Source organism: Aphis gossypii, chromosome 2, assembly GCF_020184175.1.
Source record: "Aphis gossypii isolate Hap1 chromosome 2, ASM2018417v2, whole genome shotgun sequence".
In the NCBI taxonomy this organism is placed as follows: Eukaryota; Metazoa; Arthropoda; class Insecta; order Hemiptera; family Aphididae; genus Aphis; species Aphis gossypii.
Genome location: NC_065531.1, coordinates 55,272,739 through 55,331,187, shown reverse-complemented (window position 1 = coordinate 55,331,187; position 58,449 = coordinate 55,272,739). Strand labels below are relative to the sequence as shown.

Sequence of the window (58,449 nt, the reverse complement as noted above, 5' to 3'; positions counted from 1 at the left end):
AAAATTAAGTCTATTACCTATGGAATATCTTGACGAAAGTTTACAATAGGGAGATCTAGCAGGTTTATAAAACTATTTTTAAGAATTTCATAAATAGGTTAAGGTTTAGTGTTGAATTATTTTTAACCCGAGACTAAATTAAAATCTCCAATAATAAAGATTTTCAAATTTGAGTACAATAATCCAACGATTTCAACTAATTCACAAAACTTAGAATACACATTAATATGAGAATTAGGGGGGAACACAAACCAATAATACATTATAACTTTTAAATTTTACTAAAATAAAGACTTGTTCAATGTCACATTCATTTTGAGTAGGAATACGCATACAACAATACTTCTGATGAATAGCTAATAAAACTCCTCCTCCTCTAACTTGATGACTATTTACTCTATCTGATCTAAAAACATCTATATTAAAATTAAATAATCCTAATTCTGCGTCAAAAATATATACATTCAACCAGGTCTCCGTTAAAAATAAAAAATCACATTTTAAATCAATAACAGTATTACGAAAATAATTTAATTTAGTTCTAAGACTTCTAACATTTTTGTAAATACTAAATAAAGTGGAAATTAAAAAAATGGTTTTTATTTTGAGAAGAAATATCAACAAACTCAGATTTATTTATAATTTTGGATACATATTTGACATATTTAATTATAACACAATATTTGCATTGATTATTGTGCAGGTTTAAAAATGTTCCTTCATAAAATCATTTTTTCAGTTTCTGTGATTTTGTAACAACCCAAAGATCAATTACTTTAATGTGTTATATTTCTAATTATTTTTATACTTACGATTTAAATAAAAATCTGTTAAATAATTCATTTGTAGCAGTTAAATAAATGTTTTATTTTTAATCGGGGCCATTTAATCAATTTTATTTCTGTTGAACATTGATTTTAATATTACCCAAGAAGCTGCGAGTAACGGGTTTCCGTCAAAGGTATCCTAGCAAAGCTCGCCCTTACGGACGTTTCTGACATTTTATCACTTCCTTACCTTATATATCGATTGTCGGGGGTGACCAAATTGAGGCTCTCATCATAGTTAGATGTGTTTCGCGTCTGTTATTTAAAAAATCTAAATTTACTATTTTTATAAATTTTAATTTTTTGGTAAGCGTTTATAAAAATTTATCAAATTATATAGTGTATTTATGAATATTTCGGCTCTTGGCATAATTGCAAATATTCATACTAGGTACTGAACAAAATAATTTATTTATACCTACCATATTTCATATTATTTATTATATAAATATGGTATGAGGAAACAGATTAGATAATAACAGTTTAAAATTATTATCACAGTTATAGACAGAATCATATCTATTAATCATCACTCATTAGTGAAGTCACCAGATCAAAATTCTGTAAATTGAGACAAGTACTCAAAAGGAATTGGTGGAAGAGGGGTGTCTCCTCAAGAAGTAATACTTGTGTGAGGGGTTAACAGTTAACCTCCATTTATAATTGGTTTTGGTTACACCTTTGTTTCCCCAAGCTAAAATTAGACATAACAAAAATAAAACATAATTTTATAGTTATAAATTAGATGTATAATTACTATTATTTTAAAGAACTTCAACATTATTGATAAAAATAGTCTTTATCCTCTTGAAAAAAAAAATTATAATGTCAAAATATGATAAAAACAAAATTTAAATCTATTATAGTACAAATGAACATCAAATATTTATATAATATAGAATAACAAAATGTAATATAAAAAATAATATTCCATATTTCCATGTATAAACTTATAATCATAATCAAAATAGGAAAAGTAGCAAAGACATTTTTTATAATAGCTAAACTATTAGTCCTTGTACAGTGAAATTTAGGTAATTAAGTTCAAAGTATTGTTTTGTTAGCATTGATGTTGATATTACGAACCTCTAGCTATTTCTAAGTATTTAAATAAAAGCATTGCAGTTAAAACTATAGCCATTGATTTATAAGTAGAAGCAACATAATCATGTAATCAGCAGATTTGTGTTTTTAGATTTTAAATGTTTTTCAATATTATTTACACCTCCTGTGTTTTTCTAAAGTAGTGATATTTGTAGTTATTTAAAAATTTACATCTGAAAAACAATCGGTGTTTTTTTATACATAGATATTTTTTGGTTATATAATTAAAAAATATATACAGCCATTTTGGTTTTGCATATTTTAAAATAATAATATTGAACATTTAAGAAAATACAATTAATTATTGTAACATAATAAAAGGATGAAAATTATTTGAAATCACGTCAAAAATAGGACATAAAACAGGTATATTTTACTATCCCGACTTGATTATAATAATTAGTGGGATACCTATTTGAAAATTGACACTCCAGCCAAAAACAGGATAACAAGTCACATTACTCATCACTCATCATTTCATAAATCATTAATATGTATAGATGTGTAAAGATCAATCTTAAAAACATGAATAAGGCATTTACATATGAAGGAATTATCTATAGAGGTATATTGATTATTAGTTATTGTTTCTTATAAAATTCAACAATTTAATCAAGTATTCAAGTGGGCATTATTTTTGATAAAAAGGCATCACTAACACTAATAAAAAATGTTTTTGTAATTTTATGCGTCTTTAACTGGAGCTGTAATGAATTCAAACATTCAATTGTAGCTGAACCATGGTATGCTAATAATCTGATTCAGTGATTTCAACGTTCAAGAAGACCAAACATATATAAATTAAAATTATACCAATGAATCTGATAAACATGCATTCAAATGTAATAGCTGATTTTTACACTGTGATCAGTTTACAGAATTTAGTATAAAAAAATTATATATATATATTATAATATATATAAACAAATTATTTTTACAAATATTTGTGTAATCTATTTTTTTCTTCAGTGTTTGAATAACTATAATACATAGTCCAGCAATGGGTAAGCGATCTTCAGGACGATTGTCCACACTGGGAAGATGATCAGTCACCAGTGGCTTAAGAATGGTTCACCAAACATCTAACGGTCTAGAAACTAACATTGAGGATTTTTTAAACAAAACTAAATTCAATAAATATAATAACTAATAACTATAATCATTTAAAATTGTTCTTATACAGTATTAAATGTAACCTTATCATCTGGTTTGCTCTCTAGTGAAAATGGAGGGATTCGGCAATCAAATAAATGTCCATCTTCACGTTCCATTCGAAATGTTCCCCTATAAATAACAAAATCAATTATACTTTTTGGTTTAATACAGAATATATTGGCGTATTGTATTCAGCTGTAATTAGTGGTTAGTAAAATTTAAATTCTTAATACATATTTAATTGTCAATTGAAAAACGCTGTATACCTGTGAGTAATATTTTGGTATTCAAAATTAATAACAAGTTAAAAGTTTAAAATGTTATGAAACCGAATATATTTATAGTTGAGAATATAAAACTACCACATAAGCAAAAAAATTAACTTTAGTTGGAATTTATTTGTGTACCACTCATAATTACATCATTGTTTCTATTGTAGATTTTTTTTTCTAAATCTAGTTTTGATAATTTAGGCCATTTACTTTATGATTCTTTATATGTTTTTTACTGTTTTGTACTGGTATTGTTGGTTTTTAGAACATGTATTCCCGTGTAGGTATAAGACTTGGTTTTGTTAAACCAGGATAGTCATTTGTCCGAGAGCAAGCAACACTGGGCAGTGTTTAACCACAGTAAAATTTAGTGACTGCAACCAAACACTACACCACACTAGGCCCTTACTGTAGTTTTAATTATAAAATGTTTGAAACTGAATACAGCTTCTAAGCCTTTTAATTCAGATGAAAATAATGGTGTAAGGACCTTAACAAAATACTTATATAGTATTATTATCACTTAATTAATAAATATATAGATATAAAATAATATAATATTATGTTTAAGTAAACAACTAACCACATGTGTCCACTAGGAGCTTGTAAGCTCACGTGACTACTGTATTGAAATGCTGGTGATTTTTTTGAAAGTACAGGTTCTTGGCCTACCACTCCTCTTCCACGTACAGTCTCTAATGTTCCAGATAAGCTAAATATTCTCCAATGTCTTTCTCTCAATTGAACACTTTGTTCACCTAAATTTTCTAATCGTATACAATATCTCCACTAAACATAAATTAATTAATTGATCACTACTAAATAACACATATGATTAAAAGCTATCATATTTTTCTCACCCAATACACAGAATTGGTTTGAGACTCCCTATAACCCATGTAGAATGGTATTACTGTGACTCTAACATTTTCTGTGGTTTCTTTATGAACATCTGACAACTCTAGCCAAGGATGATTTTTTTTTTGCCACGATCGTAATGTTTCTTGTGCCCCAAATGGTGGATCTACAATAAAATAAGATTATATCATGAACATTATGTAAATTAAAAAAAAAACAATTAATGAAATACTTTAAAATCGTTAACAGAAGGGAAAGATTAACTTTATTATTACAAATAATAAATTAAATTCTTAAAATAAATTTACCTATAACAGTTTTAAATTATAATAGTATAATAATTATTTACCTTTATTGGGATAATACATGAGAAATTTATCAAAAAGCTCATGTTGTAACGGTTGTTTTTCAGTTGCTGTATACGGTAGTATATCTTCTTGAGCTACATAATCCAGACCAGGTATCGCATACAAACTGCGACTGGTATCTTGATTTCCAAGAAAAGTAACAGCTTCTGTTTGTGCTCTCTAAATTTTTTATAAAAACAATAGGCTGTTAATGCTAATTTAAATAAGAATTTTAAATTAAATTACAATAAATGGACAATCTCTTTCATCTATCAATGTTTGGTAATACGTATGTGTTTTTCCTTTGACATCTTTTCCTGCGGCACTGAAATAAAAAAAAAATAGTTTGAGTTGGTTTAGTTCTTAATAAGCAATACTATAATAGCCAAATAGTTAGTAGTACAATTGTAACAAATACACAAATCTAGTTAAATATTTCAATAAGTATTACTTTTCTGCTTTGACAACAACATCACGGTCGTATACTCTGGCTAACCATGGAAACAATATCACCCCTCTGTATCCAAATATCCGATGAAAAAATAACTGACCAGTTTCATATTTTTCAATATGCTTTACTGGATTTATCAGACCCACTTCGACTAATCTAATAATAATAAATGCAACCACAATATCAATAAGGAACACATTTGTTATTAATTATTACAATTTTTAACACTCGCAACATATAAATATATAATTCAGAGGCTAAAATGTATCAAATTTTAAATTGCAATGATAAACCTAAATAAAATGAAATAATTTACAGTACACAAAACACTGTTAAGATATAATTACGCTTTTAAGTTTGTATTGAAGTCTTCAAATGATTCGGTACTGTATTAGTAATGTTGTATGTATAGTATTAGGCTCTGATGTATAATATATTATATACCTATATATGCAGCTATGTATATTAAATACATTATTTATAGAAAAAATATTTTACCTGACATAAGAGCGTTTACATATACACAATATATTGCTTCTTCCAAAATGTTTGAACATTTTTTGATTAATAGGTATTAGCTCAAAACAATCGATTGTATTATTTTACAAAATTGAAAATATGATAGGGGATACACATTATTATTAATTTACAGAGATCTTGTATGTTCATTTCCTCTTATTTGTCATATTATAATTTAAAGATATCAGATACCTACAATCAGTTTTAATATTATCACAGTTAGATAAACAAAAAAAATCAAAGGTGTTTAATTGGTAGTTGATCACATGTAATTTACGGTTTGATACCATTGGGGCATAGACATGATCTATAGACCTATTGATATGGTGGTCACCGGTCGGTGTTTTTTCTATATATGATCTATATATATAATATATATATTCCAATTCCATCTTGTCTATAGACTTCGTTCTTCGTTCATAATTACTTCATATTATTTATATTATATAAATATAATTATAATGAACTTTATACGATTTAAGATTATAACCATAAATTATAGGTCTGGGATTGATAGTTGATACCCAATTAAATATAACACGTAAGCGCGATTATACAATTTTTTATAGTTTTAAAGTTTAGTATTAAATGAAAGTACGTGTTTTATTTTAAGGTGTAGCCATATAGATGTATATCTTAATTCGTGTGTGTAACTATAACTATGGTCTATGATACAATCAATCTACAATTATAATATATAGTTTAACCACAAATTTCATATACAACAACCAAACAGGTATAAAAAAAAATTGGAAATTTTAAAGAATTATTAATAGCTTAAAATAAATGTAAATATTTGGAAAATGTTAATGTATTTAGAACATAAGTTACTGGTTTGTTATAGCCCCACCCGAGCGAATGAGAACTTTATAAATTATAACTTTGTCACTCAGGTTTGATGGCCTTGCCATCCGTAATAATAAATGCATTGTATTAGGTATAAATATAAAATATTAATTAAAAATATAAAATGTTTAGTCTTTTTTAAAATAGTAATTACTTTACCTATAAGTGATAATAATAAAATAATGAGCTTATATTATAACGGTATAAACTCATTAATAAGTATATTGGTTATAACGATATAGATACCTATCAAGAAATGTTATTTCTGATCGATTTGGCACACCAACTTGTTCCATAATACATATATCACTGAACGTCCATTTTTAAGGTAGGTAGTATTACGACCTGCATTATTTTTTTGGCGAACAAAAAGACTTTCATCTATTACAACTATTTCGTTTGGATGACAAGGAAATATCAAATAACATACATGAGTAGCGAAGCTCCTAAGTTTTTACTCATCCGGATGGGACTATCGACTATGATACACAAATCAGTAGGTACTGACTACTGAACATAAGTAATAGCGGAATATTTTTTGACTCACAATAAAATAACTAAAATTATTACTATCGTTATTTTATGAATATAATAATATCCAATGCCATCAACATTTAAAATGTATTGTCACTCATGAAAAAACACTTATGTAGTTAATTTTTTTTTTAATTTAAGATAAAAAAAAACTTTTTAGAAATACAGTAGATATTACATTTTTAAGTCTTAAGTAGGTATTAAGATTTTAAGAATTTTACAACTATTGAGTAATTTACATATTTTTGACGAATAAAAGTGAAATATCGCCTTCATCATATACAGTGAAACTTCTAAAGTTCTAAATACGCATACCGGACACTCTCGGTCACCGACATTTTGTTCACTATTTGGAGGTGTCCGTTATTTAGAGTGATGGAGGCCATGCAATGAATGAAAAAATGTATAATAAAAAAAAAATTGTAGGTACATAATATTATATATTTGTATTAATTGTAAATACATACCTATGTATAAATATTTTAAACTATTTAGTATTTTATTATATGGTATGTGTGCATTCTTATTTATTATTTAAATTATGAAAAAGTAAATAAAGGTAAAAAAATTCACATTTAAGAAAAATAATCAGCTACTTTAGTTTATTCAAGAATTTGACGAGTAGTCTTAATATGTAATGTCAAGTAGGTAATATTTTAATTCCACTGAGCTAGAGAACAATGAAGTAATATTTATCTCAATAGAAGCAATTTATTTGCCCTTTACTGTAAACAAAACACATCCTTATTCATGGAATGTTTTGATAATCGTATATGATGTGCAATATACATTGCAATGAGATATTTGCTTATTAGACAATGGGATGAAAATAATCAAAATTTAGCCATAAGTGTCCGGCAGTTAGAGGTTTTCCTATAGATAAGTAGTAAAAGTGTCCCCGTAACCCGTTCCCAAAAAATCGTCCGTTATTTTAGAGACATCCGTTTAGGAGGTTTTCACTCAGTGCCGGCGGAAGGCATGTGCAACCTGTGCGACTGCACAGGGTGGCAAATTTTTTTGGAATTTTAAGGGCGGCATTGTTTATATAAAAATATATAAATTATATAAAAGCGGCATATTATGGGTGATTGGCAGTTTGGCACAGGCCGTGGCAGCGAAAAACCTAGCGCCGGCACTGTTTTCACTGAATATATGATACTGCTTCTAGTGCTTCTACGTAATGTCTTTATTTTACGCAAATCATAAGTTCTCAAACTAATTATAGTATAATTGGCAAAAACAGTATGTATAAATAAACTTATAGTTAAACTAGATGGGTAAAAAATATAAAACCTGTAGCGAATGCGGACCTACTTGCTATGACTTCTGTGTCTCCCAGTCGTGGATTTGAATTTATTGCTAACTTGTTATTGAGTGTAGTTCGTTTATAATTTAACTATATAAGTATATTTAAAAGTGTAAGGCGTAAACATGCTGTAGATTAAACGACTCTGGATGCTCTGATAGTTGATACGTTTGATAGTGTTGTGCTGAATAGTTAATTATTGTAATAGCGGACATGCGGCGTCACCGTTCGTTTTCTTCTAGACTTGAGGTCCTCAGGTCTAGGTATGAATTGGCCACAGTCTTTTAGATTCCTATATTCGCGATTCACAATAATACATACATACATTACACTTAGTTGACTCTTAATTCCAGGTCTGTATTTAGGGGGGGGGGCAATGCGGACATTTGCTCCGGGTGGCCAAATATTGATCTATTTAGGGAGGCGGTCGTGTACCGATGTAGCCTGGTGTAATATTGTATAAATAAAAGTGGATCTATTTTTGGTGGGACGAAGGGGGGGGGGGGGGAGAGGCGTATAAATATGATTGACCCAGGGCGCAAAAATTGTAAATATTTAAATTCAGATTTTTTTTTTTCATACATACTGTGTCGTGAACGGTGAAGTAGTAGTTTTTCTTTTTGGAGCGTTTTTCTGTTTGGTACTTGTTTTACTGCTATTATATGCATATTACTGCTATTGAAAATAAATAAATCATCATCTTTTGAAATCATTAGTGTTAAATATTCTACTTTCTAATGATTTTTTTTTTTTTTTTTAGATATAATGGCACTATTATATTACTATAATAGTAGTAGTAGTATCCTATTATGGTACTTATAATTAAATACACATAAGAAATTCAATTTTACTAGTGAATATTTTATGTTTATTTTTAGATATATAATAATTTTACACAAATACAAAAACCGTAATTTGACATGCTACTCTAGATATATAATATATAGGTACATGGTTTTATGGTAAAGGTTTATAATATTTATTATAATATAATAATAATAATAATAATTAATAATAATAATAATAATGTTATATATTTATACTTCATTATACAGAAAGAATCAATAAAATACAATTTATTTACAAGATAGCCAATATTCAATCATATACAACATCTAAATAGTTACACGGAAAAATATTACAATTGCTATTTATTATCTTATTATCGTAAGAATTTTTCAAAAGAAATTTTGTAATTAATTTTTTTTTTCATAGGCAATAATAATCTTGTATCAAACATGAAATTGTTCATCCACAAAATGAATAATATTATTAATTGTTAAAAATAAGTGTAATTTTATATGAATAAGTTGATTTATAAATAATATATATTCATATAATACTTGAAAATACAATCACTACAAACTATTGCACATATAGGATAATATAAATATAATACAAATTTCTTTTTGTTTTTTTTTTGTTTTTTGTTTTTTAATTACTGATATTTTTATAATATAATTGTTTTAGGTCAAAAATTCAAGAAAAAAAATTACAGAGACAAAAATTTTTATACGCATTCAGTTAAAAAAATTGTAGAATGCATTATTGCACTGTGGATCATTACCAAACTGGTTATCTACCGGATTTTTCCGATCTTCAACCATTGGTGATTGTCTACATGCATCTGCATATGTCGACATACCCTGATATTGAGGAGACAATGCCTGACGATCACCATTCATTGGTAACATTATATTGCCATTAGGTTGTGGCTGTGCTTGTCGTTTATACAGTGGTGTACGATCAATTTGTTCAATGTTTGTATGTTGTTGACCAAGTGTAAACTGATTACCCAATGGCTTATACATATCATCTGTTCCACTACCATCTAAATGTGGAACTCCCTGTAAAATATTTTTTAAATTTAGTTTGAATGTATATTTTTTTTTTATAATAAATATAAATTTACCTGAGATGGATTACCAAAACCATTATGATTGATTTGCTGTTTTTGATTTTGCTGTTGTTGAATCAAAATATTTAACAAATCATCAGGAACTCTATTTCCTATTTCTGGAGGAGGTACATTCATTTGCAACGGAATATTTGGTGGTGGTTGTTGAATAGGAGGTGGCTGTTGGATAGATGACTTTTTGTACTGTGTTTGAGACCGTAATAGTTCGATAAACCTAAAATAATCAATAAATTAATACTGAAGTAATTGTCTAGAATTAGATTGTACACATACTTTTGTCCCATTAAAGCACCACCATTATCTGTGAGAAACTTCAGCCACTCCACTTGTTTTGCTTGAGAATTCATCATTTCTTCTATACTAATGTTATGTGGCAACATACCCTAGAATGAAATAAATACCAGATAATATATTTTGTTTGAATTAAATTACGATAGAATTTATTTCGAGAGTAAAAATATACCTCAAGCATTGATCGATCATTGTTGCGTTGTGTTTGTTGTGCTGTAATTGTTTCAGCATGTTTATTGTTCACATCAACCATTGACCTAATATTGAATGGTTGCACCAGTGAAGGATGTTGCATTGCAAATGGTTGTAATGATGACATGTTCATTTTGTTGAATTGATCTTGAAGTCCCATTAAATTGGCGTTTGGTACAATCATATTTGGAGAAGGCAAGTTTACAGGGGTCACTCCAGCAGTATTCTGAACAAATTGAAGGTCAGTATGCCCATTTTGAACCAAGTGAACTAGGCCTGGGTTACGTGGAGGCACCAAACCGGGTGGTGGCCGAATTTCTTCATCGTTTGATTTTTGTATTGGTGGCTGAAGTATAGGCCTTGGAAAAATATTTGGAGCAGTTGTTGTTAGTGGACCAAGTGGCCACATTTGAGAAGGATTTATGATTGGTTGTCGTAGAGAAATAAAAGCTGGCGGAGGTGGTTGAGTGATAGAAGGTATATACAATGGGAATGGAAATATGGGTGAAGAAAATAAAGGTGGCGGTTGAGAAAACCTTATAGGTGGTGGTGGTATAGCTGCATTAAAAGTTGCTAAAGATTGAGGAATCTTTATATAAGATTCTTGCTGGTAACGCCTGGGTACAAATTCTGGGGCCAAAGGATTTAAAATATATGATTTCTTTAATTCGAGGTTATCTAACAAATTTCGTAAATGGATCCATGTGATACCATTAAGACTATGATTTTCATCACATATTTGAATAAACCGTTCCCAAACTTTTCTACATCGTCCAATTGAACAAAGTGCTACAGGGTCTCCAACCACTGCAACAAGACTCTGTGCACGGGTAATGGCAGTGTTTAGCAATTTTGAGTTAGATAAAAATCCATAGTCCATATCATCCATGCCAAGTTTATTTATACCACTGTTAGATTTCTCACCACCTCCTACATTATTGGACAAACATGTTCGTCTGGTACGTACAGTACTAAGAAATATCGCTCTGAACTGTTTGCCTAAATATAAAAATATCATTAGTTTGTATTTTAATTAATGAAATTGTAATACATAAAGTAATTATTATTTACCTTGTACATTGAGTACTCTTTCAACAGATATGCCACCCATACGTCGTTTACGTAATTCTGATCTAATTCTGAACACTTGATCCGAATAAGGAGTCATAATACCAATAGAATGTTCATCAAAAGCTCCCCATGCAGCTGGCCAATTTTTTCGTAATTCAGATACCCGTTCAACAACTTCATAAACTTCAGCATTATTGTAGAATGCAGTTGAATTACTATCTTGTATGTCTTCACCACGAGTTGTAAAAAATGTCAAAGGGTATAAACTATCATGTTGTGGTTGATTACCTTTGCTTACGAGTTTTTGTTCATAAAACAATTCAGATGTGAACTAATAAATAAATAAAAATTAATAAACATTCTTCAATCAAAATCATAATGGAAACATACATGTATTATGGCTTCGTGTGCTCTGTAATTTTCACACAATAATATTTTACAAGCAAATTGTCCAGGATAGTGATCATAAAGTCGTTCTAGAAGTGACACATGTAAATTTCTTTCTTTTGCAAATTTTGAAAAAATTTCTGGACTTAACTAAAAAGGTTTAATCATGAATGAATATATAAATTTTGTTTATATTAAATTTGTATCCAAAATTACCTGCATGTGGTCCCCAGCTAAAACAATTCGTGTGTCAGTATTAGCAAGTGCCAATGGCATGATAGCTTCACACTCCATAGCTTGAGCGGCTTCATCCAAGAGAATATGCGTAAAATGACCTGCAAAAATAAATTTGTTTTTTGTTTAATATCAATATATGATAAAATGGATAAAGAAATATACCTTTTTTCAACCCAACAGATGATAAAAACATAGAAATACTTAATGTCACTACTATTACTCGATAATTTAAGATTTCTTCTAGTGTTGGTAGTCTAAATGAACCATTTTGATCCAAAATACAGTACTATAAAGAAAAAAAATGAGTACATGATATAAAGTAATTATACAATATAATGATTCTATTCATGGTATCATCAGTTACAAAAGACAAGACAAACATAGATATTACTAAAATTTCAATAGTAGAATACATAGGCATAATAAATTTTGAAAAAAATGAAGGATTGGATTTGAAATAAAATATCAAATTCAAATTTGTTAATTTTAATAGTTTTAGTAGTCTGGGCATTTAAAAAAATATAGAGAATCACATTTAATACACACTGCATTTTAAATCATCTATTTTACATAAATAAATCTGGAAATCCCAGGCTATCAGAAATATATAATAGAATTAATATTTTGGATGATAAATGTATAAGTTAAAACATTAGTTTATAGATTATATCTGAATTTAAAAGTAGAATAAGAAGGGAAATTTAAAATTGAAATTGTCCAGAAATCATATTTAGTTTTCATCTAAATAATATATTAATCGCTTTAAAATACCCAAGTCATATTAAACATTTTAGTCTATAATGGTGTTTTGAAAAAATATTATTGTCCATTTTTAGATAGATAAATTATTTTTTAGATTAAATTTTATCACCTTTTGAACAGTACTGTGAACAGTGGACACCCAACGCTTGTGATAATATATTCTCAATGGTTTTGCTTCTGTATGTCCATCCTCAACATATGGATGTAAATAATCTTTTATGTATAAATCTGCAGCACTATTTGAATGAGTACAAACTAAGATTCTTGTATTGTCTTGTAATAATGTTTGTTTAATGGCTTGAGCTAAAGTATAAGTCTTGCCCGTACCAAATGGACCTAAAAAAAGATATATTTAAGTTAAAAATAAAAAACAACTATTTTTATTATTTAAAAACAAACCAATAATTAGAATTGGGGGTAAACTAATGTTTGTAGGAGTTGTTATTGCAATAACAGCTTCTCTTTGTTTTATATTAAGTTTTTTGTCAATTATTTCTCCCCATTGTCGTTTTGGACTCCATGGTATAATTGGTTCCAAAAATGTATCAGGAAAGATAATTTTAAAGTCAGCTATATGATCAATAGCATAATGCCATTCACAGTATGGTATTCGATTTAGTTGAAATTGAACATCAAATTTAACACTGGAATCTGCTTTAAGACCAAGACCAGTAACTGTATTGGCAGATAATCTAAGGTATATAACATTTTTTCCTTTATCTTCAATTTGTGCTTCATGAACAGTTCGCTTTTCATCAGATGACTTTTTATCTAAAATAATATTACATGCTAAAAAATAATAATTTAATTATACAAATAAAATATTCTTACCTTTCGATGGGGAAAGGTACACAGTAGTACAATTATTTAAAATTAATCTTCCGGCAGAAGTGTCTTCTGATACATCTGTTCCAAGTTGTAATAATGCAAACAACTCATTATTATGAGAATATTTTGCAGTACTTGCTGCAACACCACTAGGTGAAAGTAGATAGCAACTAGCCAATTGCAGTTTTGCAGTCAAATTGTACCTGGCCACCTAATATCAAATAATTACATTATTATTATTATTAAATATAAGTGAAAAACTAAAAATAAAGTATATATATTACTTGTTCATAACGTGCAAGTTCTTCAACATATAATAACTCGTGAATTCTTGCTCTATAATTATTTCTTGTAAGTTTTTTTTCTGAAATAGTGGTATGAGTCAAAGAAAATGTTGAAGGACAAGGTGCAGCGTAACTCAATAGTAAATTTTGCTCTCTTTCCCTATCATCTTGCACTTGAGTAGGTCCAATTGATGATTGAAATTCAACAATATTTGAATTATTCGGATTCCATCGTTCCATAGAAGATAATACCAACTCTTTGTGAATTTCTTTGACTTTTCCACAGTCTGTCACAGGTATAACATCTACACAAAGATGTTTAACCAAAACAGGACCAAGACCAAAATCAAAGACTACTGCTTGTCTAAAGGTTCCATAAATATTTGTAGTAAAATAAACTTTAATTTGATGTCTTAATTTGGAAGACAGGGACTGAGAAACTGGATGCTGAGCTTGGGATACCCATTCTTGATCATTTGGTGGTTCCATATCGAAAGCAACTTGTTGCAAACCATTATCAACCAAAATATGTGTTAGAGAAAAATGATTACGATAAGTATCTTGGAGTAAAGCCACTGCTTGAAGAGAAGAAGTTGTTTCTAGGACAAATGTCCATTCACGGTTACTAGTTTTGGATTCAACAGTAGTTACTAAGTCACAATCATGAGACTCGACAACACTGTCCAAACTTTCGCGCATTATTTTCTCTGGATTTGTTGACTGTACCCACCTGTAAGAGTATTAATACTGGTAAAATCTGTTTTTAATTAAATATTTTTCAAATTATTATTTATTTACCTTTCTAATAACTGTTCTGTATAAGATTTCCCATATAGCTTATTTTCACTTGCACGTTGTAATTTCATTCGTCTGTACTCAAATCTTTCTTTCCATTCGGTTAATTCTTCCATGCCATGTGCTTCAACACACTGAGCACCATATTTGCAAGAATTTTCTGTTCCTTCTCCTTCCGAATAGGCTTCACATAAGCTAAAATTTAAGCTCATTAATAAAGTGAAAAATCAACAACTTAAATAGGTTCTCATACGTATAACATTCAGAAGAGAATCCTCGTGGTGGTGGACGCCATTTCCAATCACGTCCTTCATCAGACATAATTACTGTTTGATGATTTTCAGTAGCACAATGTGCCCGAAGCTGGTTTTCTAAATGGAATGATATACCACAATAAGTACAAGAATACCTCATTTCGTTTTTCTGTGGAAATTTTAACTCTGTTTGCTTATCTTTTCCTGAAAATCGTTTTATTATTAATTAGTCTTCAATATAGCAGTTACAAAAAAAAAAGTAAGACCTATTACTAATAAAAGAAATAAAAATGTATATACAGTTGAGTAATTTATAGTTCACATATTATATTAGGTACTATACGTCTAGCAACTAGCAATATAGGATAATTTAATTTTTAATTAAAATTTTAATGCTAATTCAAAAACAAACAAAAATTGTTAAATTTTTTGTATTAACAATTTATAAACTTAAGTTAACAGTAGGTCATCTACGTAGGTAGGTAAGGGAATATCTGTGATGCTGTAACATGCATTATAGATAATATTTTTGTATTCTTGTGATCAAAATAAAAAGCTCCATTGAATAATAAAAAAAGAATATTTTGTGAAGTAGGTAGATAAGTTTCCTTTCCACACACATTTTTTTTACCTATTAGTACTAAAATTATTAGATTTATACTAAATAAGTATGAAGAAATATGAATAATTAAAATATTTTAACAACAGTTAATAGACATATATCTTTCTTTAAATCAATTTATGTTTTCAAGAGTAGGATGACATTTATTACCTCCTTATGAAAAACACATAAGCAGGTTTTATAGTTTGGTTTTTAAGTGGTTAGCATGTGACTGAATAGTATTTTAATAAATTATAAATTTGGTATTTTAATATAACAAATAATAGTAAAAAAGTAATATTTAAAATAAAAGCAATGAGATTTATAATTTTTAATTCAATAATAGTTCTTAAATTTAACTATTATATTTTTTAAGTTAGAATTTGAATTAATAATAAAAATCTAATAAATTCAAAATCAGTTTGAATTTGATATAAATAATACATATCTTAAAAGTTAAAATATAGTATCTATTATCTATTATCAAGTAAATACACAAATTATGTTAGATTACATAAAAAATAACTACATTTTTAACTTATCAATGGTTATTTAAACATGATTGAATGACTCGTGATTGTCCATTAAATTATAGAGAACCATTAATTGATTTAATTTTTAAACAACTTGCTATTAATGTAATAGTACATATATAGTTGATAATAATATAAATCATCATTTTAATAAATATGAACTTTAAAAGTTAGTTTTATTTAAAAAATCTAATAATCTTTAAAAATAAACCTTTTGGAAATAAGTTAATAGATGACAGGTAATATTTAATAAAAAATGTTTTAATGATTAATATGAATTATGATAAAACAAACTATTTAATTACTTATTTATCTTATTATCATCAATAAATTACTTACTAGTTGGTTCTTGGAAAACTTCAGTGACTTTTGATTGATAATTTGTTCTTAAATCATATGATTCACCATTATGTTTTGCTATATTAGAGTAATTCATGCCATTTTCTTGTCCTAAAAGTAAACAATACTCGAATCAGTTATAAAACAGAAACCATATGTTATAATGGTAAATTGTTACTCACCAGCTCCATTAAACCGTTCAAAGAATTGGCTGTTTCTCTCAAAATGTTGTATGCCATTATTTTCATTACTAGAAGATTCAAATAGTTGGCCAACCATTTTCTCATCATCAACTAGTTCAACAGGATGCTTTCTATTTCTTCGACTTTGTTCCCTTACACCAGTAGCAATCCAAGAATCTAGTCTGTCTCCAAACAATAGATCCTCGTTAATTTGGTTCAACTGATCTTCTAATGTCTGTACTGGTGTAGGGATGTCTTCTTTGGACATACTCCATACCAAACGCACAGTGTCTAACATTTTTTTGGCTTCACTGCTATTGTCCGACCTCACCACCCATTCCAAGGCAGCTTGTTCAGCTTCGCCATATCTTTTCAATGCAAATAGTGCATTGACTAGATTACGACGCACACGTGAGCTATATGCATTCTCATCGTCTGTTAACATAGATATGATGTGTCGGCAATCGTGAATGACATCCTCATATTTTTTCAATTCCAGACTGCACTGTGACCGGCCTAATAGATAGCCAACAAACCGTTCTGATGGCAAGCTTTTGGCCACTGCATTTTCCAATAACTGGTCGAAACAGAAAAACGCGTTGCTCCATTGTTTGTGGTTCAGGTACTCGATGGCTCTATGCTCGACCTCTGCGAAATTGGTCTCCATGTATGAGCAAGAGTGTAAGAATTTGGTTGTCTACTACCGTGTGACTTATGTGATCATAGTTAATACAAGTTTGTTCGTTTGTAATATAATTAATCATTTAGTTTTGAACATAACACACATTTAGGCGTAGGAAAAACATAAACAATGGATAAACTTCCCAGTTCCGCTTATCAATTAAATTTTTATTCTTATCAAGATAATTTTCTTTCCAATTTTAATATTATTGATGTTTTGGAAACCCAAGGAAATTGTATTAATCTTGTCAGTGTCGTCGTTGCCGTTCCTAACATCAGATTAAGGATTTTCCCGCTCATTTTTAGCTTTGATTGATGATAATATTATGTGAATGTGATAGTGTGGCTGTGAGACCTAAACTAAGCTGACATAGTGACAATTATAGTGAGTTGTGACATTAATAGTACATAAGTACATTATACTGACGACTGGTTAGCAGTTTTGAATGTTTTGATCGACTTCTGAAACCTGAGCTCTGAATAATATTACACGCTGAAGTAGTGAATAGTGAATACAGTGAATTGGACATAGACAAGTGTACTTATTTATTATTAGGCTAGTACCTAGTCTTTAAAGTTCTAATATTTTATGTATATTCAGTGTTCGTTATTCATTATCGAAATTCAGACTTTCGTAGTCCTTATATATTAATAATAGATAGTTGATTTATCGTATCAAAAGATTCGTATTATTCTAAATTTGTTTAGTGGTGTTTTACATTGTCATCGACCACCGACGTCTTTAATTGTGGTCTCTACTCGAATAGTTATATACGGTTTTTTGCAAATTTACCGGCCGTTATTCGTCAAACATCAACATGCCTGAGCGTCTTGAATTCGTCGGCAACTTTGAAGTAACGGAATTTGAACGTCCTTCGTTCAGTTATGTAGACATGTCGTCGATATTTCACTTAAAAGATGTGAACTACACCAGACAGTTTGCTCACATTTACGCTCATAGACTGGTGCAGATGAGAGACATTCTTCAGTCAAAAATACATCAAAAATGGGGTAGCTATTATAATATTATTATGTATCTATTGTTGTTTATGTTAGGGTATGAATTCCTGATAAAAAGTCTAATTGAGACTGAAGTCCATCAGCAAAAGTATATAAATCTCAGAATTTAATGTTATTGTTTCTTGAAGACTTGAATTAGATACTATGCATAAATCTTTCAATATTAGGAATTGAACCATAATTAATATGCTATAGATTATTACTTTAAACGGAAAGTTGCAAATTGCAAATTTATTACACCTACCTAATCATTATATTTTTTTCTCTAATTTTAATCAAATTTCTTTTTTAATTAGTATTACCTAGTTAAGTTATATTGTGAATTTAAATAAATAAATAAATTCAGATATTCAATAAATAATAATATACATAAAAATAGCGATAAACAAATATGCAGCAGTTGTAGGTCAATCTCCTCTTTAACCTTATCCATTGCCAAAATATTTGAAAAATATTTAAAAGATAAGTTATTTGATTTTATAATTAAATGTAATTTTTTTCAAACAACCAATTTAGTTTTAGATCAGGAAGATCTACAACTGATAGATATATGTAAAAAGTGTTTTCAGTGGGTGGTTTCTTCTCCAGATTTCATGTCATTACTTATTATTTATTAGCATACTTACTATCCGCAGTATATTCCAATATTTTTTTTAACAAATAATTTTGTATGTCTGTTGATTTAAAACAATTATAATTTGTAATTTATATGATATTATAATTGCTTGTATGTTATAAACGTGATTTTTATTTTGATTAGGTGAAAATTGTGGTATTTATAAATTATCTGAATTACATGATAAAGTTGGTGAAGAATGTATTGTAATTGGCACACTATTTAAACATCAAGAACTTAAACCTAGCATTTTGAAGGAAATTAGTGAAGAAGTAATATAATATTATATTGTGTAATCATATATGTATTTAATTTTTGGTTAATGTTTATGTTTATAGAACAATCTGATTCCTCAACCACCCAGAACTCATTTTGTTTCTGATACTGATGAAGTTATATTAGAAGATGAATTACAAAGAGTGCCTTTAACATTTGATGGTTTGAATGGTGATAGTTTATCCTTAAAAAATATTATGACTGGATGTATTATAGCAGTAAAAGGCATTCCTCAAGATGGTGGGAAATTTGACGTACTGGATTTTTGTTGGCCCACACCATCAGCCACATCTAAAGTACTCACTACTCAGAGTTCTGGGGGACATGATAGGTAAGGAGCTTCTTAAATAAATAAATATTTGCACATATTTTTGTAAGAGTCTGTCATTTATTATAATGCACCAATTAATCAAGTTTATTTTTTGTAGGTTTCTCGTATTAATAAGTGGTTTAGAATTAGCCACAAATGTTGCTACTAATTTTCAAGTACAATTATTTGTAGATTGGATTTATGGTCTACTGGGCGATAAAAATGAAAATAGTAAAGTTTCAAAAATTGTTCAAGTTTTAATAGCTGGTAATTGTTATTGATTTGTAAAAATAATAATATCTTAATACTTCAATAATTTTTTCATCAGGAAATAGCATACGTAGTACTCCAATGAAAAAACCAAATTACCGAGACAAAATAGATGATTTTCCTCGAGATATTCAAGCAATTAAACAGTTAGATGACATATTATTACAATTAGCTGTAAGTATAGTTTTATTTTTATTATTTTCATTTTTAAAGAATCATTCTATTTTTTAGTCAACTGTTGATGTCCAAATTATGCCTGGAGAATTTGACCCTACAGACAGAACATTACCACAACAAGCATTTCACAAATGTTTATTTCCCAAAGTAAATATTAGCATAATTTTATAATTATTATTACAAAAATTAATACTTTATGCCAATCTTCATATTTTGAAATTTAAAATAATTCTAGAATTTTTTGTTGATAAAATTATTTTTTTTAATTCATACAACGGACCTTTGATTGATTTTCCAAAATTATTTTTTATACTGGTTTGCCTCCATCATTGTGGGTCTTGTTACTGCTATGATTTTTAAGCAATCGGGGGCAAGCTGTTTGGATTACTGTATTATAAACTAATTTTGATTGTTTTTGTTTATGGTTCACAAACTATTTACTATTTTTATAGGCTTCTGAATATTCAAGTTTACACAGAGTAACAAATCCAAATCAGTTTGAAATTGAAGGTCATCTTGTAATTGGATCATCTGGACAAACTGTACAAGATGTTCTCAGATTTACAAATTTAGAGGACCCAATTGATATTATGGATAGAATATTAGATTGGGGGCATCAAATACCATCTGCTCCAGATACAATTCGTAAGTACTGTCTTTGTATGTAGGTTTAGTTTTAAATTAAATATTTAAAAGAATTTTTATGGCTAAAATATTTTATTTATTGAACAATAAAAATTAAAAATTATTAATTTTCTGAGATACTTTTTTTTTTAGATATTTTCACTAAAAAAAAAAAAATATTTTAAGCTTAATAAATATTTGAACTTAACTACATTTTTTATCAAAAAAATGAAATTGAAGAATTTAAAGCTAATTAAACATAGGATTTATGAAGGGAAACTATTATGTTGACAATTATTAAGTAAATATTTATTCATAAATAAGATAAAGCCTTAAAATTTTGCTTTTATCTTTATTTGAATAAATTATTAGATATTTTATTTATAGTTCAAAATAAAATTATGAACTTATACTAAATTGTTATTGTGATTAGCATGTTATCCATTCGAAGGACAAGATCCATTTATAATAAAAGAAATGCCAGACGTATTTTTTGTATCAAATCAACAATCATTTCAGACATCACTAAAAACAAATAGCAGTGGTAATTAACAATTTTACATAAAATAATAATTATTTAAGAGGACACTACACACACACACACACACTACATGTGTTGACTCCATCTGACAAACATAAAACATATTAAATTTGAGTTTAGTAGAATCAATTTTGCGTTTTAAAATAATAGGATAAATTTACATTAAGGCAGAAGCGCAAACTTATTCAAATATTATGAAGAGGGGGGGGGGGGCAAAACAGTAATATTAAATACTCACCCATTAAAATTTTTTTATATATCATTTATATATTAATAGTAATAAAATTTATCAAATAAATAATCTACATTGTGAGATAACAGTATGAAGGGGGCAGTTGCCCCCACTGCTCCCCTAGATTTGTGCCTCTGCATTAAGGTATGATACAACAGATGAGAAAATTATCCTTGTTTTCTTATTAGTTTTTATGATACTTTTGAATATTTAAAATATTAAAGTGCTCATAACTTACTTAAAAATTAAATATGCTGTAATAATCAACAAGAAATTACCAACTAAGTTCTTACCTTTAAGTTTGATCACAGATCAAATATTTTTTTCATGTTCTAAAATTAATAACACAAAATTGGTTCTACTAAAAGAAAAACTTCACATGTTATATGCTTGTAAGATAAAGGTCATATAAACGAGTAGCGTCTCTCAAACCTAGATTTCTGAATAATTTAAGTTTAAAATGTATTGTTTCAGGTAAACCTACTAGACTTATAAGTGTGCCATCTTTTTCGTCAACTCAAACTTGTATTTTATTGAATCTTAATAATTTAGAATGTCATCCAGTATCATTTAAGACATTTGCTCCTTAACATCACTCATTTTATTTAATTAATAATGTAAAGAAAATAATAAATGCTAAATATATTATATAACACACAAACAATAATTATACATTTTTGCTATGTGCATTTAAAGCAAGTTGGATTTCTTCAGGAGTCAAAATATTCAACGATGAAAGTGCAGCTATAAGCTGTTCCTTTGAACAACCAATGAAGTTATGCTTCAAAAACACTGGAAATCCTCGGTAATGGTCACCCAATGTATATAGAGGAATCCTAATTGTACCAAGCACCTATGAAATTTTTGAGTTATTTTAAGTTTTTTTTTATTACTTTAATAAAATATATAATTACTTCACTCCCATAATCTTGTGCGAGCAAAGCACGTTTCTCGATTTCAATCAATTCAGTCATTTTAACTTTTAATTTGTAAAAGTGTAAAGCTAGATTTTTTTTCTCGCTCCAATGAGATATTACATGATCATCATGACTGACTGAGTGTATAGTGGTATCCAAATTCATTTCTTCTGCCATTTCTCTATTAACAGCGGTAACAAAATCTTCGCCAGAATCAATTAATCCACCGGGAAACCCAAAATATCCATCATATCTTAATTGCATCTAACATAATACCAAAACAATTTAAATTTAAAAACTGAAATTTTTAGGGTTTTTAATAACTTACAAGAATTGAAGCGCGAGGATTATAAATACCAAATACTTTTTCATTGGATTCTGCATATATTAAACAATGAGCAGCCTGAGTTGAGCTTGCATACTTTTCACAGTGTATTTGTGATTTAGGGATGACTATAAACTCGTTTGGTTCAGGAAGTCTTCCAAAAGCTTCAGTACTGCCCAACCATCCCCATGTACGATCTCCAGTATTAGTCATTACTAAAATTAAAAAAATACAACACAAATGAATAAGATTATTACTTAGAATATTAGCTAAGTTTACTGAAATACTGTTTTTATCTAATCTAATCAACAACACAATGTTATTTAGCAACCACTTGAATCACATCACACAAAGAATTTATAAAATAAGTTAATAAGTTTGGTCTTTGATAAAAGGATTACCTAACCTAACCTATTAAGTACAAATTTAAAATCTAAAACAATGTCAAAATATTTTTTTTTATTCAAAGGATTGTTTGATAAGAATTTATGTAAAATAATCATTAAAAAATTCACAAAGTCAAAATTAATATACATCTGGTATTTTTTTTTTTAATCAAAAATCTTATATTATCAAACAATCTTTGTTATTTTAGTTAGTAAAATATTAAAAATAATTACCTGAGTTTTCTTCAGAATATAAAGAAGTGATTAGACAACAATTATCTGGAGGTCCTGAGTAATCTAAAATGTATAGGGGGAAATCAAAAATTAATAAAAGCGTAATAATAAATAGTAAGCAATAAATGAAGTACTAACTACTTATCTGTAATTATGTAACATTATCTTTTTTAAAATACATTAATAAAATTATAAAACTATAATGTAAATACAGTAGAAGCACTTATTACACACTTGGAATAAGATTAAATGTGTCAATTAACCAATTGTTTCTAATAAGTGCTCAGTTTTACTTATTATGAAAAATAAATTATTTTATATGTACCTAATTTCAAATATATTATTATGTGTACTTACCAATTAAATCGATAGATGGAATTGCATAGGGTTTTAACTGCATAGAATTTTCATGGAAACAATTATCATGAAAATGGCTTTTACATATAGTTATATTTAAATATAAGTCTGTGTCATACATTGTACTTAATCCGGTTCTTTTAGACCATATATGTAATAAACGTTTATCACCAAATGGAAAATTATAAAGTGGTAGTCCTGTTGGTGTTCTACAGTTAGGAACAAAGCAAACTGGATCATTATTTTCCCTATAAAATAAATTTCTATTAATAGATATTCTATAATCTAAGTAAAAAAAAATTGACAAAAAGAAATAACACACTTAATTATAAAAGCAATTAACAAAAGATATTTTTATTGTTAGAAGCACCTGGAGAAAAGTTGTAATTAAATGAAATGGATAATCTTTTTTCTTTAAAATTTAATTTTAGACCAAGACATGAATAAGCATTGATAATTGCTATTTGAATATTTGCCACTCGAATTATTTTTTTTCATTAAGAACCAAGAGGTAAATCTTTTTTTAGTTAATAGATTAATTTTTACAGCTAATTAAAAATATAAGAGGGGAAATACAAAAGACATGGTACAAATATATAACCTATGTCATATACTTATGAATACACTGTAAAGTGGGTACACTACATTTATTATAAAAATACAAAATTATAATGATAACAAGTTAAATATTTTATGTTTTTTCATCAATATTATAATATAACTATAGTAATAATAAATATTGCATAAAAAACTGTGTGGTTCATACTGCTCAGGCAGGACCACATCATCCATAACCATAACATATACATAAGTGTGCGCAGACATCGGTAACAGGGGCAGCAAGAGAATAATTTGGTTCATTCTTCAATTTCATCATTAAAACCAGCCCATAGTTTTGCTTTTTTTACTATTGGGTATAAAATTAAAATTGTTTTGGTTATTTGTTTTTTTGGATAAAAAGTCATACAGTAAAGTACTAATGTGGACTTTTCCACAAGCCTATGGCTAATAATTATTATTTAAAATATGATAAAATAAATAAATATAAATAACAATATAAAATGTATATTTTAAAAATAACCAAACTTAACCTGCTCTGAATCAACTGAACATATAGGTACAAAACTGAAGACATTTTTTTTTTTTTAAAAGTCAAATAGGTACATAATTTAAGTTGTAAATGAAACATTATTCAATATCTGACGACCACGGTTGCCCTGAAGAAAGTCCAGGGGCAGCATATGATGTTTCTGCTGCCCCCCTGCGCACGCCTATGAACGTATACATTAAATTATAGTAAAATATATAGTTACACGTAACTATATAGTATGTATAGTTATACATCAAGTTTTTTTTTTAATATAATCAGCACATGACATATTATATTATAATATATAAATGAAGAAAAAAAAAAGAAAACACAGTAAAACTTAATTGAATGTTAAGGGGACATCACACTTTCATATGTGTCTTAGTCTTCCACACGTATGATGTAGTACATTTTCATTCATCAGTTGTAATAGTGTACTTTTCGTTTTGATATTAGTTCTACTATCAAACTTTTAGATAAGAACATTATTTGGGTTCTCTTATTGGTTTTTTACTATAAATTAATTTTAAGTGAGTTATGAATAAGAAAAATATTCAACACTTGAAAATGCTCATAATTTATTTAAAAATTAAAATAAAGTAAAAACCAACAAGAGAACTCAGATGATATTCATACCTAAAAGTTTGATAATAGGTCAATTCAATTTAATATTAAAACTAAAAGTACATTATTCAAACTGGTGAACAAAAATTTACTGTCATACGCACATAAGACAATAATTGTATTTGGTTGGTAATAGTCTTACCTTCCAAATTTACCGAGTGACAAATGTTCAGATGACAATAAATTTTGAACTGTCTCCATACTGATAATAATAGACTTTAGGTTTATAAGAATTGTTTTATTAAATCATGAAATCAATTCAAAGCTTACTCAAGATTTTTTGAAATTGAATCATTATCTTTATCATCATTTTTCCATTTCAAATTATATTGCTTAAAAATATTTTTTACTAACATACATTCATCTGTATTCATTATAGATTTATTAACATTACCTTGTTCTTATCTAAATTAACAAAAAAATAAATAATAAGTGAAACCCTACTTAAATGGTAAGAAAAAATGTATGTATTGATTGTATAAGTTGTTTGAGGTAATGATTGAATGTTATTTACCTCCGATTGTTTGGCGAATAAATGCCCTAAGTCGTTTGATTTTCTTCTGAAACATTAGTTTTTAAATTTGTTTACACCCATATGCAAATAGGTAACCGGACGACAATTTCTTCCCCGACCGTTTTTGGTGTAGTAGGACATTTTCCCCTCAAAAAATATTTCGATGCGGACATTTAACCCCCATTTCTAAAAATGGTACTTGTGCATTATTGCGACTACCTCGATGTCAAATGCATGGAGTGCAATGCACATATTTTTAATACGTTTATAATAAGAAAAAACTACTCAAAGCTAATGTCAATGTATTTATTGATAATGTTGTTGACAAAATTATAGACTATGGGCATTGTTTTTTTAAACCTGTGACCTACCTTAGGTGGTGTTGCATAGCAAATTGATGGATATTTTTATTTTGAATGTCCGAACGAGTAGTGAGCGAGTGGCAACGCTGGCCCCTAATTTTCTTTAATAGAATTAGAAATAGAATTCACTTGCAAAATGCAAGAATAAAGTGGGATATGGTGTCGCTATAACCCATAACATAGGGTAGTCACAATAATGCACAAGTACCTAAAAAATTTTTTTTTTCATGAATATAATAAATTATAATTGTAAATGTAATTTTATATATTTACATAAAATATAATTAATGTAATAAAAATTGTATAATCTATAGGTTAAAAAATATGGCAAAATGGCTAAAAATAATATATTGTGTAAAAAACATTAAATTTCTGACTCTTTTGTTATATCTAAACACATACTTTTTAATCTTCGTTCATATTTATTTATTTTTAAAAAACCATACCAGATTTGATTATTAATAATTTATTAATTAATGCTATTGGATTTGATTTTTGGAGTGTTTCAATGAACATTCAAATATTTGAATGCTGAGTTTTTATCTTATCTTAATAGTCTAAATTAAATAATTATTAAGATATATCTACATTTTGACAACCCATCAATTAATTGGATTTTAGTTATAATTATAGATTTCAATGTTGCTCGCTAATAATACAGTATCTATACTAATATTATTATATTTTATTTAGACAATATTTTAATATTAGTATTATTTTAATGTTTTAATATTAGGTAGGTACTTGTATCGATCAAAAATATACATCTATAATTTATTATATTAAATTTATGAAAAAATGCATATTTTATTTAAAAAAAAAACTAATTTCTTATTAAATAATAAATAATATTATATTACTTATTAAATAGTTAACTTAAAAAAAAATGGGGGGGGGGGGAAATATCCGCATCGAAAATATATTAGGGGGCAAAATATTTTACTACGCCCAAAACAGTCAAGAGGGAAAATGTCCACCATTCATATAAGACTGGTTAGAATTGAAGTATATTTTAAACCATTTATTAAATATATGATCCTATATTCAATTGAACAATATAAACATAATAATGTACCTACTACTAATATTCAAATCCATAATATATCTGGTTGCTACTTATATTTTTTGCATCTATATATTTAATTTAAACTTACTTACCTATATGTAAAAAAACTTGTTTGAGGTTTTGAATTATCTGTAAAAATTGTAGGAACTGCACCGTGTAACAAATCTGTTAATTTAACTCCAGATGGTGTCCTTTTATAATCATTTTCTGTAAAATGTTCACTGCAAACAGTCATATAATGACTAGTATTACATTTTTTGATTTTTAATGCTTTTAACCATTTATCAAGTAATTCTAGATCATGCCAAGGAAATCTGAAATATAATTGAAAAATTAATATTAGAACATTTTTTATAAAATAACTGCAGTTTTACATTTTATGAACAATAAAATATCACACTGATTACAGTATTACACACACATGATACACGGTTGTTTGGTTATTATTTTATATGAAAAAAAAAACATTAAATTACTGACAGACTGAATGGGAACGGAACTCAGATTAAAAATTTGTATTCTAAAAATGTATAATTAATTTGTGTACATAATATGGGTAATGGGTTTTTCCAAGTATAATGTATTAATAAACCAATAACTACACAAAAATTATGGACAAGATAATGATTTAGAGATTTCAGATTATTTAAAGTAGTAGGTTATTTTTACTTCACATGTTATAGAATATAAATATTAATGATTATTATTTTTACACCTTACCGATGAAATATAACTCCATTAATTCCATTTCTTTTTACTAATTTGTTTTCACAGTTCTCAACTGTACAGTTCAACAGCATATTATTTGATTAAACAAACCAGAAATTTTTTAAGCACAATATTTGGTCGATTTGTTAAAAATATTAACTACATAGGCCAGATTATATTATATTATTAAGTGAGTTACATATCAAGTCTTACGTTTTGTAGAAAAATAGAGTACTGACACTATATACTATGACACAATAGTACACCAAAGTACCACACAATTAACTATATACACATAGTTGTCAGTTGAATACTAAATTATTACATTATTTTAAAAATAGTACTATTACTACAACTGTTAAAACTTATAACTTTAAACTTATAGGTAGTTGTAACTTATCTAGTCCGTGCCCGGTTCCGGTGGTCAGAGCTCAAAAGTAGGTGATAACAAATTAAATAGTCCGTTATCAATAACAAAGATACCACGGTTACCGGGCACGATTATAAAGAAATTCATGGTCGGCGAAAGCCACTGAACTCTATACATGGAAGGCGCATTGCATATAATTCAATGATTAAGAAGTGTCCCCATAACAAAGGCAGCCATTTTGATTCCGTTAATGTTTTACTCCATGGAAAACATGGAGAATAAACATAGATAATAAAGATATCTTTATTATCTATGAGAATAAATCAAATTATTTATGGTTATAATAATATTATTGATAACTGATAAGATAAAAACCAATAATATTATAATGATAATAGAACATACAGTTTTGAAATTTTGAATTTTAATTATTTTGTAGTTTTGTACATTATTATTTATTTTATTTTCATATCGTGTGTATTTTGTCAGTGTATACTGTATTACTGTATAGTATTTAGTGTTTTTTCTTAGGTTTTTTCAGGTGTTCAGTCTCTCTTGTATCAGATGGTCACCTGTAGAACAAATCATGATATATGAAATTAGAACGATTATAAAGTTAAGTTGAGGCTAGGTTCATATGAACACGCGTCGATTAATCGCGCGTATTAAGATATTATACGAATTACGGGCCTACACGTGTGTCGATCGCAATAACGACGCAACTACGCAAGATTCTGCTTTCGCTCGTAGACTGGCGTGTACGTGCGTCCATGTGAACCTAGCCTAAAACCTAAAAGACTGAACATTGAAGAATAAAACGTATTAACATCGTTCGCTATACTCATTAGTCATATTCATTTACTTACTTTAAACATTTTGGAATATAGCCAGACGTGTAAGTACTTTTCGCTTATTTTTACCGATCATTTCATGATTTATTTGTTTAACTTCATGAAAGTTTCTGATTCTGATAAAGCATAGTGATATTGTTTTTATTAATATTGTAATGTGATTTTCTTCAGAATCAAAAGTATGAAAATCAAGATTTTTAAACAAGTGTTTATCAATTAGACGACTGAATACTGCTATGGCTATATTTTGTGCAAAATTGTGTTGACTAAATTGCAATATGTCACATTTCAATCGACGGTATAGCAGTTCTGTCATTTGACAAATAGTAATGACATCACTAGCTGGTGTTATTAAACCTCCGCGATTTTTCTGTATAATTAAATTAATGCGGTTGTCTTGTATGTTACCTTTATATAGTGCTGCCATACATTCATGGCACTTGATTCGCTTCCTCACCTAAAATGATATAATTTGAATTGTTTTAGTAATTTTAAAATACCAAAAAAATAAAGAATTACCATTCGAACAACATATCCTGCAGTTAAAGCAATTGCATTTTCAGAAAATTCTGAAAGAACAAAATAATTTGGTGGCATTTCCAACCCAATGTCTAACAAATCTTTTTGCAGTTCTTTTTCTCTGTCGATATCAAAATTAGGTAATAAACTCAAATATCATCCATATCATTGTTATAGCACTCTTCATTTTCCTCAAATCTTCTACTATTTGAGATTGATAGTGTATCGTTGTTTGGCATTGTATCATGATATTTGATTACAGGTGTTCGTGTTGCATGTAGTATTGAAGTTTGGTCCAATGCTTTGACATTTCCACCAGATGATTTTATTCTGTGATGCATAACCAATTTTTTGTAAGCATCACTGAAATGCTTTGCTGTTGGATTGACACACCAACCTCCACGAGCCCTTATTGCATTGAAAAACAATTCCAAGTGATCCTGAGACAATTTATATGTTAACAAATATTTGAACTGCTCAGGATTTTGAACTATAACATCTTCAAATATTTGTTTAACACTCATGGATGATATAATAATGCCCAAAAATCCAGTTTTTTTAGGATGTTCAATCATCAATCCCTGTCCATGACCCCATGTAAGTGTCGATATATATGCTATAATATTATCTAAAAATATTTTTATGTCTTGATAATTTAATAATTTCATAGGGCTTTTGGATCCATGGCCATAGGGATTTCTTGAGTTGAGTATGTCAAACCACTTATCTACAAATCGTATGAATTCAGTTGTTGCTTCACTGTTTTCAAACCCATTGATTTTTAAGTTTCTACAAAAATCTATAGCATCTGCTACACTGGAACTCAAAGTCTGTGCAGCAATATTTACCTTCATAGGAGACTGCTTCCATTCCAAATGCCTTTTTTTTAGTTTGTTACCTGCATGAAGCCCTTCTGATTCTTGAAGCATTACAAGCTTTTCAATGTAAGACCAATCTATTTTTTCATTTTTACAATTATAAATTACTCTCATTGAACTCCAAGAATTTCTCACTAGTTTAAGTGCATGGCAAGGATCTATTAAACAATGAATGACCTTAGAAGGATCACTTGGATGTGGAAAATGTGTTTTTAAATGTTGTGATGACAAATCTGCTCCCAAAATATTAGCCATTGTGAAATGGGTAGCTGGTCCATCAAATGTCAAAGAAGGTACTTCAATATCTATAGAAAATAAAAAGTATTTTACATTATGTATTTCAGAATAATAATTTATTTATTCATACCAATTTCAGAAAGTCTGTTTAAAGTTTCTATCACAATATTGGCTTTGTCTTGTCCATTCAGACCTTTGTGAAAGAAGTAAGCCACTGGAACTTTCCAATTTGAATCTATGGCGACCACCAAGATTACTAAGACTTGTGTTGCAGCCATTAATTTAGGGTCATTTGTTGTCAAATCTTTACCAATACTACTTAAACCATGAAAATGTTTACCATCCCACTCTACCTGTTTCTTAATATGCATCTCATCTAACATTAAAGAACAAAATAACCGTTTACCATTACGTTTATACTCTTCATATTTTGTTTGGAGCGCTATAAATGATTCAGTAGTAAATCCCTCATCAACTTTTACTTCATGATACCATGATCTCAATGTTGTTCTATGAGGTAGACTTGAACCAAATTCAGTTCTCACAAAATCATATGCCTTAGGCGAGTAAAAATTAAGAGTCAGTGCAAAAGCTCTTAATGCTGGTGAAAAACTCTTTTGCCTTCTTGTTTTAAAGCGACTAAACATTTCAGTCATAGCTGTTGGGAAAGTATCCTCAATATATGACGAAACTTTTTCGTGGAGATTACATTTTTTTTTAAGTTCCCTGAGCAATAATTTAATTCTTTTAATTTGTAGTCTCTGGCGTTTACATCGTTTTAATGTTGTTTTAGCCTTAATTTGAAATATGTGTCGATTTTGAGTGGTAATATGTTTTTTTTTCTTTAATGTTGTTGGAGATGTTTCATAACAATGGTCCAAAAATAGGGCACGCCGAGCATTTGACTTGGGTGTTAATTCATTATATATGTATTAGATGAAGCTATAAGATAAATATAATTAAATTGAGTTTTATTCAAAAAACAAGTACATTTTTTATTTGTAACTTACTAATAACTTTTACATTGATTGACGCATCAGGTGTAATTGATTGTGAGGTATTATTAGTATTTATACACGGACAAAACGAGGGAAACTTATTTATTTGTTCTTCAATTTCTACTAATTTATTTGCATAATATTGCTTCGCTTCAATCAGGCTTTTCTTTCTAAGACAGCTATCACATTTCTTTTGATCTTTCATATACTTAATTTTTAAAAAAAAATACAATTTTAAATTAGTTTTAAAGTTCTAGAATGTTTTTGTCATCAGTTGACTTACTATTTCACATAATTTAAAACTACATATTGTTTTTAGTAATATTTATTATGTGAATTACTATTATTATTTAAAATTTTAAGGCAGAAAAATTGTTATCAATTGGTAACTAAAGAAAAAAAGTTATGGTTATAAAATTTACTTGAGAAAATCTTGATGAAGAGTATTCTAATTGAACAGGTGTTTCAACAATATGACATAAACCATTATCTATATTGAATTCCTAAAAAATATTTGAAAAAATGTTGAAAAGAATAACCAAACAAAAACATCAAACTAATTTACCTCTGAATCAAGTGATAAACCAATAGTTTTTGTTGGTGTATTTCCTAATTTAACACTTTTGTTTACAGTAGATTCCATCATATTACTCTCCTTAAAAAGTTATCAAAATAAGAAAATGTAAAAATATTACAGCACTAATTTTCTTACCTGAGAATTTAAAGACTTTACAAAAGATTCTTCTGATGTGCTTGGTTGGTTAATGAAACATTCATTAACATTAACAACATCCATTAAAATAATTTCCTTAAAGTAAATAATTATTTAAATTATATCAACATTTTTGTATTTAATTATATTTTGCTAAATATCCTACCGGCAAAAGCAGACTAGGCACAGCGTTTATCTTTAGCCTTTTAACATTAACATCAACACCCTCTTGATTAAAGTCATTGTTTAAAAAGTGGTGCTGACATACAAAGTAATTTTTGCCTGGTTCTATATTTAATAAACCTATAGCACTTATCCATTGCTCTGCTCTTTTCATATCACCAAAAGGAATTCTAAATATATTTTACACATTTAAAATTGTATGATTTTATTTTTAATATTTATTATTGGACTAAAAAAATGTATTTAAATAGTATATGCATTTTGTACATTTGGGTTTTTTAATTGTCAATTGATCATATCATATTTGGTATTAATGCCTCTTAAATACATTTTAATTGTTATTTAATTTATTAAATGTTTTTTATTATTGTTATTATTAAATTAAATAATAAAATTCATCAATTATTTGTCAAACATTATAAACATAAATATTGTATTTTACTTGAACATGCTGAGTCCTTTGACATTTTTCAACTCACAATTTGGAACACAGCACTTTCGCACCATATTAAACAGAGTTTAAAATCTTATTCTTAATAAAGTTTAATAATTTATAAAGCCTTGGGCTTTTAATTTATGCTTATAAAGAATATTTGGATATAATTAAATAAAACACTTAAGGTGGTACGTATACACCTTCATAAGTAAAATGAAAATGTCATTATATTTCTAGAGTACCTACCTATTGTAGGAACTTTTTATAGAATGTTATCAAACGTAGCCAGCCTAATAGTATTATAATTGCAATGATAACTGGCCTAATTGTATTATAATTGAAAATGAATTGTAATCCCAAAAATAAAATTTTCAGCTATCTGCCAGCTAGAGAGACCCTCCTAGACATAGTAAATCAGTAGATGTACCGATTTCAAAGGCAATGTAATTGGAATTATATTAAACGCACTTGTGGGTTGGTTAAAACTCATGACGATTACCTAGTAAGGCAAAAGAAAAAAAAAACAGTTTCTTTTTTTGAATTATTACATTTATTATTTAAACGAATTTGAACATTTATTATTACAATTAATAATTTTAATTAGTTACATTATTTATTAATTTTCGTCGATAATTGTATCTTAATTATTAAAGTCTTCTATTTTTTATCAAACTGCAACATATCGTAAGTGTTCTGAATAGGACGCTTTATTCATAAAAAAAAATATATCTACAGTTCAGTTTATGAATTTTCTTTTAAAGACCTTTCTATGGTATCTATATGATCATCTAAAAACATAATTTAAAAAATAGCGGTATAATGTTTCCATGAATTGTTGATTATTCCATGAAAACGGAATCAATATGGCGCTGTCCATATGGGGGACACATTTTAAGATTATATGCGCCTTCCATGTATAGAGTTCAGTGGCGAAAGCATAGATAATAATATATCTATATTCTATAGGAGCGCCAGCCGCCAACTTGAATTTTAATTTTAGTATATTATAGAGTCCTGTCGCCTGGATAATTATCTATATAGGCTCTTTATTTATATGGATATATAATATCTTGATTCTTTTCTAGACTGAGGTGATAATTATATTAATTAATAATTATTATTATATAATTATACTTGTCTTTGATGGTACCTATAAAGTAGCAGGTGTAGTGTTGTTGGTTAACGAATAACAAGTTTCAATCACATTTTGGTAAGCCACTAATAAAAAATTATATATCCTCCCATGGCTGTAGATTGAGGTTCAGACTGTTCAGAGTTGATGTAAAATTGTAAAATAATGATCATTTAAGTAAAACATACATAAAATATATTATATAAAACATATTACTATTTATGCTAAAGAAAAAATACAACATTGTTAAAAAAATTGTTTTCAATTTGATATAAATTTTGACATGCTAATATAAAGATTTACTGAGAAGTATTGGTTTGTGTATTTTAAGTTTCAATTTTCAAACTAGAATTATGAGCGTTATCTATGGATACATATAATATTAATAATAATAGTCAATCAGTAACACCCTTTATCCATTGATTGTAGAATAATTAATGTATTGTTTAATTAATGGTAGTACATTCTTAGTTCTCTATTGTGCTGTTTACAACACTAGTTCATTGATCAATATTGAACAAGTATGTTGAGATTGTCAATCAAAAATTTTAAGCTACTATTAGTATTATAAAAAAAGTGAGATTCTTAGATTCAATTCACTGATTTATTTTTCTAAGTATAGTGGAACCTTGTAGAGAAAATATACAAAGTAGCTATGTAAAAACAATAAATATACAATTTTATTTCTTATATATTATTATTTTTTTTGTGGGTGGTGGGGGGGAGAAGCTAAGCTTCCCAAGCTACACCTGCCATAATTAGATTTTACATATTTTACATGTAAAATGAAACAATAATTTTGTTGAAATAAATACTTGATACTTTTTGTTTATTGATTTGTTAATTATTTCAAAATTACACGTCAATATGGAAAATAATAAAATAAACACTTTTAACAAAAAAAAAAAAAAATAGTAAAAATAGTAAGTAAAAACATATCATTTTCTTTTGTGATTTATAAATACTTTTGACGGTTTAATCAAGGTTATTATTGCTATTGTATAATTTTTATTACATTGCTCTTGATTGGTATACCTATTTAAAAAATAATGTTAATAATAAAATTAAAATGTAAATATCTTCTGTTATAATAGTATAAAAATAATAAAATAATTGAAGTTCTAAAATAATTAACAGTGCAACATGCACAAAACTGATAAATTAACACAAATAATAAATTATGTTCTACTCGAACGTCTCAAATTAGATGATGGAATTATTGGATCAGTTTTATAAACAAGGGCTTCCATATATGCTTTGCGCACAGATTTACGGTCTGCTGGTTTTTTTGATTCCGTTAGCTTAATATCATCCAGTTCTTGAGTAACACCAAGAGGCTCCAGTTTGTTACGAGGTAACCATTGCCTAGTAAAGTATTTAATTAATTTAATACATGAAGCACACTAATAACCATGACATAATACTGATGTATCTATTATACCTATTTATTAATTATTAAAATTTAACTTACCATGTACGTTTAGAATCAAAAAACAACACTAAGTACACCAGCTCTTTGTAATTACTTGCTAAATTTAATACTTCTGATGGAGGACTTGGAACAGGTATACCATTATGCAAGTGTCCTGGTGGCATATTTGGATCGATTATCTAGAAAAAAAAAAGTAATAGAAATACTTAACTTAATATATTGCATTTAATTAAGTATTACCAACGCAGGATACCATGGATATCCTCTACACTTAGCCCAGACCAATTGTAATTGAGCAAAATCATCCTTTTTTCTTTTTTTCTTTTGTTCCTTTTCTGATTCTGAATCTGATGAACTTCCCGATGAGCTACTACCATCAGTAGATGATCCACTTCCACTAGTACTACTAGAATTTGTACCAGATTCAGACCCTAAGTAGCTTGATTCTTCATCTGATGGAGACTCGTCTTCTGTATCAGTTTTTTTATCTAATAATTTAATAATGATTACTAAGTGATTTGCAAAAAGTTAGTTTAAAGTTAATAAAAAGATATTATAAATAATTTATATTAATTAAATTAAACTAATATTTTATACACCTATAAACACTGTATTACCAGAAAAAAATGTTGCAGTCAAAAAATTGTAATTGCTTAATAATGAATATAAATTCATTTATTACATTAATTAATCAACGTATAGATAATAATATAGAATCATGGAATCTCCACCCACAATAACCAATACATATATTATTAATAACTTATTGAAATAAACATAACTTACTAGATCTGTATGCTTTAAAACTTTCAAAATTAGTCGACTGTCTTGTACGTCTAATAAGGGGCGGTGGTGTGGTTAAAGAGTCTGTTGATGATTTCTTACGAGTAGAACTTCTAGAGGTTCTATACAAATGAGTTAATAATAAATTATTAATTAGGTAATGATACTTAATAGTTATTTTTTAAATTATAATTCTTACGTGACTGGCGATGTTGATTTTGATGGAGTTTCTGGTTTTTTAAAAACAAACTGTTCACTTGACTGTTCATTTCTTTTCTTTGCATTTCTTTTTAAACTTGTTTTTTCTACTTCCATCTTTTCTTGCTCTTCAACATTCTTAGTTTCTTCTAAAAATTATAAATATTAACATAGAATACATATAATTAATAATTAAGATTTTTTTTTAATTTATCTCACAATGATTCTAGTCTGATTTACATAAGGGGTCATATTTTTATTGAGGGGTCCGCATTCATTTCTACTATCTCTAAAGGGTTCGGTGGAGAAAAAGTTTGGGAAACTCTGGTTTAGAACATTTACATATTTTAAAAATCATTGTTTTTAAGTTGTTAATTTGTAGTATTAATATATGAATTTGTTTTAAAAACTAAAATAAAATGAGATGACATAATATGTATCTTTACTTTAATAACTCAATTAATCTATTTAAAACATAGTGTGATCATAATTATACAACTGAAATATATAGTTAAAATGACTATCATAAAATTACCATTTTCACATTTTTTCCCTTCCAAGTCGATTTTAGCTTTGAGTTTGGTCAATTCTGTTTTAATTAGACGAGCTCTTTTATTTTGTCGACCACCTCTGCATTTATCAGCTAACTGTAGAAGTTTACACATACGATCATCATCACCCATGATATTGGAAGGATTGCATATCTCTTTCAATTCATGATCAAATTCTGCACTTTTGTCATCTTTGACTTCTTCATTTGTTTTAGCAGTACATTTTAAAGCTTTAGTTTCTTCAACTTCTTTATTGTTATCAGCTAAGGTCATTGAAATAGGATCTAGATCTAAAATCTTAAGATCTCGTTTGGCATTTCTTAAAACACTTCCACCCTAAACATGATTATAACATATTTTATTTTTAAGCATATTATAATACAAAATATACTAAATTAAACTTACTTGATCTCTCATTTTTATGCCAGCTTTATAAAATATAGTATCTTTTGAATTATATGCTAAACAATTTGATATCATCAAGTTGAAATCATTCTCAAAAGCTTCAAGACTATTATATTCAGAGTTTTTTATTTTTAATTCCATTGTTAATAAATCCATTGGATATTTCACAATATCTCCATAATCAGGGACTTCAGTTTGATCAACAGGTTCAATAAATATCTGTCCTGTATCTTTTACAATTAACTGCTGTAATACTGAATGTAAGAAAGCATGGAATGGCCATAGAGATTTGAGAGTATACTGTTCATGTCTTAGGAAAAAAATGTAATATAATTAGACCAATTAACAAAATAAGTTTTAGAGAATAATTAATACTTACACTTTGATATTCTCTTTTTTCAAACGTTCTCTTTTACGTATCAGTTCACAAAGTAATCGAACTCTCTCTAAGTCCTGGCGAAGAGCTTGCCAGTACTTTAATTGTTTATATAATTCATTCTGAAAAATGAATTAATGAATAGTTTTAGACGTTAGAAAAAAAATATTATTGATATAAAATTTTTGAATTATGAAATTAATTTTCTTCAAAAGAAATCATTTTTTATTTATTATGTTCAATATAAGTGAACACTTACAAGATCATCTTCATTTCCATTAGACGCAATTGGCTCTTCCCGTCGTGATACATTAGAATGTTGACTAGTTTGTAAACGTCTTAATAGTGGAACACCATTCCTAAACTGCCGTTTTAATGTCCAATAAGCAATTAGCCGTTGAACAAACTGGCCTTTCTTAGGGGCAGACAGCAAATTAGCTATTTCAGTAACTCTAAACAAAATCGGAATATTATGAGAAGTATTATAATGCCTAAAATAATATATTATTTTATTTCACATAAGAGTAACCTTAGGTGGCAGAATATAGTGCAAGGTGGTGTCAATGAGTGTGGTTATCATGTGTTGCTGGAAATGAAAGCTGGTGACAAAAACCTAACTAGTGAAGAGTGTTTTCCAATAAAACACAAATTGTATGCCACCCAAGGTTCTGTTACATATATGAGAGAGAGAATAGAAACATTACCTTTCAGATGGGATTGTAGGTATTGATATGACAGGAGCAGCAGAACGTTTTTTAGCTAAAACTCGTCTGGCATTATTTAATTTTTCTCCAGGCGATTGTCGTCCTCGGTTTTCAGCTAGATAATCTACAGGTGCATGTGCATCGCAAAATGCAATTTTTTGAACTAAAACTGTTCCTGGTTCAGCATCTCCTAAAAATTGTAACGAAATTCATATTATAATTTGCAAAGCAAAAATGTTGAGTCTTAATAAAAAAAAAATCTATGAACTATTACCAATATTAGAAATGTCATTAGATATAGTCTCCATTTTCATATATAAGCCAGCTTGTTGAGCACATGTGACATGAAATGCTGCATAACAACTTGTTTTGTGACATTGGATACATGCTCCTACACCACGTTGTTTACAAATATAACATGTAAGTTTCCATCTAGCAGTAGGAATTGTTTCAATGCTATCTATTGGTTCTAAAAACACCTAAAGAACACAAATTTAGTATATAAACTTTGATTAGTGTATAGTTTAATTTAATGTGTAACTTACTGTATTAGCAAACCGAACTTCTGGTATCCATAATGCACACACAACATGAGCCCATAATCCACGATCCGTTTGTTTAAATGCACCACAATTATTGGGGCATAATACACAGTCAACCATACAGGATGGTGAGTGAAGGCATCGCCTTAATACAACAATTATGAATTTTTAATTATGAGTTATTAGTCTAGACTTTGTAAGTTCATATCCTATAAAATGCCTAAATAAGCATGATTTTATGCAGTTATACACTAAAAATCTAAAATTATATATTTAAAATATGCTGATTTATAAAAAAAAAAGAAATAAGTAATATAGGAATGACCTAACCTATGAACACATGCTCACATAAGTTACAATAACTACTGAAATAGTAGGGACTTAAGAATAAACCATTGTAAAAGTATCAAAAAGATAAGACTATTTTACATAACATGTTTTTCATTAATTTATTATGCAGTAATAATATGATACAATGATTAACCAAATAAAACAATGACTACTGCAGTATTTTACATTGTGACTATTTCCAAAAATTGTATACAATGCAAAATATAAATTATTGTATTTTTCATCAAATTTTGGTCAACAATACGCTAAATATGCCCAATAAAATAGAAAAACACGTTAGTATGTCAAATAGATAAAAAAACTTCTAAAATTTTAAAAATATGCAAAATAAAATTTTACATGTTTAACCATAGTACCTTGAAATTCTGTCATATTAGCATTAAAGGCAACTTAGCAATACTCATATACAAATGCAACTCACAAGCCCTGGTTATAACCAATATAAAACTTAATCTGAAATTTTTTACTTACCGACAGAGCCATTGTCCTTCAGGTATGTATGGAACACCATAGCAGTCTTGGTGAACGGCAAGATTACACATATCACAAAAGAGAATAACATTTGAATTTTGACATTCACCATCAAGACAAATAGAACAAACAGCTTCATCATCAATGACTGCTAAACTACTATCAACTTCTTTGTTCATTTGCTAAACGAATAAATTAAAGTAATATTTATAAATTGTGTGTTAAATTATATTTGACATAATTAAATAAGCAAACCACATACTACAAGAAAATAAGATTCTTTCTCTAAACGATCCATTAACAGTTCAAAGGACTCAATAGATATTCCTATTAAGCCTGCTGCTTCCCTGCGTTCATTCATAATTTGCAGCCAAGCAGCATCTTCTTCATCCATATCATATTCTACTTCAGTATCCAATTCTTCAGCCGACTTTTCAATAAATCTAAATAAAATAAACAAAAGAATACATTTTACAATTTAGTTTTTAAAAATATAAAAGTGAATAATAAATCTTATTTAGAATGTATTAAAAGGTACCTTATGTAAGAATTGGGCATAGGTGGAGCTTGAAGTATATCATAATTGTCAACTTCTTTAAATGCAGCTTGTGGTAAGTTTTGCACAGCTTCTTTACTTTTTGATAAAGAAGAAATGATTGCAGTTGTCTAAAAATCAAAATACATTTTACACTAATTAAATATAATTTTGATTAGTTAAAACTTACTTTGGAAGGGGTTTTAATATCTTTTTTTTGTTTTAAGTAATCATCTTTTGATATTATTGGTAAATAATCTTCAGCATTGAAGCGTATTACTTTGTGATCAGCAACTTCAACTTCACATAAAGTTTTTGATAAATGAACAGGTGTTACAGGTTCTGCAACTTCAGGTTGAGATACTCTTGAAAGTGTTGTAAATGTAACTCGCCTTCCTTTCTTTTTTTTACCTACATTATTAAATTATTAGTCACAACTAACAATTTTTTTTTTTTAGAAAAAATTGATTTTTGTTATTTTTATTACTTTTAGTTTTATTAACGGCTGGAGTAATAGTAGTTTGTTTGGTCGGTGTGACCATGTCTAATGGAGGTATAGGACTTGAATGTTGAATATGAGCAAGATGATATTGAAATCCAGTCATGCTCGAGTATACTTTGTCACAATCAGCTACTGGACATTTGTAAGGTGGTGGTCTCAGGCTACGTAGCTGACGGCAATATTGGAGTACATCGAAGTCTCCCATTTTTGTTTTTTCTATTATACAACTACCTACATCAAATAGAATAAAAAAAACTACAATATTTATTAACACGCAAGGGTCAATGTTTGTAGACCAACATGCAAGAGACCTCACAGAAATATTAAAAAGGCGAGGGAGCAAAGTCAAGTCAATAATCCAATACAACACAATAACAAATATAATTTTTTTTTACAAATTATCAAAAATTAATATAAACTAAAATAACAGGAGGAGGTATAACCCTTCAGAATTCCCCTGGGCCCTGGGGGTAATCTCGCTAACATGATAAACAATAAAATAAATATAGAATACAAAAAATAAAGTATTTAAAAAAGTTACATTGTTGTGTATACTGAATAATGAATAATATAATATATATATAGTAATAAGGAAACTTACCAGCAAATATTTCTAATGGTAAACTGAGTAGTCAACAAAACATATTATACGAACATTTTTAGCCAATATTATTAATGTAAAATAACAAACATTATGTTATATTATATTAAATCATTCTTTAAAAAATCGAAAATTCGTTACAACACGCCACATTTCCATATAGTTATTACTTATATTATGTTTAAATAACAAACATCATAATATTATCATGTATGTTATTAGTTATTATCACCATAATCACTTTATCAATTGAAATTGGCGGTTAAACCATGGTTAAACCATATATATATATTATAGTCTATGCCCTATGAGTTTAATGCAGTTATTAATAAACAATATACAGTTTTAATAGTATTATTGTTGAAGTAATTATAACTATAAACTACTAAACAGTAAACAACTTTGCCGGCTTGAGTTGTTGAGTTTGAAAAAGTAAGAATAACAATATAGTGGTACTGCAACTTGCAGGTATATTACGTTATTTCTATATTCTATATAATAACTACAGTCATTGATTAAATTAAATAATAGTATACCTATTAAATATAAATTTAATGAATTGAACATTCACGAATTAAGATATTATTGTCTTAGTTCGTAGTATAGTTGGGTAAAGTTGTCATATTACCTACTTAATTCAACTAGTATTTACGTTTATTAATATGACAATAATAATTCAAAAATATTGTCGATGTATGATAATAATGCGCAGTCATGCCAGATTGCATTATTGTAGCTATAATTCTCTATATTACTCACTACTTACATAATATAAATAACAATAGCATAATAATATAAATAGCTTCAATTACTTAGTGTTCTGAATTATTTTTAAATATTTTTCCGCTAGATTCATAGGTTAGGATGATGATCAAACATTATTCGAATTAACGAATCAATAATGAGTCATTGATGGACTAAGAAAGAAATTCGGCTCGGGAAAACTATTTTACTACTTTCAAATGTATATCCTTCTAGATAATAAATATGGTATTTAGTAATTTTTATAAGTTATACATGCATAGGTACTTATTTTATTTATTATTTTATTACTTATTTATTTTAAATTACTGCCCTGAAATTACAAAAATAAAATATTTATAGTTTTTTTTTTAAATCTAAAAATCAATTATATTTTTAACAGTCAATAATATCATCAACACCAATATTATTCAATATATTAATTTTCTCTACTGCTATAAATAGAAATACCTAATTAACTAATAATTAAGCATTCTGGATAATTAGTAATTAATAATTATTATTTTGAATGAACACAACTTTTTCTATATAGTTTTAATGTCCTACCAGCAGGGTGCGCCACTATATTGAGTTATTGTCCCTTAGACATGATTAATGATTATTGGACTAAATTAATCATTTTTTTTTGTGCAGGTTGTGACTATACAGTTCTCTAATTACCAAGATATTAGTCACCAATTGAGTAAGTTATACCTATTAGGATATTTTTATTATATAAAATAACAAAATAGTACATTTATTACATTAGATACTTCTTAGTAGTAAGTGTATAAATCTCAACAATTTTAAAATATGGTTTTCATGTAAATTTAAGAATTATAAAAATCAGATTTTGATTAATTGAATTATTGAAAAAGAGGGAGTAACATGTTTGTTAAATCAATCTTCTATATGGTTGCCAGATTTTGAAATCCCCAAACTGAGACATCATATGACATTTTTTTGTTTTTTGATGTAATGCTTGCATATTAAAATACGTTTTTAAACTTTTTTTATTTAAATATTTATTAGCTAATTCCTAATACAAAGATGTATATACATTATTTTTTGTAGTATTTTATAGGCATAATTATTATAATTATTCAATATTTTAGTAAATATCTAAGTAGGTATAAATAGTAGGTATAATTTTTATATTTGTTTACATTGGATACTTTTCAATTTTCATTTGAATGAAGTTTTTTTAATAGAGTTGTATAATTCTTCATTTTTTCATAAAATTTATTTCAAGTTACTCTAAAATTAATTTTAAAGACCATCAGTCAGTTTCTATTAACTAGGACAATTTGAATGATCGACCAGGACATGTTGTAAAACTCGGTCTGTTCCGGCCAAAACAGGAAAAATGGCAAGCCTACCCTTATATAATTGCAAAGGCGTTTAAATTTAGGAGCTTGACTGTTGAGTTTCACCTAAAATGTATTTTTTCATGTATTTACTAATGATTTTTTTTTTATAATATATAGAATATTATAAATACCATAAAATGCCTATTTTTTGTACACAAGTTAGATTATTTCTCACTGATTTTCTCCCTCCATACAAAAGTTATGTATAGGCCACAGAATGTAACTCAATGATAATAACAATGATCATATATTATGTAACTTTACACCGAAGTAACAGACGGTCCACGCGTGCTGTTGACATTTAATTTTTGTTTTGCACGAACGCGTTTTAAATGTTTTAAAGAGTATAATTTTCAAACGGTGAAAAAAAATACAGTTCTAAAAATGTCAAAAATCCAATTGTTTGTAACCGCCCAAAAACTTTTTTCCCCGCCCGTGTAATTATGGCGTCAGTATATAATATAATATAAAGGGTGATTCACCAAGCATGCAATCCTCCTCCCTGGCAACCATTTAACCTTTATATACTTAATCTGATTTTTGGAATTGTTTATTATACTTGAAGACAACATTTTAGGATAATGATATTTTTTATACCATCTAAATACTTAGTTATTTAGCACTGGCGAAACAAACTTCTTTTTTAAAATGAAAGCACAATTCTCAGTTCCAAAGAGTAGATAGTTAATGAGTTATTAAATAATAAATTGTATGTAATAGCAACATAAGTAGCATCATAAGACGGTTTTATAAAACATAAAATAGATGTAATATATATTTTAGTCTAGTACTAGTAGTACTTATTATTAATTATTTTCTGCTAATTTCTTTAAACTTATTAATTATACTACAATATTTAAATTATTTTTGACCCTATAGAAATATTACCATTGACTATTATACTTAGTCCATAAAGTTTATTTGTTTAGAAACGTTTTGTTTAAATTTCGATTTAATATTTTTCATTTATACAATTTGAAATAAAAAAGTGATTATAATTTGAAAAAAAGAAATTAGCATTCAAATTACACTTTTTAAATGACACAAAATATGTATGTAGTTAATTAAAATGTGATAAATTGAAATAGATTTCAAAATTCCAAAAATCAGAATTAGAATAAATTCATCATTAAAGTCAACAATTGGAATAAGCATTCGTGATGGGAATCACTCTGTATTGTATTATTGCAGTATGTATTGTGCGTGTGCGTGTGCTGGTGTGTAATATAAATGATCTTTTCGAAAACATAAAAATTCATTTACGCCTGAATAATAATTTTACATAAGTTTACCCAAACACTCAACAGAAATTTGCCGTTTGAATAAAAAATATGATCGACACAATACCGACTATACGAGACCGGGTACGATATATTTAAATACAATATGCTTGATATATTATTATACAGGCAATAGACGTATATAATAGCACACGTTGACGATATTATCGTTTTGTATTCACGTTCGCTTACATGAGAACCATTTTACATTTTACTGTGTCCCAGGCAACAGGTACAACACATTCAAAATAAATAATAATACACTTATTGGCTATTGCAGCCTAAAGAGTTGAATTATATTATTATTATTATAATATACCTAAAGCATATAAATAACTATAATTTAAAAATGGATTTATATTAAATTTCAGAGGTACAAATATTTCAATAGTTTTTATTATTATATTTTTTTTATCAAAGAAACAAAATAATTTTAAAATAGTGCTAAGGTATCATAAGAACTATTATTTGTATTGGACATAAGTTTAATTCAGTATTGAAGAAATTGATTTTTAATATAAAATAACTAACAATTAGATATAAATATATAATATTAGAACTAAAAGGTATACCTATTAGGTAATCTAAATAGTTTGTGTTTACATTGTAAAAAAACTAAAAAAGCTACTTCATTTAGAAATGTTGACCTTATAAATACTGTGATTCCCATCTCCTTTATATTTTATATTTCTCAAAAATCGAATAAATATTAAATTTTTAATTTCAAATTGTTTCACAATTACACAAATATGACATAAAAAAATTCAATATTCTGTATCTATCTTGATATGAACTCATGTAGTCTAATTTCTCATTTCATAATTAGAAAAATGCAAAATACTTCTGTCTAACTATAGGTATTACGAAATTATAATAATATTTGTGAAACTGAATTGATGATTTATTTTTTTTTATACCCTTATAATATGTCAGAATATATTGTATTATATATATATTTTACTTATACTTACCATATAGTTAATTAAAATTAATACGTACTTGTACCTTACAATATTTACTTAAACATACGCTTCAAAATTAAAACGTTCATAATATATATATAAGGCATGTGAATAAAAATTATCTTAGCTGGTTTTGTCATATAATCATATAAACACTGAAATTGGAATAACATTTTATTGATCTATTAATGTACGCTTTTACGTTACGTATGCTGTTATAGTAAATTTATGACTTTAAAATCATAGCAATTACAAATTGTTTACAAATAGGTTTTACACCAGCTACCTGGTATTGAAGTTTAATAAAAAAAGTTTAATTTTCTCTTCTTATTAAAATCAATAAATCATATACATAATATAGCTTTAGTAATACAATAGAATATGATATATTGTGTTATTTATTTATAAATAAATGATTTCAATTAAATAACAAATTAATTACTTTAGATATTATATAATATTAAATTATAATATATAAGGTTGACATGCACGTTTAACGACTAAAGTTTGGCAGTGAATGACAGTTCTATCGCGATTGAAATTATTTTTAACATTAATATAAACAACGAGATATTTTCCCGAAATGTATTTATTTAAAATTATTATTTTAAAAATGATGTTTTATGTATTAAAATGTAATCATTTTGATTTTTCTGCTTTTTACCCTCGACCTACAGACCTACATTATACACATCTTAATTCACCCTTTTCATGTACCTACGTAAGTCGGAGTAATTATTATTTCTCTAAGTATACATATACACCAAATATGTTTCAAATAATAAATAATAACATATTTAATATACATTGTATACACTAACATACACTAACAAGTCCTATTGCAAAGGCTTAATGATGTATTGCCTATACAACATTTCTTAGACTATGACTGACTAGAACCACCTTAATAATATAAATTATACACCCTATGTAATGTGTATACTATATAGACAAAGACAAGCTGTTCCCAAACTTTTTTAGTTTACTCCGCCCTAAAAATAAAAAAAAAATAATTGCGCCTCCCGTGAATAAATAAATAACAAATTTATAGTATTTAAAGTTTAAAAATACAAATATTTTTATTGTTATGACAAAATAACACGGCTCTCGCCTCCCCTGTCAAGTGCTCGCGCCTCCTAAGAGAGGCGCGCCCACAGTTAGGAACCGCTGGTATAGAATATAAACTAGATTGTAAAATATGTAATTACATTTTTAAATCTGCATATACCTATTTCAAACATAATCTAATGAATAGGACAAGGATTTATATGCAATAAACAATTGTAAAATTATTAATTTTTAATTAAAATTAAATATTTAATTAATATTATACAAAGCAAAAATATGAAATATACAAAAAAAAAAAATTAAAACGTTTTAATATTAATGAAATATTATTCTTAACTATTAACGCTATTTAAATATATGGAACGAAACAATTGCATGGTGTTTTAAATTTTTAAAACTGAACAATCTTCTGTTAGACCTTAATGTGTTCTTATATTTACTAAAACTCCGTTCGACATCACATAATGTAAAAAAGTCAAACATCTAACCAAATGTACCATAAACATGCATTTTTTCGCGTTTTTGTAGTTGAAATATGCATTAATATTTATTCTATTTAAAAATATGTAATAATATGCATTTTGTCAAAAATATTCAAAAATATGCAAAATAAATTATCACCTATGTATTGTATTTTTAATATTATTTAATTAAATAGATAATAGATACTTTTAAAATAAATAATAATATAAAATAATATTGAATTTTTTTTTTTTAATAGGTAAGTATTAAGAAAAGAAAAATTATTATAATGATTTACGTTGAACTTCAAAATAAGTATAAGCTATTTTATAAATGTTTAAGTTAATAATTATAAATTTGTTTGTTTCTATTAAAATAATGTATATGAGAATCTAAAGAAATGAATCTTCTTACTTAAAAATTTGGCTGGATCCTAGTTCTGTTTCGAGAACTTTTTTCTATATCAATTCCGTCCCAATTAAAATAATAATAATATGTATAAATATTGTTGTTATAAAATGCACATAAAAAATATAGGTATTTATAATTTGTAGGAATTTACAACATTAGTACATCTTCATAATTTAATCGTAATAATACAAAATTCAATAAATATTAAATAGATAAGTTTAAGTTAAAGTCAAACTGGAATATTAATAGTCAAAAATAAAAATAAAATACATTTTTAAAAATTTGTAATTGGAATGAATTTAAAGGACATTTCTTTTAAAAAATTCCAATAATGATATTTGACCTGAACTATATTCATAAATTTATTTTAGATAAAATCTTCTTCATTTTATAGGGCTTCTTAATTTGATGTAGGAATTTTGTTGAATATATTTTAAAGTTTCTTATGAATTTATAAATATTTGGGTGAGCATGATAAAACATTTCATTGAATTTCGATTGAAATCATTCAAAGTTATTTGTGAAACGTAAAGTACTATGTGAAAATTCAGCCCATATACAAGATGGAAAAGTAGATTTAGGAAAAATATAATTATCAACTAAGTAATCTAAAAATAAGTCTATTTTTTCATCAGCTGGTTTAATTCCCATCATAATATCAGAAGCAAAAAAATCACCTACTTCATCCGGTGTTAAAAATGGCAATCCAAATATATACTTTAAAAATATACCAATCTTAGAATCATCATTTCTATAAAAAGTGTTCAATTTTAGATCTTGAATTTTACGCCAACATGATTATCCTAAGTGAAATCAACATCCTCTTAAATCTATTTCTGGCCAAACTGCATATACAACAATTGTATAACCTTTTCGACATTCGTGTAAATGGTTTGTGGTATAATTTTAACTGGAGCTTATCACATTCTGTACTTAAACATTTAAATGCATGTTCATGTTTCTAGTTTTGTCTGACAGTAAAAAATACTAGTGGAATATAACTGCTTGATTCTTTTAATCCATAAATAGTAAAAAATAGTGTTAATTGTTTTAGATAACATTTAAAGGTTCCATCAACATAAATAGTACTAATTTTACTTGAATGAGACAAGTTTGTACTGCAAATAAACATAATGATGTATTGATGTGTGTAATTGGTTCATTAATAATTAAAATTTTTTTGTTATTTGTATGTATTATCATTTTTTTCAATAATTTATGAACGTCTTCAATGGATGTGTGTAACTTTTATAATGTGGAAGACTTTGCACGATGGATATTTTTTCTAATTAAGTCTATATCATTAGAGGTGATTGTATAAACATTATGATTAAATAGGTCTTTTTGAATAAGTTTTGCTAGTGTTCCACAAATATCATTAACAGATTTTCTTTTTGATTTATTATTAAGTTTTTGACGATTTTAATTCATTTTTTCTGTTCTATCATGGTTGCGGCTTACATTTTCGAAGACAATTACTTTATTTTTTCCTGATGTAAAAAGTTATTTTATGTACCTATGTCTTATTATAAAAACTTAATTATTGTTAATTCAGTTATCTAAACAACTTTTATGTATGCTTTGCATTGTTTTTGAATACATTTCCAGCGTTCAATATTCAATTCTTTGTGAAAACACTGAAAACAAACTTTAAATTAATTTTTAATCAATGAAATTTTACCTTTTTCACTGTACATACTATCTATTTTAGATTCTGAGTGATAAATGTATTGATTCTACTATGATCTGTGTTTTTTTTTGTGTGTGATGTGTGTGTAAAATGTATATCATAACTTGTCAAAATAATAATTTAATTTAAAACTTTGAAGGTGGTTTCCGGTGGACAAATGAATATCTTTGGTGCGTTATAGTTAGAGGTCATAAGTAAGAAATTTTCAGCAGTTTTCAAAAAAATCGGAGAAAACTACCCTAATTGACGGAAAAACGGTAAGTTTTACAAACCACTATAATACTTTAAATGTTCACAAAATTATTATTAAAGCATTATCTATATGCGGTTTAAGTTTCAAAATATTCTGGTTTCTTTTGTGCTATGTATAGTAGACAACTAAAATTTTTGATTTTTCTAAGTATTTTTTTTTTTTTTTGAAAGATTTTTGATGCCTAAAAAAACTTAAAAATTTAATACAAGGTTTCTTATAGGTAACTTAAAAAAAAAAAAATCAAAAATCGTTAGTCGCAATTTTTTTTATAAGCGTTTAAAGTTCAAATTATTACGATGTATGTCAAAATCGCGAAAATTGCAAATAATTTTGTAGTTGAAAATTCATAAAATGTTTTGTATTTATATCTAAGGTTAAAAAAAGTCAATACTAAGTTTTCTATAAGATTTCTTTCAAATAGGTATAGAGAAAACTCTAAGTATCATTATAAGAAAAAATGTTACGAGCGTCTGAATTATAAATTTTTATGAGATCGCGTAACGATAACAATTTATTTTCAAACGATGTTAAATATTTGTTATTAATTAAGAAGTGTAAGTCGCAGATACTTGAAATTTTACCAGTTATTTAGATTGGCATTTCCTTTACATGATTTAATTTTTTAAATATTTCGCTTACTTTAACGCTATTTATAAGCATTTGAAATATTCGTATTCGTATTTGTTTAGTTTTTTTTTATAAATGTTGATTTTTGACTAACTCAAAATACTTGAAAATTGAATACCAAGTTTTTCATGAGTTAATCTTATAGTGATTAAAAAATTATAAGAATACATAGCCACAATTTTTTTAGCTTTTGAAGTTCAAATATTGGCACAATTAGTCAAAATCATAAATATTTGCAAATTATTTTATAGTTGAAAATTTATAAAAAAGTTTGTTTAAGTAGTTAAGAATTGAAAATTTAATATAAACGGTAAATGACGATGTTAATTATTTTGTTATAATTAGATACCTACTAATAAGTAATAATATTGATTAAGTATACTTAATCAATGCTAATAATATAATAAATGGAATATTTTCGGAAAACTTTATACTAAAAGTAAAATAAATTACTTTAATAGTTATATCAAAAAACAATCCACACAATATAATTAGCGATATATGCTGACAGGACGTTTCTGTTCAGAATCGTTTTTCGTATACTGATATTAATGATGTATTATTGAATTCAAATTCAACACACCCATAATAGTGATCCACTTGATACCTAAATACCTAATGTACAGCAGAGTAGTACCCATTTGTCTACTTTTTTTTAAATTTTATACCAAGTTAATTGTTAGCAGGACCTATTGTCTATAACATTAAAATAAGATCATACGAAGAAACTAAAACGGGTATTAAGATTCTTATCACGTAATGTATCTTTTTAGCATGAAAAATAGTCTGTTTCGAATACTTTTTTAATCGTAAAAATGTAAAATAATCACACACCGCTATCGCTGATATGGGTAGGTGAGCTGAGCGTACTGGTAATGCGCTTCCACCAATAAAATGCCTTGGTCCGTTAGAACAATTGTCTCTCGAGTATCTGCAGCGAAGTGCGACTCACGAGTAATTGTATTTTGTAGTATAATACTATTGTATTCAAATTTAACTATTTTATGTAAGCTTTTAGCCATCTACATTTCAAAAACACCTGTTGAACACTATGCTCCATTCAGGATCATTTATATTATTTTATATTTAAGTATTTAAATTTAAATACAACTCAAATACAAGAAAGAAAAAAGTATTTGAGTAAGTACCAATATTTAAAAAATTATTAGCTATTAGTTTTTTACCAAAATTCAGTTTGTAATTCTTATAAAATATATTATAATTATCAATCATTTTAGGGTAATAATTTAACGAATAATATTAATACCAATAGCTGTACCCTGATCATTGGCCTGATTAAAATTGGGCTAGATTATTCATTTTATTTTGTGTTTAAATATTATTTCAAGACATTCAACATTATAAGACTATAATGGAAAGCTAGTAAATAATATATCTTATAGGTACTTTTTGAGTTTTCAACAAAGAGAATTAATCGTATTTCGTAATAATACTCGTGAAACTGTGAAATATTCAAAAGGGATTGAATGTTCGAGGAAAATGATAAAAAATACCACTTTTAATGTATTATATAGTGCGTTGTGCGTATACAGGTATATCAGAGTTAATTTTATATAGACGAAAACTGAAAAGGTGAATATTTCATAATATCGTTTAAATGATACATTTTCTCTATTTTACATTTATAATATTTACATGGTATATCAATTCCTTAAATCATTGTCAATTTTCTATATGTCTGCATTCTGCAGTATATTTAATTATCGAAAGACATGTTTTAAATAACTTTACTTTATTACATATCTATTATAGAATACTTGTAACTTGTAAAATTTTATAGACAGTCGTAATTTTTCAATTATAAACATATGTTTGAAGTTTTCACTGCATATTTCCCTAAAATACGTTCAACTCGTCACGCAATGAGTAGTGGTTGTGTGGTGAAAATATAGAAAACATTATATATATTATTAGGTAATTATCATTATGTATCTTGCACTATCCTGTAACCCTGCTTTGTTCAGCTAGTGTGGGGAAGACATTTGAGCTTATATAGGTATTATTGTATTACAGTCTCTAAATATATTATATATCAAATATTTACATTTTTAAAAAAATTATTTAATACTTAGTTACGTATTTTATTAAAATAACGTAAATTAAATAACAATTTGTGGACGATTATAACAATGTTATGAGGGAAATTGATATTTTTATTCCAAAGCTATGTATTAATTATTGGTTCGCTAACACCACAAAGCTATCGTCTACCGTACTATTTTTAATTTTGTATAATATGTATTGACGTATTGTTACGTTAAAAAAGCAAAGAACTATATTTTTTGAAATTTGTATATTTCAAATGTTATCGTTATTATTTCTATGTCTACTAAAAAGGTACTTATAACAACTATAAATAGGTATATTTTCTGAATGAGTTTATTTATTATAAACTAGATATTATATTTTTTTTTGTTCAAAATATTATTTTATTGGCATTTGGACATAATTTTATATTATAGTAAAATATTGTTAATTAACGTTATGTGCTAAAAGTTAGTGTTATTTGTCTTTCATATAAATAAAAATTTACCCATATATTTTATTAATTTAAGAATTATTTACTTTTATTCTTTTGATCTTACAGTTATTTGTGTTAAAGATTACAATTATATTTTCAAAAAGATTTTCATTTTATCTGATTGTTTAATAAGAAGAAACCCATTAACTCATTGTTGAAATTAAGTTATTTCTTAAATATTATGTGTTAGATATATATGATATATAAAATCTATTTTTAGAATTTTAAATATATTGTAGATCATATTTGTAGATAGATTTGCAGTAGGAAGCGCAACTCAATTTTTTATAACAACGAACAGTAAAAATACGGCTAAAATTTATGAGTTCTTATTTCAAAAGTTACAGCCGATATCGTGTTCCAGGATACCAGGTGCCTTATTTAAACTACTTCCACAATAGATGTTTCAGCATCAAGTATGAGTATAAAATATATTCTTAGTGTTTTATTATATTTATTAAATCATTTAAAGTATTTCATTTTTATTGCAGATAATATAATAATTAAATATATAAATTTTAACTAAATTATGGTTGACTAAATTCTCTTGTATAGTATTTTGTATAATTTATTTATCTTCACTTGTGTCGAAATAAATCATAGAGATACTTATTTTAATGTTGCACGAAGAAAAAAATAAAATTTGAATGATTTATGGTAAATTATATAGCCATAACGTAAATTAATTTATTATTGTAAACGGATGTCGTAAAAGACACATTACATAAATGTGTTTAAAAATTGTAGAAGGAAGTTTAATGTTGAGTTATTTATTTTTCTTTGTAAAAATAGCGCATTAATTATGTACCAAAGAATGTGTGATTTTTAAAAAAAAAAAGTCGGCAAGTGGGTACCGCTCTGCTGTACATTAGGGGGTGGGGTAGACCTCGGACTAGGGTAGATTAAATTTGAATGCAATGATAAGTATCATTGTATACGAAAAACGATTCTGAACGGAGATGATTGTCAGTCTATAATATATTATAATTAAATATTGTTATATTCTATTTTGAAACAAATATTCCGATTTCATAAAAATTTAAAACTCAAACGCTCAAACATTTTTCCTATAATGACTCTTAAAATTTTCTCTATAGCTTTTGAAGCAAAACTTATGGAAAATCTTGTATTAAATTTTCTACTCTTAGCTACCTATACAAACAATTTATGAATTTTGAACTACAAAATAATTTGCAAATATTCATGATTTTGACGAATTTTCGTCAAAATTTGAACTTCAAATGCTAATAAAAAAAAATTGTGCCTATGTATTCTTATAATTTTTTAATCACTATAATAATAACTTATGAGGATTTTGTATTAAATTTTCAAGTATTTTGATAGGGCCAAAAAGATTTTATCGACACATATAAAAAAACAATTTTCAGAAAAATTGAAAATTTCAGTTGTCTATAAGTAGCTCAAAAAAAGTCAAAATATTTTGAAAATTAAATCACGTAAAGAAAACGCGAATCTTAATAACTGGTAAAATTTTCAAGTATCTACGACTTATACTTTTTGAATAATAACAAATATTTAAAATCGTTTGAGGATAAATCGTTTATCGTTACGCTATTTCGTAAAAATTTAAAATTCAAACGCACTTAAAATTTTTCCTATAATGATGCTTCGAGTTTTCTCTATAGATACTTGAAGGTAAACTTATGGAAAACTTAGTGTTGTATTTTTAATCCTTAGTTATAAACACAAAAAAATTTTATGATTTTTCAACTTCAAATAATTGCAAATATTCATAATTTGACGAATTTCGTCAAAATTTGAACTTCAAATGCTAATAAAAAAAAATTGTGCCTATGTATTCTTATAATTTTTTAATCACTATAAGAATATATATGAGGAACTTTGTATAAAATTTTCAAGTATTTTGATAGGGCCAAAAAAATTTTATCGACCCTTCAAAAAAAATTTTTCAGAAAAATTGAAAATTTCAGTTGTCTATAAATAGCTCAAAAAAACTCAAAATATTTTGAAAATTAAATCAAGTAAATAAAATGCCAATCTAAATAACTGGTAAAATTTTCAAGTATCTACGACTTATACTTTTTGAATTATAACAAATATCAAAAATCGTTTGAGGCTAAACCGTTATTTAAGCGGTTTTGTAAAATTTAAATTTCAAACACTCATAAAAATTTTGTCTGAATCCGGTAGAGTTTTTTTTACAGATATTTGAAGAAAAATGTATGGAGAACCTTGTACCAAATTTTCAAAACTTAGTTATAAAAGAAAAAAATTTTATGATTTTTCAACTTCAAAATTACTTGCAAATTTTCGCGTTTTCGACAGATTTCGTAAAAATTTGAACTATAAACTTTATAAAAAAAAATTGTGACTAACGATTTTTAATTTTTTTTAGCTACAATAAAAACAACTCATAAGGAAACTTGTATTAAATTTTCAAAACTTTTTGGTCATCCAAAAATTTTTATCGACACTTTAAAAAAAATTTCTCAAAAAAATCGAAAATTTCAGTGGTCTATAAATAACTCAAAAAAAGTCAAAATTTTTTGAAAATTTAACTATATACAGATACCACTGACATTAACATTTGGTGAAAATTTCAAGTATTTTCAGTGATTAGTTTTTGAATTACAACCAAAAAAAAATCGATTTGTCGAAAACTGGTTTTGCGTAAAAATTGCCGTTTTTCCGTCATTTTTTTTTGTTTTTCTCGATTTTTTTGAAAACTGTTGGAAAATGTTAACTTTTTACCTCTATAATGCACCAAGGATATTCACTTTTACATCGGAAACACCCCCATTGTTTGAAATTGGAGCATTATTTCGACTAGTTATGCTGTACACAGACACAAAAAAAAAAAAAAAAACAAAAAAAAAAACATACATCATTGTAAAATCAATACATTCTTCACTCCGTTCAGAATCTAAAAAAACATATGCTATATGTAGGTAGCCAAAATCAGGTAAAAATTAAATTCAGACCAGGGTATTACAGTTCATTTTGAAAGTATCTTAATTATTTTCCAATCAGATTACTAAAAATATTTTTCTTGCTAAGATCGAGTTTAATTTTTGTTTTAATTATTCAGAGTTTATATTATGAATTATAATATGAAATATTATAAATATCAATTAGTACATAAATCAAAGAAAATATTATTTACCTAATTAAAAGTTTAACTTTTCTTTAAAAGATCTAAATAAACTATTTGAAGGACTTTTTTGTCGAATTTGTAGTTGAGTTTATTATTATACATTCTTATACCTACTTAATCAATAATATTCATTTTTAATAGCTAAAATAAATCTCATCATAAAGTTTTAAATGTTTTGGAATATTAGAAAAGAAATATTATTCACAATAATATGTATTTAATATTTATATGTCATAGCGAAAGGATCAAAAATTCCTCATTAAGGGGCCCGGTGCCAGATTTTCAAATTTTCCGCAATTCTATAAAATTTGAAAATTAAATTTTGTATTTTAGTTACCCTCTTAATTATAATACTTTTCCACTAATTTACTACCCGACACCTATTTAAGGGGGGGGGTTGATAGGGTGTATTATATCCAAAAAAATGACTTCACGGGAATAATTCTAAGGCTTTGAAGAATTGTCGGATTTTGGTAACTATATATTTATTTGAAAGAAGAAGACTTCCTATAGGCCGCATCGAACTTCGATTTTTATTTTATTCAAAATAATGAGGGCTCAGTAGTAAAAATAGTTGTCTGCATCCTTTTATATTATGTAATTTTCGTATACTGCAGTAGTAAGTAGGTACTAATTTATTTATAAACTTATTTATTTAACTCATTTACTTATTTTATTCCTAACTTATTATTATTGATGACAAAATTATCTGTGTTTTGTCAGAGGTGTTTATTTAATGTTTTAATATTTAAGAATATTGAGTGTATGGTAGTGTTATATTTAAAAACTAAAATATCAATAAATCCTGCCAAAACATAGATATTTTATAAATATATATTTATATTTAAAAAAGTCTTAACAGGCTAGACTTTATAAATAATTTTACTATATCATTGACTTCAAAATATTTTACTCAGCCATTGCTCATCGGTATTAAATGGGTCTTGGTTAAAGGTTAGGTTACGTTAGGTTAGTTATCTATAAGTATTTAAAAATAAAAAATTATAAATTAGGTATACTTGGATCAGTTGTATTGGTTTCTAAATATAGGTACACAGGTACATTACTAATATATGTAATATACTATTAGGTTATGTTTTTATTGATATATTTTAAATATTGTTAAAATATTTAAATAAGGATACATTTTAGTATACAACTGTAACAATTGAAAGATTCTTCATATACTCAGAAACTTTATATATTTTTGGTTAATAATTAAGTTGGTTTTATAATTTTAGACTATAATATAATATTATGCTTAGTGGCCTAAATAGGCATAAGAGGCCCGTGTGCAATGGGAAATGACTCATATGGGCCCTCAGAAAAAAGTAAATAAGAAGTGACAATATTTAATGTATTATATTTAATATAAATATGAAGTATATGAACTATAACCACAACAAATTGCATATGTATTTTATTTGATAAACACAGTTCTCTACAATTATTATAATACGGAACTTATTTAAATAAATAGGTTTTAGTATGGTTAAGTTAGATTTATTGTTTAGAAATTTGTTACATACAGCCCGATATATGTAGATATTTAATAAGTGAATAAACAGGCAAAATTTAATACACATGAAATTAGATCTTATAAACCGTATTTGGTACATTATAAAAGTTTGAAAATGTTGAAAGTTTATAGAACATCGAATAAAACAAAACAAAATGTATTATATCTACGTTGTAATGATCTTTCAAAATACAATCATACAGCATATTTTGTAATTAAAAACATTTATATAATTTACTTGATAAATAATAACCTTAATATATTTAAAAATTAATGGTATACATAATATCATTTGTTTTCTTTGTATAATCATGTATAATATAAAAACGTCATAAAAAGATGATGCTAAGTCATGATCGATTAAATTAACTGTTAGGTCTTTAATATTATGTAATACA

General features: G+C 26.8%; 5 protein-coding genes across 12 annotated transcripts; 1 reads left to right on the top strand and 4 right to left on the bottom strand.

Annotated features, from left to right (window-relative positions):
• Nucleotides 1-2,751: 2,751 nt before the first annotated feature.
• On the bottom strand, nucleotides 2,752-5,729 carry LOC114130944 (polymerase delta-interacting protein 2). Of its 3 annotated transcripts, XM_050200613.1 has the most exons (8): nucleotides 5,513-5,726; nucleotides 5,015-5,170; nucleotides 4,810-4,888; nucleotides 4,566-4,743; nucleotides 4,219-4,382; nucleotides 3,942-4,147; nucleotides 3,128-3,215; nucleotides 2,752-3,028 (listed from the first exon to the last, which is right to left on the bottom strand). In XM_050200613.1, exons 1-8 carry the CDS (start codon nucleotides 5,569-5,571, stop codon nucleotides 3,014-3,016), a joined length of 945 nt encoding a protein of 314 aa, XP_050056570.1. In that variant the 5' UTR covers nucleotides 5,572-5,726; the 3' UTR covers nucleotides 2,752-3,013. The 3 variants fall into 3 exon arrangements, with proteins under 3 accessions (XP_050056570.1, XP_027851849.2, XP_050056571.1); XM_027996048.2 differs by lacking the exon at nucleotides 2,752-3,028 and having other exon boundaries at nucleotides 3,066-3,215; nucleotides 5,513-5,727; XM_050200614.1 differs by lacking the exons at nucleotides 2,752-3,028; nucleotides 5,015-5,170 and having other exon boundaries at nucleotides 3,066-3,215; nucleotides 5,513-5,729.
• Nucleotides 5,730-9,656: 3,927 nt separating this feature from the next.
• On the bottom strand, nucleotides 9,657-17,739 carry LOC114130940 (probable helicase with zinc finger domain). The gene is made up of 16 exons (XM_027996042.2): nucleotides 16,894-17,739; nucleotides 16,712-16,822; nucleotides 15,238-15,442; nucleotides 14,988-15,179; nucleotides 14,190-14,919; nucleotides 13,909-14,116; nucleotides 13,477-13,848; nucleotides 13,187-13,413; nucleotides 12,478-12,601; nucleotides 12,295-12,413; nucleotides 12,082-12,228; nucleotides 11,692-12,022; nucleotides 10,601-11,619; nucleotides 10,411-10,520; nucleotides 10,132-10,351; nucleotides 9,657-10,066 (listed from the first exon to the last, which is right to left on the bottom strand). The coding sequence occupies exons 1-16, from the start codon at nucleotides 17,558-17,560 to the stop codon at nucleotides 9,740-9,742; spliced, it is 5,109 nt and encodes a 1,702-aa protein (XP_027851843.2). The 5' UTR covers nucleotides 17,561-17,739; the 3' UTR covers nucleotides 9,657-9,739.
• A 183-nt stretch (nucleotides 17,740-17,922) lies between these two features.
• LOC114130924 (DNA polymerase delta subunit 2) lies at nucleotides 17,923-22,307 on the top strand. Its single transcript, XM_027996014.2, has 9 exons — nucleotides 17,923-18,585; nucleotides 19,355-19,482; nucleotides 19,549-19,817; nucleotides 19,915-20,063; nucleotides 20,125-20,240; nucleotides 20,298-20,390; nucleotides 20,696-20,888; nucleotides 21,301-21,411; nucleotides 22,115-22,307. The coding sequence occupies exons 1-9, from the start codon at nucleotides 18,393-18,395 to the stop codon at nucleotides 22,228-22,230; spliced, it is 1,368 nt and encodes a 455-aa protein (XP_027851815.1). The 5' UTR covers nucleotides 17,923-18,392; the 3' UTR covers nucleotides 22,231-22,307.
• Nucleotides 22,268-28,640, bottom strand: LOC114130938 (U8 snoRNA-decapping enzyme-like). 6 transcript variants are annotated; one of them, XM_050200603.1, is made up of 8 exons: nucleotides 27,608-27,751; nucleotides 26,088-26,133; nucleotides 25,844-25,978; nucleotides 23,860-24,107; nucleotides 23,503-23,565; nucleotides 22,886-23,097; nucleotides 22,555-22,821; nucleotides 22,268-22,493 (listed from the first exon to the last, which is right to left on the bottom strand). In XM_050200603.1, the coding sequence occupies exons 3-8, from the start codon at nucleotides 25,945-25,947 to the stop codon at nucleotides 22,308-22,310; spliced, it is 1,080 nt and encodes a 359-aa protein (XP_050056560.1). In that variant the 5' UTR covers nucleotides 25,948-25,978; nucleotides 26,088-26,133; nucleotides 27,608-27,751; the 3' UTR covers nucleotides 22,268-22,307. The 6 variants fall into 6 exon arrangements, with proteins under 6 accessions (XP_050056560.1, XP_027851837.2, XP_050056559.1 ...); XM_027996036.2 differs by lacking the exons at nucleotides 25,844-25,978; nucleotides 26,088-26,133 and adding an exon at nucleotides 28,236-28,640 and having other exon boundaries at nucleotides 27,608-27,829; XM_050200602.1 differs by lacking the exons at nucleotides 25,844-25,978; nucleotides 26,088-26,133 and adding an exon at nucleotides 28,437-28,638 and having other exon boundaries at nucleotides 27,608-27,829.
• Nucleotides 28,641-35,129: 6,489 nt separating this feature from the next.
• LOC114130932 (bromodomain-containing protein homolog) lies at nucleotides 35,130-42,185 on the bottom strand. Its single transcript, XM_027996029.2, has 18 exons — nucleotides 41,991-42,185; nucleotides 41,375-41,620; nucleotides 41,078-41,298; nucleotides 40,891-41,018; nucleotides 40,615-40,795; nucleotides 40,353-40,534; nucleotides 39,534-39,675; nucleotides 39,263-39,467; nucleotides 38,989-39,178; nucleotides 38,544-38,736; nucleotides 38,288-38,406; nucleotides 37,909-38,218; nucleotides 37,488-37,839; nucleotides 36,954-37,101; nucleotides 36,758-36,876; nucleotides 36,212-36,459; nucleotides 36,011-36,150; nucleotides 35,130-35,904 (listed from the first exon to the last, which is right to left on the bottom strand). Exons 2-18 carry the CDS (start codon nucleotides 41,592-41,594, stop codon nucleotides 35,718-35,720), a joined length of 3,285 nt encoding a protein of 1,094 aa, XP_027851830.2. The 5' UTR covers nucleotides 41,595-41,620; nucleotides 41,991-42,185; the 3' UTR covers nucleotides 35,130-35,717.
• Nucleotides 42,186-58,449: the final 16,264 nt, after the last annotated feature.

Bases quoted from the DNA above. Each gene is read 5' to 3' on its own strand.
- LOC114130944 (XM_027996048.2), bottom strand. From the start codon at position 5,571: ATGTTCAAACATTTTGGAAGAAGCAATATATTGTGTATATGTAAACGC. The intron at 4,744-4,809 runs GTAATTTAATTT...TAAAAAATTTAG, and splicing joins AAAGAGATTGTCCATTTATT to AGAGCACAAACAGAAGCTGT. The intron at 4,383-4,565 runs GTAAATAATTAT...ATTTTATTGTAG, and splicing joins CATGTATTATCCCAATAAAG to ATCCACCATTTGGGGCACAA.
- LOC114130940 (XM_027996042.2), bottom strand. From the start codon at position 17,560: ATGGAGACCAATTTCGCAGAGGTCGAGCATAGAGCCATCGAGTACCTG. The intron at 12,414-12,477 runs GTATATTTCTTT...TTATTTTTGCAG, and splicing joins ATCTGTTGGGTTGAAAAAAG to GTCATTTTACGCATATTCTC. The intron at 10,352-10,410 runs GTATGTGTACAA...TGATTATTTTAG, and splicing joins GGTGCTTTAATGGGACAAAA to GTTTATCGAACTATTACGGT.
- LOC114130924 (XM_027996014.2), top strand. From the start codon at position 18,393: ATGCCTGAGCGTCTTGAATTCGTCGGCAACTTTGAAGTAACGGAATTT. The intron at 20,391-20,695 runs GTAAATATTAGC...CTATTTTTATAG, and splicing joins ACAAATGTTTATTTCCCAAA to GCTTCTGAATATTCAAGTTT. The intron at 21,412-22,114 runs GTAATTAACAAT...GTATTGTTTCAG, and splicing joins ACTAAAAACAAATAGCAGTG to GTAAACCTACTAGACTTATA.
- LOC114130938 (XM_027996036.2), bottom strand. From the start codon at position 28,315: ATGCTGTTGAACTGTACAGTTGAGAACTGTGAAAACAAATTAGTAAAA. The intron at 24,108-27,607 runs GTAAGTAAGTTT...TTTATTTTATAG, and splicing joins ACAAGTTTTTTTACATATAG to GGAAAATAATGATCCAGTTT. The intron at 22,822-22,885 runs GTAAGTTATTAA...GTATTATGTTAG, and splicing joins ATCCTCGCGCTTCAATTCTT to ATGCAATTAAGATATGATGG.
- LOC114130932 (XM_027996029.2), bottom strand. From the start codon at position 41,594: ATGGGAGACTTCGATGTACTCCAATATTGCCGTCAGCTACGTAGCCTG. The intron at 40,535-40,614 runs GTATGTGGTTTG...TTATTCGTTTAG, and splicing joins AAGAATCTTATTTTCTTGTA to CAAATGAACAAAGAAGTTGA. The intron at 38,737-38,988 runs GTAATGTTTCTA...GATTTTGTTTAG, and splicing joins CCTACAATCCCATCTGAAAG to AGTTACTGAAATAGCTAATT.